A 72,089-nucleotide genomic window follows, 5' to 3' on the forward strand; every position below is an offset into this window, starting at 1 on the left:
GATGAAAAAAGTCTCTTCTTGGTGTGACATGTGATGTGGCTCCAGAACCTATTATCCAACTTGTATCTTGAGATACAAAATTGATAACGTCTTTATCACAAGAGAAGAGAAGGTCATCTTGGACAACAACAACATTATTTTCATTGTTTTCTTCCTTTTTACCTTCTTTAAGATCTTGTTTCAATTGTTTGCAAAATCTTTTAATCTGTCCTTTCTTTCCACAATGAGAACATATAATATTTGGATTTTTGAATTTTGACTTGCTTCTGCTTTTTCCTCTACTCCTCCGATCTCTTGTTAATAGAACTTCTGAATGTGAAGATGTGTCTTGAGATTTTTCTTATAAGATCTTTATTCAACACACCACTCTTATAGTCCATAGTCAGCTTTCCACCAATGACAGAATTTGTTAAAGAAATACGAAGAGTTTAACAAGAATCCGGTAGAGTATTAAGAAACCAAAGTCCTTGTATTTCATCCACACAATTAAAACCCATTCCTTATAGATGCTCAAGAATATCCTGAAAATCATTTATATGATCAAGAATAAGACTAACCTCCTTGTAGTTAAATTTAATCAATTGCTTTAACAAGAACAACTTATTATTGCCAGTTTTTGAAACGTAAAATGTCTCCAACTTTTCCCACAATGTTCTTGCATGTGTCTCATTTACAATAAGATTGCGAACATTATCTTCAACCCATTATCATATACAATCACATGCTTGTTGATGCTCAAATTTTCAATTTTTATCGATCACATTTTCGGGTTTATGAGCAGAAAAAAATCGAAGATGAATCTTCTTCACGAACAAAAAATCTTTCATCTTGTTTTTCCATATGTTGTAGTTTCTTCCATTTAGACATAACATCTTGCTTATATTCCCCTCCATATAGATAACCTTAGCTCTAATACCACTTATTTGGACATAAAATAAGCAATTGACTATTCTTTCAAGACCATCCTCTATTTATAGAGTTGTGCTTTTCCTTACAAAGTCAAAACCAACTACAAATAGGATTACAATTTTAATCCTTTTCTAACAGAATTGGAAACCAAATAAAGACAATAATTTCAATCCTTTTCCAAGTAGGATTAGATCATGGGTCTTTGGCTGGAACATTGGCAATAGCCCAATAGTGGGTTGGGGACATCGATCAATGCCTGCAAAGGCATGCCTTTACTAGACAAAGTACCACACCCACGAGTGTGCACTACAAGCTTAGACCCATCTACGGACCGTGGAAGGGTGAGTCGTACGACAAGAATATTTTAAAGTTTAGTTTTTAGTCAGGATATGGAAATTAATTAGTAATTATTTAGGGGTAGGTAGGTCGGTTACTTAATTAGGAAGAAGAAGAAGAAGAACATCATTTTACGAAAGTTCGTTTTCACATCATACATTCGCAAGTTATTGACGGTAGCTTTAGGTATGATTCCAATGTAGTAGATAACACCTAATTATGATTGTATTAGCATTGAATTATGATATTATGATGAATTTATGTGATTTTGAAGGTAAACCCTAGTCTAATTTATGAATGTAATATTATGTGGGTTGATGATAGAAAGATAAAATTGAGGTATTCTAATTGATGTTCTAAAATTATGTCACGTGTAGTAATTTTTCAAGGTTAGGAAAACATAGAAGTGAACTAAAATAGATTACAGTTCAGTTGATTGATCATGACTTGAAAATATGAAATTGAACCTTTATGATCAGTTATGACTAGAATCACCTACTAGTGAAGAATGTGATTAAATACCTTAAAATCTAGGTATAAAGATGATAGTAAGAAGTCAATCTTGAGATTAGGTCTTTTAGTAATCAATGTTAAGGCTTTGGGGTAAAGTCAATATTACGTGATCTTGGTGTGTATTGTTTCTCTCTTACACAATTAGGCATAAGTATCCTAGGAGATCCAAGGATATCTCAAATAAAATGATTTTAGGTTGGCTTAATAACCTTAAATAAACCAAAGCTCACTTTTTCCATAAATCATGCATGGCTTTCATAAATCATCATTTACAAGTTCATAGTTTTCTTCATAAATTCATAGTCAAAATCATGAACAATGCATGTATCCATATGTAATAAATTGGAAAAATGTGTAATTTAACAGATAATGCATAAAAAAATAAAAATCAATAATTATAAAAAAAAATAGGACATATGGATAATTGGATGAAGTTCCAATCTAACTTGATAATGTTGAATTTGAAACTTGGAAATATTTTGTGACCCAATGGATGAATGGAGTCCAATGGTGAATGTCCACATACTTCAATGATCAAAACACAAAAACTACTGGAGAAAATAGATACTTGAAGCTGCCACCCTAGATTTCTTCTTTGAATCTTGAGAGAGTTTGAAGAGAACGAATATGGATTAGATTTGGGAATTTCAGAGAATGAGAGGGTTTTGGTAGATTTAAGGATTGAAAGGTAGTTATAGGACAATGACCCGAATATCCTGAAGAATTAATTATCGGAGTTATCTATGATGGGACCTATGGTACACAAAACAATTATAGAACGTACTGGTCAACTATAGAATCAACTTTAGTGCACAGAGTTCGAGAGTTTTGGGTATGTATGAAGTCATGTCTGTAGAGTCATGGTAGTCGGTGTGAAGTGCGCGACATATATAATTGGGAAGCTACAACAGTGAAGAAACAATTCCCCTCATGCTTACTCTTTTTTTTGTGCTATAGAGTTTAACTCTATGAAAGTTTCTTTGTACGTCGTTCTTGCGCTTATCTTTCAAATCATACTTACACAAAGAGATTTTTGAGATCGTCCTGATAGGAGAAATGTTGATCCCCAAGACAAGGAGTTCCCAAATTTATCAGAAGTGCAACCCATAAGTGAACTAATGCTATGTTCTGGATTCTATCAAGATGTTGACCGAAGTTGTTGCCGATCAAATTGGTCAACAAAGAGTGGACTAATAGGATGTCTTTAAAACCCATAAACTAGGGAACTAAATTACTGAGTTCTAGAGTCTTGCATGAGAGTTTTAGAGTTTGCTTAACGGTTTAAACAATAAAAATGATTCGCGTACTTATATTAATGGTTTTAGGGTTAGCACGTCAAAGTAAGACCTCGCAAGAACCACCCAAGGGGTCGTTGAGGAGTACCCTTAAAACATCCCAAAAGGTGTAAATTGCATCCACCCACTATTGCCATATACTAGCCATGGATGGACCCACACCCGGTGGGTTGAGGTCGTGGATAAAAGCCTCCAAAAGCTATCCTTTTCTAGACATAGTACCATATTCACGAGTGTGCAGTACAAGAAGTAGACATATCTACAGTCCGTGGATGGTTAAGTCTCAGGTCAAGATGATTTTTAATGTTTTAGTTTTTATTTAGGATTTGCGAATTAATTAATAATTAATTAATGGTTTAGGGAGGTCGGTTAGTTAGTTACGTATAAGAATACGAAGTCAAAAAGAGAAGAAGAAGAAGAAGAAGAAGAAGAAGAAGAAGAAGAAGAAGAGGAAGAAGAAGAAGAAGAATTGGGAATTTCAGAGAATGAGAGTGTTTTGGTAGATTATGGGAATGAGAGGTTGTAATAGGACTTAGATTCATGATCAAAATGATATAGTATAGGCATTAAATGCACGGAAAATACCTGAATACACTTAAGAAATAACTGTCGGAGTTATCTATGTTGGTACCTATGCTACACATAAATCTTATGGCCATGTACTGGTCAACTGTAGAACCAACTTTAGATCCAGGCCAAAGGTTTTCTTGGAAACCAGGTATGCTTCTCGAGTATTGTTAATGTTTATGGTGTAAGTTGAGGGCGTGAAAACTTAGTATTAGTATTAGGGAACACAATTCAAGAGTTCTGGGGTATCTATGAAGTCGTGTCTGTAGAACCATGGTAATCGGTGTGAAGTGTGCCACATGTACAACAGTTAAGAAATAATTCCCTTCCTTCTTACTCTTTTTCATGTGATAGAGTTTAACTCTATGAAAGTTTCTTTATACTTCGCTCTTGCCCATATCTTTCAGATCATTCTTACACGAACAGATTTTTGAGATCGTCCTGCTAGGAGAAATGTTGATCCCCAGGATCAGGGAGTCCCCAATTCACTAAAAGTATGCTCTTAAAGAGAATTAATCCTAAGTATTATGATTCTATACAGATTTTGATCAAAGTTGATGCCTATCAAGTTGGTCAACAATGAGTGGATCAATAGGATGTGTGTAACACCCTGGCAAGTAGGGAAACAAATTAGAAAGTTCTAGAGTATTGCATGAGTGTTTTAGAGTTTTGTCTAAGGGTTAAAATAATAAAAATGATTCTCGTACTGAGAATAATTGTTTTAGGGTTAGGGCATCAAGGTCGACCTCCCAAGAACCACCAAGGGGTTCTTGAGGAGTACCCTTAAATGTTACGACCCAAAGTACCTCTTAGGTGTAAGCGGCATCGTCGTCCTCTAAAAGGACTAAGACAAGCCCTTAGCATACATCATAGCACATCATAGGTAAAAAATGCGGGAAAATTTAAAACTTTTCATCTACATCTACTCCATGAGGTTTACATAGACTTTCCGCTTACACATAATATATATACATAAGGAGTTTACATAGACTCCTCACATAATAAGCTTACTTAGGCTTTTGTAATAGACAACATAACCAACATTTAGGAATTTAGTCTAATACTTTGTCTCACATTAAACTATCTACAAGAGTATGAATTACAATAGTTTGGGCATAGCCCTTAGTCTATTACAATATGTCCATATAGGCTACAATGAAGTCTCAACTTGAAGAGTAACTCTATCCTTGGAACTCAATAGGACTCACCAATTGACTTAGGAAAGATCCAAGTCTTCTTCTCCAGTAGACACGAATCTCATCAATGGACCAAACCTAAACTGTTTGGGAAAAAAGGAAGAAATATGGGTTAGTATAAACCACATGTACTAAGTATGACTCCTATACACAAAATCATCAATACATTAGAAAAGGAAAATTTTAGTCAAAATCATGCTTTCTGTCAGTTTAACTCAACATGCATATCTAAGAAGCATAATAAGCCAATTCAACATAATAAAAACCCAACATGAAGATCACCCAAAAAATATTTGTGGAGTTAATAACTTTGATGGTCACTCAACTATCAATTGTTTTCACAGAAAATCACTCAACTTCTATTTTGAACACAAAAGTCACTCAATTATAACTTGTTTGCACAAAAAGTCATTCAACTTTCTTTTTCAACTCAAGTCATTCAACTATAACTTTTTTCCACAGAAAGCCACTCAACCTATTAAATTTTTATTTTCATTAAATTTAACTGTCATAGAACTTTAATTATTAACCAAAATTTTAAGAATCGAATATATACCCATTTAATGACCCGCTCCATTTATCCCGACCCGCTAAAAATATAATATTGAACATTTTATTTTACTATTAATTCCCTAAATCATTCTACCTTGTCTCCCACATTATTTTAGTAATTAATTGTAAAATAAAATGTTCAATATTCAATGCGGAATGATTTAGGGAAGGAATGGTAAAACAAAATGTTTAATATTATATTTTTAGCGGGTTTGATCAAATGGGCGGATCATTAAATGGATTAAATGTATATATATATTATTCTTAAAATTTATGTTAATAATTAAATTTCATGTCACTAAATTTTAATGAAAAAAATAATTAAATAGATTGAGTGACTTTCTGTGCAAAGAAGTCATCATTGAACCCCATAATCCTATCCAAAGCTAAGTATCACATTAAGCAACCCGCTTCATACTTACAACTTATTCTCATAAATTCATCATTACATGATTAATAAATGAATAATACTCATAGTTTATCAACATAATCATAATCATAGTGATAGTCTTAAAAGAACATTACTAGAACCATCCCTTAGGATCCCACATGTGCAATGAGCAAGAGAAGTCCCATAGCCTCCCTTAACCTATGTAGTAGCTTTCAAGACAACCCTAGTAAGAGTTCACATACTTAAACATTAGTCTCTTCTAGACCCCTATGTAAATGTCTTATCATATCTAGCTCATAGGTCATCACAAGTTAGAATAATCCTTTCACTTTAGACACCACTTCATAAGTGATCACTTAACACTTTATTATAATCATAAGAAACTTCTTTCAATCATATAATAATCATTCCATGACATACTTGCACAATTCAATACCAATCATTCCATGACATACTTGCATAATTCAATACCAATTCAATAGTCTAGGGTTAAGGGTGAAGAATACTTAGAATCAATATTACAACCACACATTAGACCTATAAGCATTATTATCTAAGCAACTCGTAATTCATAATTGCTCTAAGAAGAACCAATCAACATACATCATTGCTCTTACAAGATCCTTCATATCTCCATTACCAAGAATACATAGCCAATTACATAAACAAGGTAAATTCAAGAAGCAATTACGTAAATAACAACAATGTAGCCAATCTACATATTCATGATTTTCACAATTCACCATATCAATTCAAAGTCTTCATAAAGTTAGGGGAAGAACATGGGTTTAGGGAAATCTCAAAGGAAATCGTCAATTAACTATCAAAATATACTTAAAAACATTAATTCATCATAATTTATCACAATTGATCCATAATTTCCTTTTTTTGAAGAAGACCCATGTGTAGACGAAAACCTATATTTGGGGGATTTAGAAATCATCTTTTGGAGGGACCTCCTTAGGAAAAGAATCCCAAGATTGAAATAAATCATAACTTAATGAAGCTTAACCCACGAAATCCAATTTAAACCCTAGAGAAATTGGTCTTCTTTTTCAAGTTTTCTTGCTTCTTCAATGGAGGATTTAGGGAGAGACAAAGTAGAGAGAGGAGAGTAATTTTTGGGTTTTTGTTTTAGAAATTTGATTGGAGTGGGTAAAGCTGACTTAAAACTGAACCTAATAACTTATATGGTCACCCCATAAATTACCCAAAAGACCCCTCACTTAAATGGGTTTTTTTTGTGAAGTCAAAATGTTTAAAATACAACTTATACAAATATGAGAAGTGGCTGCACGTCGCCGGGTTAATTTCATGATTTATTTTTGAAATCCAGGTTGAGGCAGTAGACCTCGTGTAGGCCCCACGTCACGAGGCAAATTTAAAATCCCTGTGTGATAGTTGTGCATCAAGCAGCAGCCACAAAATTCATGTCTCCACATAGGCTGCTTTGGCAGCCTGCTCGCTCTTGTTCGGGTCCTCCCCAAGGACCGTTCTAGTGGTCCTTGGAGTGTTGTGATTGTACGTTTTGTCCCTCTATACTAAATTTTACCCATTTTAAGTCTTTTTATATGTTTTTCACTTCATATGACCCTCTCAAACCTTCACCAACCATTCGGATGTTAACTAGTTTGTTTTCGCTAGTTTCCGGACGTTAAGACCTTTCTTTAAAGCTATGGCCCCAATATATCTCAAACAAGTTATTTACATTTATTTATGTCTAAAATTATCATTACTCAACATATAAGTCTCTAGTAAAGGTAATGGAATTCCAGGGGTGTGTCATTAAAACAACCCAAAAGGTTTAAATTGCAGCCACCAACTTTCTCCATCAACTGGCCGTGGATGGACCCAAGACATTGGAAAATGATATTTCTTATTCTATGTATTTAACTTGTGGTATTTTATACACATTATCCAGACACTCATCGGCCTCGTTGGAAGAAGCTCATTATTGTAATTATGAACTACAATGATTCTTTATTTTTCGGCACACATAGGACTGACCCAACCTGAACTACTATCAATAATGTGATATATGACTCCAACCTACTAATTATTTATTTCTTTTTTTACAACCTCTTGCTTGTGGGTATTCAGTCTCTTTTGATGCTCCATACTTGGCTTTATGTTCGATATGAGCTAGATTTTATGTGAACAAATATCCGGAGGAGTCCCAATAATATATGTAATTGTCTATCCTATAGACCTCTTTTACCGCTTCAACACCGATATAAAAGCTATTTTTGACCTATAATCAAGTCTTCAATAATAATGACGGACAAGGTGTTGTTTTGTCCAAAGAATACATACCTCAAGTGAAATGGAAGAGTTTGAGTTCATTTTTTGGAGGATCATCAATAGAAGGTTTTGCAGGTGGGGTGTTCGGATTCATCATTATTAATTTCAATTTTTTTTGGCTTGAAATGAAATTAGAACCGATTAATTGCAACAACTAGCTCATCATACTAATCAATAACCTCAGTATCGAAATTCATCATTACCGCTGCTAGTGTATCAACACCTAATCTTTCTGTAATAGACACTTCACATTCTCACTCCACACTATGATTTACCATCGATATTAATGTAGGATAAATTTTATAATTTGATTGACTTGGTGTAATTTGGATAGCAAACGTGATCCTACCAATATTTGTTTTTACAGTGCTCCGTGCCTTATTGTTTTGGGAAATTCTCTCAAGTTTTCAGTGATCTCAAAAAACCACACAAAAACATCACCAGTCAACAACAGAGGGGATACTCTTAAACCTATGATGTTCATATCCAAATCTGATAGTCCCACACAACTCTTACAGACACTACTCAAGCTGGCCATGTGAGAATATGGATCTTCTTAAGCTAACCCAACAAACAACCTTTTGCGGTAAGCTTTTGCATAAGACTACTAATCACCAAATATGTATGATAAAGAGGTAAAGGAGGGAGAAAAATAGGCCCGCTAATCCAAACCGCATCATAGTCGTCCATTTAGTTATCACGAGCACTCGATACTGTCGTATTTTGAACCCTTTCTACATTTCTTATAAGATGACCATTTTTAATTTCGGTGGCCGCATTAACAACTCTAGTAAGTTGAAGTTCAACTCCATCTCCTTGACCCTCTCCGATTGGATAAGTGTGTACCCCTTGGTTAGACATTTTCCTGAAAGTTTTTCTCAAATTAGGATTCTAAGCGGGTCAATGGTTCCCCTTGACTCAGTGTACTTGGCATACACAAAATATAAGACATGTATAAAAGAAAAACAAAGAGAAAAGGTAAAATCAGGAAATACTTGATTAAAGTTCAACAATGTAGGTAAACTTAATCTATTAGTTGTATTCCTCGGTGTCGGCACCAAATTTATACACTCAAATTACACCTCCTTAAGAAGTATAAGACATATTATCATGTAAAGAACCCAACTTGTAGGTTGGAGTTGATCTCACGAGAAATATGGTTTAGACATAAACTTAACTCACCATTATCTATTTTTAGTTAAACTATTTCTGAGAAAAGTAAACATGTTTTTTATTAAAAAAATAACAGATTGTTGGTTTGAATGATTAAGTAACAAGTAAACAAGATTCACAATTTGAAATATCAATATAAGATGTAAAGTAGGGCATATGTGCTCCCCACGAGTTCTTAACGCAATAATTCTCTTAACATTAATCGTATCCTAGTGTTTGACATGTAAGACTGATAATGTATGTAATCCTACCTGATTGGTAGTCATTGTAGGAACTTTCACTCATGACTTGGATTATGTACGCTGTGGTATTTACTAACCCTTACGTTTGCCCTTGATTAGTTATCATGTCAATTTCTTTGGGTATTAAGCCTAACGTCAATTGATTAAAGTCAAACTATTAGATAGCAGTAAATTCATAACTAAATCTATGTTGTTTAATCTTTTTTCTCATTCATTACTTTCTTGGTAAGATAATTTCTGACGTTGTACACTACTATAAAGACTTCTAAACGAAAATTTTAACAATACATGTGTTAACACTATTCAAGAATTACTTAATTATTAGTTCATATGTTGTTATTGCTTATAGTTCCCGCAACCCTAGTTGTTGATTTAGCTACTCATGCTTGAGAGTTCATAATTCATATTTAGGTTAAAATAAATAATGAACTTACAATTAGAATAGATGAAAACCGAAATCTTGAATTGAAATTCAAAGTGCAATTGCATAAATCATCTTACAAAAATTAAATTGCTAAGAGTTAGCAAAATAATTCCAGAAGACCAAAAACAAAAGTCTACAATAATGTCTAACCTTCGAAAAGGGGAAATTACAACTAATATTTTTAGAAGACAAATCCTAAACCAACTCAAAAGGAAAATAAGGAAAATTAGTCCAGGATGTGGTTTCGACTAAAGATAGTACTTACGGACCGTGGGTCGACCTACAGACCATAAGCACCTCCATGGTTCAGGTACTAGAACTCAGAATTTCATATCTTAACGACGGATGTGCAAAATAGGCCGTCACTCGACCATTGATCTGTCATTGGTTTTCGTGGTTCCACACTTGGTCTAAATTCCCTAACATAACCTACACTACATCTCCTACAGGTCGTTGTTGTTTATTTCCTTTGGAATCAAAAAAATTTAGTTTTTAGACTTGTTACTTAGAGTCGCAATTTCATTTGAGCAAAATCAAGAAACCTTTGTTTTCAAAAGATTAAAACATTAATTCTAGTGAAAACTTGACGGGGTTCGGGAGTTCTTATTACTATTTTAGGAAGGTTTTTACGACACCAAAAATATTCTCTAATTTGTGATTCTCCGACAACTAAATTATTTGGATAAAATATCAAACTTAATTTTGAGATAAAAATTATTTAGAATTTGTTTGAAAGTGAAATATTAATTTACTAGCTAAGTGATATTTGACTTGCAAAATTTGTTTAAAGATTATTTATACTTGGTTAATTTAATAGAGTCGTCAAAAGGAAATAGCTTTTTGTGAGGGATTGAATTTTAAACCCTAAAACCAACGATATAACCACAAATAAAAAAATACACAATAATGTAAAAGAGAGAGAGAAAGTTGGGTCCAAATCCGATTTCTATCCGTGTGGACCGGTATTTGGACCCACTGCCCATTTCCACCTGTCCTAAACTTCTAACTATAGAATGATAATAAAAGAAACAAAGGTTTCGTCCCAAAAATAACAAAATACAAATTTCAAAAAATAAATTTACGCTTCTCGACCCAAAATCTTAAACTTATTTGCCATGATTTGAATTTTCCGACACCAAAACCTTTACGCCAAATTCATGGAATTTCTCTTCGGTTCTATTGATTGGCCGACTCAATAAAGAATTTGTACCTTAAAAGTTCTCTCAAAATGCAAGGAAGAAAGAGCTTTTGATGAACTAGGGCAGATTTACATGCAAATAAACAGAGCGGAAAATAGTATTCGATGGTAACATCTTAAGCTGTAACTCTAAAGATAAGGGAGATTAAAACTCATAGGATAATAATGAACCGAAAGAGGCTAAAGTATGACAAGGAACTAAGATGAACAATAAAGCCAGAAAATCCCGAATACTATTAGATGATTCAATTATAGTAAGACCAAACATTAGATTGGCATGACAACAACACATTTTGACAGTAACTTTAACATATTCAACACACGTTCATGCTCCAAAGTTAGAAGCTAGTCAATCAACTTTCCCTTTTCCTCTTTTAAAACATAATTCTAACAAGATGGTTTGGGATGAACCAAAATCCAACGAAATGACCCCAAAAATTGCTACAGTAACAACCAAAATTTAAGCAAATTTAAGATATCCACTAAACATGGAAAAAATAAATAATTCTCAACACTAGTGACAGAAAATAGATAAACAAGCTAATGGCATAAATAACTTCCTAATTTTTAAACGATGTCTTGACAACTCTCCAAAGGAAAATGAAAAATTCCTCCAATAACGAGATCAAACTAAACTGGACAGATTTAACACAAATTAATCGACTAGAAAGTAACTTAAATTCTATGAGCGAAGAAAGCTTAAACTCAAGAAGCTTCACACAGACGGGTCATAACAGAAAAACCACTGACTATTGAATGACCAAACATCCATCAGAAACAAATGAAATTTAAAACATATACTTCAAAACCAAAATCAGCCTCCTTACTGCAAGATATTCATGAAAACACAAAGCTTTACCTCACTTCAAACCCCATAAAGGTTGTTTTTTTTTAAAAAAAAAGGATGATAAATAGAAAATATAATAGCTGAATTAACTTAAACAACAACAAAAAAACTCAAAATACGAAAAAGAACATGAAAGAAACATTAAATATGCTTAAGCATACTTCAGCAAACCAAACAAATATGATTCCAATCAACCTTGAGAAGTCTCAGTTGAACACATATACAGAAGAAATGCAGAAGAATCAAAAGTTAAACGAGCAAAACTAAAGGAGGGGCTTTTACCTTCTTTTAGGCAGCGAAATTGGAATAAAACCACGAGATAGAAGTGAACTATTCAACCGCAAAGACTGAAGCTACAACGAGAAACTCGAACTCCAAACAGTAGCCTTAGAAACTCAGAGAATACAAAACTATCATTTTTATTTCTACATTGATCCAAATTTTCTCTATTTTTGCCTATTTTTTTCCAACTTTCTCAAAAAAATTTCTTATCCGAAAAAAAAATTCTCCTCTCACCATGAAGCAAAATAGAAAAAATATTGGAGATTCATAGGGTTTTCAATTAATTTTTTTTTTTGGGGGGGAGGGACGAAAAATATCCAGATTTGAGGCCCATTTCAAATTGAAACGCCCAGATATCTTTCACTGTTTTGTCCGAACAAACTTTTTTTCTATCATTTAAACCTATTCCGAAAGTGGAAAGGGGAACGGACGGGAAAATCGTTTCGATAGTCCTTGGGGTGAGGAATAGCTCGATCTAACGATCCCAAGGACAGAGACGCGTTGCTTTTTCTCTGCTGCGAACAATACTATCCTACTGGGAAGACAACACGTGCAAGACAGGTGGAGTCGCAACATTGCTTTACTGCTCGACATGGGCTTGAGTTTTTAGAGATCGAGATTTTATGGGCTTATTTTCGTTGAGTTTGACTAAAACTAAGTAAGACAAATTAGTATAATTCATTTATGAGCTTCTTAATATTAATGAAACAAAATAAGTGACTTAAATATAAAATAATAACTCAAAACTATAAGTTTAATTAAAAACTAATTTAATAATATTTGTCATTTGGCGGAGTAGATGTAATGAAATGCAATAGTTTAATGTTGTGAACACCTAATTTTTTTACCAAAACATAATATATTTTACATCAATTTAAAAAAGGGTTATATTTAAAATAAAATAAAATAATAATAAGAAATTCTAAATTAATAAAAATTATAAGATCAATTATAGTTTAATAATAAGAAAAATGATAAATACAAGTTGGGAATTTAAGTTATTTGTTAATTATATAGTCTAAAAATAATAATAATATAGAAAATATTATGAAAAAGTATAGAAAAAGAAAAAAAAAGAGGACTCCTAAAGATTTCAAATTTGTTTTACCTTATCCTAATCATTCCCAACTTCGTAATGTATTTTCCTAAAAAATCTCATCCCATTTATTAATTTTTTGTATTTTTTTTCCTTTTGGACGTTTTTTTTTAAAACTTCACACAATTTTTTTATTTATGTTTATTTTGTTTATTTTCTATTATTATTATTTATTTATTTTATATTCTTATCTCAACCCCAATTTTCTCAAGTATTTTTTAAATTTAATCTTAATCCCCCTACACTACGTTTCTTAAAATTAACACCAGATTCTCACACAAAAAATATTATATAATCCCACGTTCAGTTGAAAAAAGCATATAGAGAGAGATATAGAGCTAACAAAAAGAGAAGAAAAGTGAGTTATTGTTTTGGAGAATTAGGTTAAAGTTAGTATTTTTTGTTGTGGTCCTAAATCGTGGCTCGAATCAGTAGATTTTAGAAATTATTTTTCGTGATATCCATTTTCGTAGCGAGGTACATCTAAATTCTCGCATTATTTAAATGTAATGTTGTATGAAAATTTGAATCTAATAATATGAAGTTCTTTGAATCGTATTTTATTATTTAATATCAATTAGTGATGCATGTTTATGATTTTTATAATTTTTTCTCTCGATCTGAAAAACGAAACAAAAAGAAAATGTTATTTGCTAACAAAAACAATATAAAATAAAAGATGTATCATACATATTTTTTTTTTGCATTATTATTAGTGTCTGTTATTTTTTTAGATGCAAGTTATATCAAAATTTATTTTGTGATAATTTATAGCTAATGATTTTCTGGAGCCTAGTTTTTCACTAAAAAAATAAAATAAAATTTATAAACTTGTTAGATTAGGATGTAAACTAAAATTTTTAATTGATTATAAATTTAAAAACTTATGTGTAATATGTTTCAATTTTTTTAACACATTATTTGAATTAAAAATTATATTTAGAATAAGTATAAGATATTTATCTAATTCAAATTATTAAAGTTTATAATTGATAGAATATATAAATATTATTAAGAGTTATAACTAAAATGAAAAATAATGAGAAAGAGTAATTAAAAAAATGAAAAAGAACATAAGAATTAAAAAAAAACATAAAAAAATAACCCATTTTTTTATTAAAAAAACAGAAACAGAAAATAAAAAAAAGAAGAAAAAAAACGTGAAGAATCGAAACAAAAAAGAGAAAAGAAGAATGAAAATAAAAATATTTTAAAACTAATAAAACAAAAAGTAGAAAAAAAATGAAAAAGAAAGTAGAAAAAAAGTGACAACTTTTTTTAAAAAAAAAAAGGGGGAGAAGAAGATAAAATATATAAAATAATAATAAAATAAAAATAATGATAAAAAAGAAATTGTACAGAAAAAAAATATAAAATTTAAAATAAAACAAAAACGTGCAGAGAAAAAAAAAAGAAAAAAGAGAAAAAAAAGGTTTTTAAAAAAGGGGACAATTTTGTTTTGATTAAAAAAAATAACATTCCTAATTTATTTAGTATTTCTTGATAAAAACTAACTTCATATCATATTAAATTTAATTATTTATCTTATTTTTTATCTAATAAATAAATAAATATATATTCCTAAATTATCTTGAACTCAAAAAAATCTTTTTTCAACACAAATTCTAATTTGAAGAAATTTTTTGATAACATTAAAAAATAAAAACATTTAAAATAAATAAGCCAATTTCAAATAAATTTACTATAAATTTGAGGGTAAATAATAATTTTATTATTAATTAAATAATATAATGTCTAAAAATTAATTTAAGTCAGACTAAAGTCAATAAAGCGATCGTGCCAGAAACCGCGGGACTCGAGGGGTGCATAACACCTACCCCTCGGTCAACAGAATTCCTTACTCAGATTACTAGTTCGCAGACCAATAAAAATAAAGTCAAATTTTCTTTTGATTGGAGATTTAAATAAGGTGACTTGGAACAACAAAACTCAATTCCAAGTGACGACTCTAAATAATAATTATTTCTTTTCAAAACGTCACTTTAAATGGAAAAACACTTTTTCTTTCAAACAATAAAAATAAAAAAATATTGAGAAAAAAAAAGGGGTGTGACAGATGGCGACTCCGTTGGGGATCACTAACTTAGAATTCGAGCTTTAAATATTGATTTATGTATGACTATGATTTACATATTTACGCTTTTGGATATTATATTTATTTAATTTAATATGATAATTATTTATTTAATATTTTGATAATATTTGGATTGGATTATAACTGTCTTCTCTCACGAACCATATTGAGTCTTCTCTAATAATAATATGGGAATTGCGAGTGCGCACCCAGCTTCTATCAAGATAGCCAGTGGATCTTCGATCCATGGTGAAGGACTTTCAGTTAAATATGTACAGGATGGGAGCACCCATGTACAAAGCCGGAAAGCGTTTACTACCGGTACGTTGCTACTCCTTACTCGAGTTGTCCGCTCGTTTTAGAGCCAGTCTAGATATCTTTTCTCCTCAAGTTAAACCTTAGTAGAATTAATACTTTCAGACATGATATCCTCACTAGGTTCCGATTAATTTGCATCATGTGCATGTAACTTAGCGAGATTCGTCATAGGGGCCCAATCTGACTAGGACATGACCTTTTCGTGAGACCATCATGAGCATTTTGTGCTACTTGTTGCTTCATGTAAAGACTATAACAAAATATTGATCGGCTTAGGATAATCGACTAAAGAAATAAATATATATTTTCTAACCATTTTCAACCAATGTTTAAAAATAAACAAACTAATACACATATATATACATACACAACTAATCCTCAATTTTATTTTCACTTTTATTAAAAGAATGCATAAAGAATAAAAATAATAATATTAATGATATATGTATATATGTCTTTTAAATTGTACATACACACATTCTTTTCTTTTTCTTTTTCTTTTTTTGATCAAAATGGTCTCTTTATCTGGTCATTCTTTTCAAAAACAACCTGAATAAATGATCACTTTAAACATTCCGAATAATTTTTATTTTTATTATTTTAACTACTCCAATAAATAATTTCGAATTATCAAAGTTTCACAATTAAATTTGATTTTAAAAATCCCGATTTTCTTTTTCTCAACCAGGTAATCATGAGATCTATGAGGTGTTATAAAAGACAAAGGGATGAACTAGTCGAAATGGTCAATGATCCCCCAAAGTTTATGATCACAGAGAAAATCCCACAATTACTAATGGGTTGATGGAACAATATGGATGAATTTAGTTGGACTTAGATATTCAAACTTTTTGGTTTCCTTGCGGATATCATGAGATTTAGTCTTGACAGAGGTTTGATCGAGGCTTTGATCCCGTTTTGGGATTCCACAAATAATGTGTTTCGATTTAGTGATTTTGAGTTGACGCCTACATTAGAAGAATTTGGTGGTTTCACAGGTTCAGGCCAGGATCTTTAAACAAAAACACTGATAGCTCCTAAGAGTGTCAGCATAGGTAAATTTCTAGAACAGATGCACATCATCCATCATCATAAGGAGTGTTTTGATAATGGGTTGATTTCTTTGGAATTCTTGTACTCAAGATATAGAAAGAAGAAAGGATTTTCAAGCTATGGAAAACAATTTTAAAATGGACAACGTCTCCCTACTTGGGAAAAATCTAGACAAGAAGCATTCATGGTAGCATTCTTGGGAGCTATGATTTTTCCAATGAAGGATAAAAAATTCGATAGTCGTCTGTCAGGAATAGTCACCGTTATGATAAAGAAAAGGAAATCCACTATATTGCCGATGATGTTGGCTGATATTTATCGCTCTTTGATTAAATGTAGAGAGGAAGAGAATTTTTAAAAGGTTGTAGCAATTTATTGCAAATGTGGTTTTTGGAGCACCTGTATCACCATCGTGTTGTGACAGATTTCAAATCCGATTGGACGAATTACATTTTGAGTCACCCAGATAGGATGAAAGAATTAGGAGACAAATTGCCAAAAGGTGTCAAAGCATGGAGACATTATCTTCTTAAATTGACGACATCTAAAATTAGATGGAACTATCATTGGTTTCCTGCTAGTGAGGTAATTGTTATTTCTTCCTATCGTCCATTCTTTGTTCTGACAAGCATTCGCGGGTTCCAACCATACATACCCCTCTGAGTTCTACACCAACTAGGACAAAAACAAATTTTACCAAAAACTGAGGATACGCAGAATTCTGTGTGGGAGATAACATTTGAAGATCGAGATCGAGAATCAGAAGCTCAAAAGATTTGGGGTGGTAGTCGAACTTTAGGTTTAAAAGCTATGGATGATAATCGTGTTGAAGAAAAAGTTGACCCCTTATACCTCCATTGGTTCATTGATCATGCCCCTCTCAAAGTAATACCCGAAGGATCAGCGTAAGAAATCATAGATCGAGAAGAGGAAATTGAAGTAAGAATCAAGAAGGCCCGACTCGAGGTGGAAAGAAATTATAGGTCTACTTTAGATATGCTAAGTAATGACCTGAAAAATGTTAAAGAAGAGTTGGCTCTAAGTGATGCAATACTCGAGAAAAGATTTGCATTGATTGAAAAAAAGAGTTGAAAAGAAGCATCTATCTACTATACGAACCCTACATGAAGATTTGGGAATTGTCACAGGTGCTATGGAGAAACAAGAGGAAGAATATAAGAAAGAAAAGAGCCTCTTAATACATGCGCAAGCTACGTTACAAAATCAATTAAAAGCCTCTATGGGATGAGAAAGGGACATCGCAAAATGTTTCACATTGTATCAAGCAGAAGTGGCGACCGAAAAAATCAATGGATGGAAGAGCGTAAATAATTTCATAACCAAATTGAAGAGCTTCAAGAACATGAAGAGCATCTGAGTGATGCAGTTGTCAATACTGAAAAATGGTTGCAGAATTGTCACGAGAATATGGAGGAGGCGAAAGTACAAGTGCTTCAATTGACAGAGAGATTGATTGATGTTTATGGTGGTCATCTCACTCGAAGTGATGAGAGCCTAGGTCGAGAGGCGCATGCATTAGCCCCACATCAGAGATGGATTTTTATTTATTTTTTTTCTTTTTAGTTCATCAAATTTTGTTTTATTCTTAAGTACTTTGATGTTTTTATTTTGGTCATTTTATTTGAATGGTATTTTCATTTTAAAGTTAAACAAATGTCGTATTTTTCTTTTGAAAGAAATTTATCCACATGAACTACATAATGATCTGATTCATGTTCAAACATGATACGTAGGCAACCTTTAATAGGTTTGATCAAAATGCATTCAAATTATTGAAGTAAAGTAGGGGACCAAATGACATAAGCAAGTCGTCCCAAGCCGGGATGAAACATAAAAGTCTTCCAAAACACATTATAGACATATGAAAATCTAGGTGCATAACATGCAACGTGAATTTAGTATCCTCAATATGTTGAATCCTAACACATGTTTTTTAAATATATATAAGAATTTAGAGAGTTTAAAAGGTCGTTGGTTTGTGAGGAGAGTTGGCATCTCATAAATATAACACAAGATCAAAAGGGAAAGAAAAAATGGCACGTAAAGACGGGACAGAGTCGGAAAATAAAGATGCACAAATCTAAATGGTTTCGCAAGAATCGGTACCTATAGAAGAGGTGAAAAAGTTAAGATAAGATATGACCGAAATGTACAAAGCTTGGATTAATGGGCAAGCTCCTCTGCCCTCAATTCGAGAATATTTTAATATGCCATTCCCCAACAAAGTGTCAACCAGTGACACGGTTTATCTACATAAGTTTGGACCTTACATTAACACATCTAATACTGCCGGAACTTCCTCACTAAACCCGTTGAAACCATCAATGATGAATAATCCACTTTTCATGCCTACTGTCCAAAATAACACAAATCCTTAATCGACATTGGTACAAAAATCCAATGATGACCCTACACTCAAATATCAATATGGCCAAGGTCATGCCCCTAAATTAACTTTCAATGTTCCTAACTCTTACCACCACTAATACAGTTCTCCCGTTGAAGTTGAGAAAAACATTAAGAATGAGGAACATGAAGAAATTGCAAGGAAAATGAGGAGTTTGGAACAAAACATAAGAAATATGCAAGGTCTGGGAGGACACAAAAGTGTCTCATTTAAGGACTTCTGCATGTTTCAAGATGTTCAATTGCCTCTAGGATTCAAAACTCCAAAGTTTGAGAAATAAAATGGTCATGGCGATCCAGTGGCTCATTTGAGAAGATTCTGTAATCAATTGAGAAGAACCGGAGGAAAAGAAGAACTTCTTATGGCTTTCTTTGGAGAGACTTTAACGGGCGTAGCATCATAATGGTTTATTGATAAGGACATTTCCCATTTGCACGTTTGGGATGACATGGCACAAGATTTTGTCCAACAATTTCAATACAATATCGATTCTATTCCCGATCGCAATTTCCTAGCTAATATGTAAAAAAGACATCAAAATGTTTTAGGAAATATGCCTTAAGATGGAGGGAGCAGGCGGCTAGAGTCAAACCTCCGATGAAAGACTATGAGTTAATTGATGTTTTTCTCCAGTCTCAAGAACTTGACTACTTCATCATCTTCTCGCTGAAATGGGCAAGCCTTTTTCCGAAACGATTAAGATCGGAGAAATTGTAGAGAATGGCATAAAGTCGGTTAAGATTAAGAGTCAAGCAGCCATTTGAGATACCATACAAGCAAGACAAAGTGGATCCGGTATTTTACCAATCGAAAAAAGAAGGAGGAAGTGTCCATGACGGCATTTGGATCAAGAGGGGTTCAAATGTGCATGAACAATCCTTATGGTCAAGTCCAACAAGAACAATATAATTCTCCTCAGCATTATTACCCGTCCCAATATATAGCTTTCAATATTAAGGCATATGTTCACGCCAACAATAGTGGGGGCCTGCCCCACAAGTTTCTCGACCCCAACAACAAAATTTCCAGGCGCCATACAATCTACGTCCCCGAAAAAAATATACGAGAGAACAAGGTCAAAAAGAAAATCTTACCCTAATTGGGGAATCGTATACGAGTTTGTTACAGAAATTAATACAATTGACACTGGTTGAACATGACAATCCGTACGTTGTCAATCAAAATGCAAGAAGTTTTGATCCAACTGTTATATGCAAGTATCACTCCAACGCTCCAGGTCATAGCAAAGAGAATTGTTGGACCCTAAAAAGAGTCATTGAGAAGTCAATCAAGGATAAGGTAATCGAGGTACGCAATGAGGAAGCACCAAATGTCACGAATAACGCACTCCCTGCTTATAATAATGAGCGTGTTGTGGGGATGGTTGACATTTTTGAAGATTATGAACAAAAGTGTAGAACAAAAGTGGAAATAAAGATTTCAAAAGAAGAGTCTAGTATGTTTTAGAACCCATACAAAGGGCACTGATAATTGTTAAAGATGCACGTTTGAATTTTAGAAAATCGAGGAAGCTAGTGTTGTATGTCCCTGAATCTATAAAAAGAGGAGACGTACCTTTGAATGGTCCATAAGGCTACATTCTTCGTAAATTTTCAACGTTTGATCAAAATCAAGAAAGTATGAAAGAGCCAGTTGTGATACAAATTGCAACACAATTTCCGATCACAAACACCAAGGCCGTTCCGTGGAACTACAACAAACTCGTCGTTACTCACAAGGGAAAGAAGATTGTCGAAGAAACAAATGAAACAAGAGGCTTAACTCTTTCCGGAAGATGTTATGCTCCGTAAGAATGAAAGAGGGACAAAAAAAATCAAAGAAAACCAGTTGCTGATGAAAAACCATTCACTGAGGAAGATGCTGAAGAGTTTCTGAAAAAGATGAAAGCTCAAAATTATTTTGTACTAATAATGTTTGTGTACGGGCATTTGATGGTGCAAAATGAGATACTCTTGGTGAAATATACTTAATTGTTACAATTGGACCAGCGGAGTTTGGAATCACTTTTCAAGTTATAGACATGGACACGTCTTGCAATCTACTTTTGGGTAGGCCATGGATCCATATGACTAGAGTTGTGTCGTCTACTCTACACCAAGTGGTCATGATCCATGGCTAGAGCTGTGTCGTCTACTCTACACCAAGTGGTCAAGTTTGAACATGACAAACAAGAAATTATTGTCCATGATGAAGATAATCTCCCAATAACCCGAGATCCTTCAATACCATGCATTGAGGCTAAAAGAGGTTGTGAATCTCACAACTGTCAGGCTTTGGAGATAATAACGGTTAATAAGTTCTTAGAAGGAAAGCCTATCCTCCAACCTCGTCTGTCCTCTACTTCAGTCATGGTCGGGGCTCAAATGGTACAAAACGGATATGAACTCAAAAAGGGGTTAGGCTTGTCGTTGTAAGGAATTGTGAATCCTATCAGTCGAATGGATAATCAAGATACATTCGGTTTGGGTTTCAATCCAATCGATATGAAGGCCAGCCCCTCAGGTGGATACGCTCAAACTTACTTCTCAAATAAGAACTATAGCGGTCGTATCAATTAAAGAACCCAATTAATAAGGTTGGGATCGTTCCCATGAGAAAAATAGTTCAGACTTAACTTCAATCTATTATTACTACTATTTAGTTAATTATTTCCTTGGAAAGCAAAGACAATTAAAAGGGGTTTTTTAACTTCTAAATGAATGAAAATAACTAGCTAAATTAAAGGAGACACTAACAGCTTCAAATGTTGGAGTTTAATCAATTAATAAAAGTAACTAGGGTTTACGTGTTTCCCACAGGTTCATAACTTGATAATTCTAACAATAACAATTCATTCCTAGTATCTGGCATGCAAAGTGATAAGTTATGTATTTCTAAATCCTTGGTCCGGCATCTAGAAAATTTCACTCCACAGCTTGGTCCGGCTACGTGTGTTGCTATACTAACCCTTACCTTTACCTTATATTAAGCATTGTATTTTATATTTGACTAAGTTATTACCTCGTAACAGTCAATACTAGTCTATTGGATAGCATACACTAAATATATGTTGATAATTCTTTTCATATTATCTATATCCTTGGTCCGGCAAGTAGCATTAAGGAGAGTTCTAACGTTGGCCATCCATTAAAAAGACTTCTAAGTGAAAGAATTATCAATACATGTAAGACACTATTCTAGAATTGTTATTTTAGTTAGGTTTTACCTCATTATTCGTCTATGGTTCCCACAACCCTAGTTATGGAGTTTAGTTACCCATAGTCATAATCACAATATTCAAATATGCAATATAAGAATTCATGTACTTACTTCAATGAGAAAGAATAAAATCCAAAAGGTCACTTGATTAATCAACAAAAATCACCAACAATCAATTACTGCAATTAATTGAAGACTAAAGATTTTCAAAAAGTGTAATAATAATCACGAAGTCTAATCCACAAAAGAAGCTCAAATAACCAAGAGTCTAACCCCAAAAACGAGGTTTTTTGAACTATTTATAAAAAATAAAAACCTAATTAAATAAGGAATCTATAAGCTGGAAATGTGTCAACACGCGGCAGGGTCGACGGATCTCGGGACGGATCATGGTGGTCACGACGGGCCATCATGGACTCCGTCGTCCCATACTTTTGCAATTTCGTCTGCTGCTTTCTTCATTACCCTCGACGGCAGGTATGACAGATCATCACAGGCAAAACGGTCCGTCGGGGGTCTCCGTTCTATAACACATAACTCTTGAAAATTGGATACTGGGACTACTTCTCTGATCTTTATGACGAACCAGCAGGATGGACCGTCATGGCTACGACGGTCCGTCATGCACTCCGTAACCCCACACTTCATTAGACTTTCCCATCTTCCTTCAGCAGCTGCACTACGATGCCACCTACAGACCGTCACGGGCACGATGGACCGTCAAAAGCTCCGTAGGTGGTACTTTTCTGCGTTTCTAGCTCAAAAAACCTCCGCATTCATCTTTTAGACAGATTTCCTGCAAATAAAGAGAAACTTAAATAAAAATTAGTTGCAAAAAGGCTGTTGGACACACTAAACTTATAAAAAAAGTATTAAAAATACCGTGACACCATGGTATATCAACACCCTCAACTTAAATTTGTTGTTTGTCCTCAAGCGACGTAGTATGACTCAATACAAAATCTTTGTACAATAGTATCCATGTTTTATCTTTCGCAATCATTTGGCTATCAATCCCGATCAGTATCATCATATTTATGCATGCTATCACTATTAGGCTTGATTTATGTGGAATCAGACCTGACATGCTACTATTTCCGGTATTGCAACTAGTGTCCTCACTTCAAAACAAAATCTTCATTTTTCACACAATGATTTCAGTTTCAGTATAAGGATTACTTTTCAACTCTCACTCTCAAAACAAATTCACACTCATTCACACATATTGTCATAAGCTTGCCCTTATTTTCACTACTTTAAGTTCGCTATACAACTCTTAGGATCACGATAGGGATATCTTAGCGTGTAACATAGGCTCAGGGTCAGGTAGGGTATATTTAGGTATACATTAGTGAATTTTTTCCCTCCTTGACACATCGGCTAAACATACCAGTTTTTATCATTTTATTTCGCCCAGTTTTTCATATTATTTCACCTTGCTATTTTCCCTTCATTCTTCATTTGTGTAAGTGATTCTCTTCTTTTTTTGCTTGTATTTTTTTTCTCTTTTCTTTCAACTGATTCTAGAGTCACTTTACTTTTTCTCTTTCTCCCTCTTTGTTTTTTCAAACCCACTTTCCAGAGATCCACTCTCAACTCATGGATTTGCCATGAGTCAAAGTACACAATACCCAAAGTTGGGTCTGGGCCATAAAAAAGGTTGTTTACTTATTTAGCCACCCTCAACTTATGTTTTTTGCATAAGTTGAGGTGGACATGTCCAAGGAGGGACCAGGGCCAACACATTATTCTCTAAAAAGATCAGTTAGGTTGGAAAAAAAAGATCTAGTTTAAGCTCAAATCATTAGGATCAAACAAGGATTAGTTTCATTTGGTTTTCTTTTATTTAGGCTAAAAATGGGCTACATTGAACAAAGGCCTATGATACTTTCATAATTGTCTATTACAACTTACTTTTAGCAGGACTAGCCAGGCAAGTTCTAGCTCAGTACAAAATTATATTCGAGCGGTACCCAAACATCTCTCAAAACTTTTCATACAACCATGTTACTCACTGAATACAAGTCATTCTTATCATACAAAATTTAATTAGCCAACAATTTGTATAATGTAGTTACATCTCAATAATAATCCATCACTAACTCGTATACAATCATGCTCAACAAGCCCTTATCATTACCACGAAGTGAATCTTTTCCTCTACATGAAACCTTAAACTCAATTATACCAAAAAAATTCAAGGGACAAACCCAATTTTATACGCACATTCTTAGTGAAATCTTCAATTTGCTTCACCCATGTATGCTTAAAATGGGACTTTCTTTATTCATAAGCTTGTCCTTCCACTAACAATCCACTCTTTTGAAGCTTAAGATAAAATCATCAGGCCTCATTTAAAATCCTCAAGAAAAAATTTCCAACCTATATGCTCTATGATCCTACAAAATATTGACCACTAAAATCATTCTTAAATGCTCAACCCAAGCATCCGTGGTAAAAAAATAGTTCATTTCTCAAATTCAAATGCAACAATAAATCCCATTAATTGAACATGTTATATAACTGACCACTCCTTAATTAGTTAGTATTCAGAATTGACAATCTACATATTCATTTCCACATAACACAAGTACCAAACCATGACTGTTTTTTATATACGTCACTAGGATACATCATACGTATCTATAAGATTATATAGAAATAGCCCACACATTTCTACATTTGAATAACTACAAAACATTACAAAATCGGTTGTCTTTAGCCCAAGCAAATTTGCGTTCTTTTTTAGATCATGTCGATAAAAAAAGTAACACATTTCATACATCTAACGAAGTAAGTATTCGTACAATTATAGTAGTCGTATCATGATGTTCTTTCATATACAATCGGTCCATGGAATCGTAGTAAAGATTCTAATTCTAATTGGCGCAACCTAATTTTATCATAACTAAACAAACCATACATGTGATAAAAATTCTATCCAAATGTATTTTTCAAACATAATGAAGTTCATTTTGTAGTTGTTCCTTACGAAAATTGTTTCATGTTGTCAGATATATATGTAAAGTACAAATTTTGACCTCATAGGCTGCAACACATACCTTCGTTCTCGATATTCAGAAAACCATCTATCACCTTATCACTCAACATTTGGGATATCTAATAGGATGCGAAAGATAGAAAATGTGCCTTAAGTCGTATGTAGTGACTTTAATAATCAACAATCAACATGAGACTATAACCATATTTTGTGTCTCGCTGAAACTAGTATATCATAACCTCAATACTAAGTTTGTTGACTTTATTCATCTTATAAAGCAACTCAAAACAAGAAACAGTGAAAGCATAAACGTTGTCATAATCAGTACCCATGAAGAAAAAGGGTTTCCTCTTTATGAACTAAATGTAAATATCAAGTCCATTAGAAGTCATTGTATGCCTTGTAGTCAATCGGAAAATTTACCTATTTTTAAGGACATATTTTTTTCTTTTTGGTGATGCTATTCCAACATCTAATACTCTATGATTAACCATAAATGAAATAAAGTGAAGAAGTTTAGATACAAATTTGTATCACCAAGATACCAATTGGATTCAAGTATTAGCACGAAAGAAAGAAGGATTAAAATTTTCCTGAAGTCCAATAGCCTCTCCAAGAAAAGTTAAGGTGTCCCCATACCGTTTAACAAGACTCTACTATACTTGTCCTTATGTAATGAGATCACCATACCTAATGCTCTGATAAGAAGTTTGTCACGATCCAAATCTAGTCGTGAGTGGTACCAATACTTGACCTCCTAGGTGGGTGAACAAAAGAATTCATCCCCAACATGTATTAATCATTCACCTTACATTAATTACTAATAATAATGAGGAAACATAAATCTCATTAATAAAAGAAACACAAATCAATTATAATCTACTATATGCCATTTCTAAAACATGAAAGTCATCACAAAAAGGACATCTAATTGTCAAATACTAAGTCTAAGAGTATTAAAGACACCAAAATAATTAAATAAAATAGTGTATGTCCAAAAACAAATGATATAATTTTATGAACGAGATAATCCAACACGAGATTAAATGAGTAGCTCAACCTTAAACCTGATATACTTGAGACTGACTAGAATTGAAGGCCAGTCGAAGCTGTTGGTACACTTATTGCACTCCATAAAAAAACAAAGGAAAATACAAGTAGGGCTCAGTACGGGGCAACATGTAATGAGTAGTTATCATTGACAAACTCAAAATAAAACTAACATACAATAAATAATAGTACAAAATCAACTATGACACTTAACCGGTAGCTAGCAACGAACAACATGAACAAGTGACAACGGAAGCCAGTACACAATCATTCAGAATATCCAGTACACATATGGGGAGCCATTATAGTTTATAGTGAGTCATTTTTACACATTTATAACTGCTCATATTTAACAATTAGGGCAACAATAATCTGTAGAAGAAAGAAGATAAATAGTAGCCTCTTGACCTTAAATTATTCTGTGACAACACGAGGACAACCCAATTTGCATCAGGCTAAAACCCTTAACCTTGGTTGAACATTGATACTCATGGATATATAAGGTTATATAATTATCATAAGTCTTCCTGAATCATATGAACAAAGGGAGACATATATTAATATTACATTATATTGTTAGTTTGAAAAAAGGAGTTTGAAGTGGATGATTGGGTATATCTGAATGTTTCACTCATGAAGGGTGTTATGAGGTTTGGTAAGAAGGGTAAAGTTAGTCCCCAGTACAGTGGTCTTATAAATATCAAAGAGAATTGGCGATGTAGCTTCCGAATTAGAGCTACCACAAGTTTTAGCACTAGTTCGTCCAGTATTTTATGTCTCCATGTTGAAGAAGTGTATGGGTGATCCTTCATATATTGTACCAACTGAAAATGATGGGAATAAGGATAGATTATGCTATGAGGAAATTCTAGTTCATATTTTAGATGACCATGTTTGCAACATGAGAACAAATGAGGTGGTGTGAGATAAGGTCCTTTTAAGGACGGAAGTAACATACTTAGGGTTCATCCGAACCCTCTTAGACGGAAATATTATTATTTATACATGATTAAATTATTTTTTAAATATGTATAATAGATGTTGGACCCCCTTTTACTAATTCGTAGTTCTGCTTCTCCGATTTTAAACCCAGTAATAATAAAATCTAACCCCGTCACTAATCTCAATGAATTAAAAAACTACATATTTCTTTGATCAATATACATTCACCTATCCTCATAGAGGAAAATTGCTTTTATAATGGACAATCCTTAAAATCTTAATTTGTTGATATTAACCTTATATATAAGCGAGTAAGAGAGGACGAACATGGCATCCTATAATAGTACAAAAAGCAGTCTAAAGTGTACCGTGAATGCTTTTATTTTTTGCTCCAACTAGCCTAATTTTATTTGCCATAATCCTTTTATATCCACGTGTAAGAAACTCAAACCATCTCTTTCCTTTGATAGTTTGATTTTGGAATTGGTGAAATGGTCTGGGGACCATTGCACTTGTATCAGTTTGTATTTTGAACCCTTTTACTTATATATTTATCATATGGATCCTTAGACTCAACACAACACAATTTAGCGGACCCTTCTGACCGTTGACCACACTTATGTGACTAAAATATGGATGAGTTGGCAAAAGTGTGTGATTTGACACTCGTTAAGGCGAGTGAGTACTATATTTAAATTTTAAAACTGTTAATAAAAATATAAGTAATACAAAAATTAAAAAATAATTAATTTTTGTGGCTTTATGAACGATGAGAACATAAAAATTAATTGTGATTTTTGTGATATAAGAAAATGGTTCTAATGGTGAAGACGATGATTGTGATGGTGACATCTAATGTAAAAAATTGAGACATGGTTAAAGAAGAATGAAAGAGGAAAGAAGAGAAATATTTTATTCTTAAAAATAAATGATTAATGATGTGTCATTTGAAATCTGTTGTGAATGACGACGTGTCACTTTTGTTGAGCGTTTGAAGCTCCGACAAGGCCAAGGGGGTTTAAAATGTTGACGTCCATTGAGTATAAGGGCTCAGTTGATAAATAGTTAAGTAGAATGGTTAAGAACACCAATTTATACAAGTATAAAGGTCCACCAGACCATTCCTCCATGGAATCTTCTATTTCTTTCTCTTCCGAGCCCTGAAATTTTTAAGTCTTTTTAAAAAAATTTCTTGCATCTGTTTTTTCTCTTCTATGGTTTATGTTTATTGTTTGTGATGATCATGAATATACCTACTTTTATCAATCATTCTCAAATGAATATTTATTTTCAGTTCTTCAGTGGTATTTATTACATTTTTCCGGTTTTGCTATGATTTGTTCATGATGTTTCTAATTTGGCTTGTTTCATACTCAGAGATGCTTGAAAATTTGTGTTCGTTCCCCTTATTAGTTTTCTCACTTCTATATTCTTTTTCCTTGGCAAGTTTACATTTTGATAGTCACAATATGTTGGGTATTTTGTTTTCTGCTTCTTTTATTGTGCATTTTCTGCTTTATATATAGTTTATCGTAGAATTTTGTAATTTTATGTTTCTAACTGGGTTTTATTTACTCATGCATGTTTAACTTTAGATTTTATTTGTTTTTCCCTCTCTTCTTTATGACACACACCACTAATTTTTTTTAGCTTTTCTTAATTAATGTGAATCTTGATATGTTACTTAAAATGATCTTTTTTACGGATGGGAGTAACTGGATAAAAAAGGACCTATATATGTTCTTCTCGAAGCATTCATTGACGATAAAACTGTATGTTATAATCAAATAAATATGCAGAATACATTATACACATTGAAATAGAAAACTCCAAATATTTGTAGGTACTATATGATAGAGATTACAAAGTGAAGATATATGAAAAGAATTTTATAGGATGGTTAAGATTCAAGGAATCAAATGATGCAATGTCGGAACATGTTGATGCTTGTGAGGTATAGACAAGATTTGCTAGAGGAACTCAACAAGCTGTTACTCATGGAAGAAATGAAAGAAAAAGTTGTTGTGTTCCAATATTAGCGCAAGTCTGAAACTCGAACCATTCATACCATCAAAAACAACAAAAAGTGAGTCTTCTTAACTACCTACAGTTAAGATTTGGTTCTGTCCTCTGACTTTTGAATTAATATTGATTGAAATATAATGTGACTTGGATTTTCCTGTTTCCTCACTGTCTTCAATGTCCTTATGTTTTCCAGTAGAAAAATATATCTTCCTTATTTGAAAATTTTAGTACTGAAAAAGACAAATAAGTTTGGATTCTCAGATAATGATATTGTCTAACTTGGCTTAGTTATGCGGACTCTTCACTTACGTTAACTCATCCATGTCGAATTATTCAAAAATACATTACTTTTGGAGAATTCAATACATACCTTTTGAAATTTTTGAAGAGTTCAAGAAACAGTCACTCGGTAGTGAGAACCATCAATCGAATAAATTGAATGAACTGGCAAAGATATTATGTGGTTATTCAAATTTTGTTGTTTCCTCAACTTTTTTGATAAAAATCTAAATTTATATGTGTTTTTTGTTATATAACTTTAAACAACTTTAGCTTTAACCTCTTAATATCAGTTGATTATATTCTAATTTGATATTTCATCTTTTTGTATTATTGTCGAGAAATATGAGAGGCTGCGAGGACTCTATTTATAGTTGTTATGATTAAAGAGGTTTGTCAGTTTATAAGTGATTTTCTATTTTCCTTTATGTGTGAACTATAATATCATTTTCATGAGATCTCAGCTATTGTTTCTCTCTCACTTTCACGCATAGATTTTTTGTGTTTATTAATTGGGGATGTGATGAGATCTCGAGAAAGCCATGCGCCACTCTGATATTAGTGATGTCAAATTTCTCATACCAATACACCCTTTTGAGTTGTTAAAAAAGTTCATTTGCATGTGAGAACTAAAACAAGTGAGCATATGTATACTTATTTGTACTGCAGAAAACATGTTATTCTATTTTATTAGGCTTCTGCTAAAATTAACAGTTGTTAGTTTCTTCAATACGAAGTTTCTACAGTTTCATTTTGGTGAAACAACAGAGTAAAGTATGATCTAGCAAGTTGCAAAAAAAAAACTATATGAAAAAATGCATACTTATCATGATCTTCAGTTCCCTGGAATTACATTTTGCATATTTAGAAATGTTTAGAAATATGATATAATGTATCGTGCATATTAATACTATCGCGGCACTAAGAAGCTATAATAGTTAAATGTAAAGCAGGGGTGTAATTATGTCAACTTAAAGAAAGCACAAGCGTGGACAAGCTGAAGGTAAAACTCAACATGTTCTCGAGATCACTAGAAACATTTTGTGTGCTTCTGCTGGATGATTTACAAAATTAAATTGTCTAAGAATACATTTGAGGTGTCTGATGTGTCCTAGTTATATTATTTTGAATAGTATTTCTCCTTTTTATATTATACCAGGAAATTCTCTAAAACAACTAATGATCGTGCCTGAGTCAATAGCCCGAATGGTAGACAAGGACTATTGTCTCAGGTGAGCACTGTCCTCACGAATATCAAATCCAATGTGAAAGAGTTATCTATGATGAAGCAACTATTGTAAATTGTACTTAGATGTAGCGATAAATTAAGAAATTCCAAGGGTCCCTCATATACCGAGAGAAGACAATCACCAACTAATGTTTGCACACCAAGATTATGAACGTGCTTCTGGTGAAGAATTGAATTAAAAAGAGAGGCCTAATGTGAGTGTCCTTAATTGGTAAGATAAAGACTACTCTATTGTTACAATCCAGTGTAAGGATATACCAAAATTTCTCATTCTTGAAAGTTTACATGGAGCATAATCTTAACTATAAGTCAAGTGATTGATGGAATATTGGCAATTTTCCCCCTATTTTGGTGACTTTTTTTAACTCTGTTAAGTTTCAGCAAGGATGACTGAAAATTGATCTTTTTTTTGTCCCTTTCTAAAGGTTTCTTCATATAAACAAAGAAAATTGATTTCACAATTCAATACGCTGCATAAATGGTTGATGGTTGAATTTATTACATTTAATTCTTTAGTAAGCAAATATTTTATTTCTTCCATTATTGTTTGTAAGTTTTTATTTATTGAATTCATATACATTAATTAAGATTCTTATAAAGTGTGTTTCCTTTCTCAAAGTTTTCATTAAGCTTAATTTTTTACTATAAAACATAGTAATTGATGTATCTATTCCAACTTCTTTTTGCATATTTTATGACATTTTTAAATTATGTTTAAAAGAATAGTGAGGATGATTGAAAATTTATAGGGTTGTGCTATATTTATTAGCACCTAACAACAAATATTTGATAACTAATGCCGAACAAATGATGAAGTTTGTTAAAAGAAGCAAAATGATTTCGCTCTTTCTTGCCACAATTAGTATATTATTCTCACTGTTTTTTCTTGGGTACAAACATTTTGTATGTCATTTCACTATTCCTGGAATATTTATATAGAAACAATTAGTTCATATCTTTTATTGCAAGTTAACTAATTTTTCATATTTCTTGTTCTCTTCTTTTAAGTCATAGAAGAGATCAAGTTGTTTTTGAAACTAACAAATTTCAAAATACACGATACAAAATATTAGTTTTCGGTAATAAGTATGCACGTCCACGGAGAGTACTATAGACTTTGCCGACATTAATAAACTGTGATTTGATTCAATGTTGCTATAGACTTCATGGACATTTACACAGAGTACCTATTTCCTCTTAGAATAAATATTTATCTATGATTTAGCTATTAATAATCGTTAAAGATCATTTTTTGTATCTATTCCAACTTCTTTTTGCATATTTTGTGACATTTTTTAATTATGTTTAAAAGAATAGTGAGGATGATTGAAAATTTATAGGGTTGTGCTATATTTGATAGCACCTAACAACAAATATTTTTGATAACTAATGCGGAACAAATGATGAAGTTTGTTAAAAGAAGCAAAATAATTTCTCTCTTTCTTGCCACAATTAGTATATTATTCTCACTGTTTTTTCTTGGGTACAAACATTTTGTTTGCATTGCACTATTCCTAGAATATTTATATAGAGACAATTAGTCCACATCTTTTATTGCAAATTAACTAATTTTTCTATTTCTTGTTCTCTTCTTTTTAGGCATATAAGAGATCAAGTTGTTTTTGAAACTAACAAATTTGAAAATACACTATAGAAAAAATTAGTTTTCGGTAATAAGTATGCACGTCCACATAGAGTACTATAGCCTTTACCGACATTAATAAACTGTCATTTGATTCAGTGTTGGTATAGAATTCATGGACATTTACACAGAGTACCTATTTCCTCTTAGAATAAATATTTATCTATGATTTAGCTATTAATAATCGTTAAAGATCATTTTTTGTAGTGATAACTCATTCCCCTCTAATAACGTTTTTTTTTTGATAAATAAGTAACAACTCTTTAATTTAGCTTCTTTCAACTAATTTTGTGAAGCTTAAATTTAAAAACAACTTGATAGACTATCTTTTTATAAAAATATATTCAGTAACATGTCTTTTTCTTCTTGATTGCTAGGAAAGTAATATCGTCTTTATTATATATTTTGATATTTGTGAGTTCAAGAGCTCACAAAATTATGTTGTGAGATTTTAATATGTTATATGTCAAAAATTTTGTTTAGTACATCCCGTTGTACACATTCAGATGTCACCTACTGCTTGGTTTATAATTGCATTAACTTTTTGCAAATCCATATTGTAATTGTAACAAGAAATTTGAGTGATTCTACTGTATTAGTCCTCGACCTGCAAACATGGTGATCTTGTATCTGGACAAGAATCAACTCATAAGGTAAGTTATCATTGATCCCAATATCTTCAATTTTTATGATTAATGAAGGATCGCCCAAGAACTTCTTCAACATGGAGATGTGAATTGCTGCATGAACTATGGATAACTCTATTGGTAGGTCCATCTCATAAGATACATTATCTAGTTTTGTAAGGGTCAAAATATCGAGGACCAAGCTTCTCTTACTGACAAAATACCATAGAACCTTTAATGGGTGAAACTTTCAAATATACCCAATCATATGCTTCAAAGTCTAAATGTATTTTCTTACATAGGTGTAGGATTGGACTCTGTGTTATTTCAACCTCTCTTGAATCACTTTCATCATCTACATAGCTTTATTATCTAAATGAGGTCCTGTCAACCCTTCTTGACTAAATTCAAACCATCTAATATGAGATTTGTATCTTCTCCCATAAAAAGCTTCATAATAAGCCATTTGTATAGTGCTAACATTTGTTGTAACCAAATTTCAATAAGAGGTAGGTGATCATCATAATTACCTTTTAAATAAATCACATAATCCATCAACATATCCTCTAAGGTATGAATAGTGTGCTCTACTTGACCATTTATATAAGAATGAAAGGCAGTACATAAATTAACCTTTGAACCCGAGCCTTTTTTGAATAACATACAAAATTGTGTAGTAAATTGCTCATCTCTGTCTGAATAATAGTGTGAAAAACTGCATAAAGTCTAACCACTTCTTGAAGATACAACTTGGCATAGTCCTCTGGTGAAGGGGTAATCTTTACAGGAAAAAAATGGGTTAATTTTGTCATTCTATCAAGAATCTCCCAAACTGAATCATGATTCCTGCGAGATCTTGTTAAAGCTAGGATAAAATCAGGATTAATAATCTCTCACCTCTATTCTGGAAGTTTTATATTCTAGGACATACTACCAGGCCATTGGTCCTCTACTTTAACTTGTTGGAAATTCGATCACTTAGACAAAAATTATAGAATGCCCTTCATATTACTCAGGCAATACTTGTATTAAATCGTGATACATCTTTGTTGAACCCGGATGAATGAAATATCTAGAGTTATAAACTTTCTTTATGATGCATTCTTTTAGTTCAAAAGTCTTGCTACACATAACCTAAAGTTGATACCTTAATACTCCATCGCTCCCTTGTTAAAAAAGCCATTACATTTGTCTTTAATTTCTAAAAAATTGGTTCTTGATCCTACGTCTCTTTTAATTTTGACACTAATGAAGATCTAGCCCTATTAATCACCACTCCTCTTCTATCTGTGGAATCCAATAAATGAACTCCCAATCGTTCAAGTCTGTGCCCAACCTTTGCTAGTTCTTTCATATCTATCTCAAAGTAGGCAGTACTAGCCATAGACAACCTGCTCAAGGCATCAAAAACAATATTAGCCTTACTTGGGTTGTATAGAATACTCATGTCATAATCCTTGAGTAATTATAACCACCTCATTTTTCTGAGATTAAGATCTTTCAGAGAAAATACACACATAAGACTTATGATCAATGAATACATCTACATGAACACTATACAAATAATGACGTCATATCTTCAAAGCAACTACTACGACATCCATCTCTAATATATGAGTTGAACATGAAAAAAAACCTTTCATGTGAGGAAGTCCTGGTTGAGATTTATGAGAGAAAAGTTTAGGAGTTAAGAAACAAGAAGTTGCGTGTGACAAAGCGCTATGAAGGAAATAATATCGTGCAGGGTGCTACTTTGAGGTCAAGGCCGATATGATGTCTCAATATCCATACTTTTTCCTTCTACTTTGACTCTAGCTTGAGGTAATGAGTTCCTCTTGACTTGTCCTATGTTTTAGAGTCATGTGTTTTATGTGTTCCCATGATTTCCTTATGTTATGCATGTTCATTTAAAATATATGTTTTAAAGAAAATGAGTTTACATGATTGATTATCCTCATCATGTTGTGCATTGAGTGTGAATTCCCTATAGACTCCAGGAGATGATATAATGAACATGCTTTAGCTATGATTTTAGTTTAAGTTCCCTATAGATTCCAAGAGATGATATAATTGTGTTTAGCATACATTTAGCTTAGAGAAGGAAGCTCCTCCTTGAAGATGAGAAATTTTAAAATTTCTGACATTTTAGTTTGTTAAAGATGAGGAATTTTAAAATTTTTAACATTTTTGTTTGTTAGGTGTTTTACCTACGTTAGTTATAGTACATTGAGTATGTTTATCTTGGAGTTAATGTTTCCTCCTCATTTGTTGAATTTTTTATACGTTTCATGCATGAACGCTTGCTAGTCTTGAGGTTTTTCCATTAGAAATGTTCAGAATCTAAACCGAGGACAAGTTTTCCCAAGAGGGAGATAATGAAACACCTCAGAATCTAGAAGGCTAAACTAGGGATAATTGAGAGGGAAACATCCAAAAAGGGAGGAAGTTTTGGAAGACATCACCAAGCACTACCTCACCTCACATGACAACCATAAAATTCGTGGTGAGGACCATGATTCATGGAGAGGTTCGTGGAGGGATAGGCAGTATCTAGGATACTCTACACCGAACAAGGACCCTTCCTATAGACGGCTACTGAAGGCTACAATAACCATGGGAAGGGTCATGATCTTAAGCTAGTCCTAAGGCAAGAAAGGATTTGAACCGTAGCCACTCATCCAAGAACAAAAGGGAGAACCCTGACTCGTGGTAGGGACTACCATTTTTGCAACCTCACATGGTCATGTGGTAGTATACTATAAGTTAAGGTTTAACTGATCTTTTCTTGTTTTAAGTCATTGTCATCAGTTTCATAGCTAATTGTTTAACTTTTTGGATTTCGAAGCTTTGTTGAGTTCTAATCCTCCAAGGACAAAGTTTCATTGTATCAAGTTTGTTTCATGTATTATTTTTTTGGGGGGGGGGGGATATGACGTATGGGCCAGGCTCAATTTTATTGTGTTAGATTAGATGGTTATGATGTGATAAGATCTGTAGATTTCTGTTTTTCATTAATAAAATGTTTGCACTTTGAAATCTTGTTTCACTCTTATTGTTCTATTTCTCATGTAATGAGAGGTAAATACCTTGTATAGAATTCTTTGGGGTTCTATGCGTCTTGATACATCTAGGGTGTACCCCTAGGTCTTGACAATTATGCATGCAGAATATTTGTGAATTATTAGGGTAAAATGTGAAACGAACATCCCCACAAATTAGTATTTGATATGAACCAACATGATACAAGACCCTTTGTCCTTTTTGAATATTTATATGTTTCAAATGTTTAGTAAACAAGCATATTTATTTTTGAATACGTTAAAAATTTCCAATCGAGTTACGTGTGGAAAAAACTTCTTAACATATCAAAGGTAGAAAAACAAAATGAGAAAAATTTAACCAATGAACATATGTGATGATACTATTTAAAATTGTTGGAATGCAAAAATTAATTATAAACATTCAAATTAAACCAAAAGATATGGAATTTTTTAACTTACTTAATAAAATAATAATAATGTTTCTTTTACTTCACCTTATTTTTTCATAATATTTATTTTTAGGACTTCTTGATAATTTTCATTAATTTTAAAATTCATACTCAATTTTAGATGTATGATTTATTCATCTTAAAAAGGTGAGAGTGAGAATTTATTCAATACATAAATGAATTTATTTAAATTTTAAAGTGCAGAAGGTTTTCTTGGAAAATCGTCCAAATAAAAAACATTTTTGTAAAAACAACAATAAAAAAATGAATAATTAAATAAATCACAATCTAGTATATATGTAAATTTTCAGAAATTTAATAAGTGACTGAAATAAAAAAAAATTTTAAAAAAATTCATCAAACACGACATACATACGACTCTTATTATAATTACAAAATAAAACTGATGTAGAGAATCCTATGACACACTTAACCATACAAAACCTAAAAGACATAAAATTTGTAGGGGACAATATGAACACATAAAACAGTACTAAAAAGAAGAGATATACTAGTCCAAAGGCTTTACTTGTTATTGGAGGGGTTTGAATCTTGATCATTAGCATTGTTTAGTGAAAGGTCATCCAACAAAGTGACAAAATCATCATCATTCATGTTGAGTAAATCAATAATTGATGGACTTTGTGGAATGTCAGTAGAGTTCTGGTTGTTATTCATTTGAATTGATGCACCGATTGAGGGGATCTCATCTAAAGGATCCATTTGTGGTGTCATAGCAGTAAATGGAGGATCTATAATTGGGGAAGACATCATAGATGTCCTTGTTATTGAAGGAGTTGATTGAGGGACATTTGATGTAGACCCCTCGTCACCATCATTCTTTTTCATTATTTTACGTATTAATAGAAGGTTCTTCTTAATAACGTAACTTAGATCGTTTATATAGAAAATATTCATGTCAATGGAAATAATTTTTCCATTCAACACTTCATGCATCTCATTTGTAATTTCCTTGATCCTATTTTCCTTTCTTATCTTTAGTAATTTTTTTTGCAACTTCTTGATTCTTTTCTTGGCGAATTCTTCCTTTGTGACCATACTTTTTGATATCTCCAATGTTTCCAATTCTTTAAACTTTTGAAAAGTATTGATTGCTTCAACAAGATTGGGAAACACCTTAGGTTCATCACTATAAGGACTATATACAGTGACAGCCATTTCAATTTCACAAAGAGTGCTGAGTTCTGTTGCCTTTTTAAACAACCCTATGAGTCTTTTATTGTATGAGACTTTTCTTTCCGTGTAATTTTCAATCAAAGCGAATATTGCTTTTTTCTAGGCATGGCTAAAGAAGAGGTATATGAGTATATATGTGTTTGTTAAATAATGTCTTTGTTGTTGTTCTTGTATTTGTAGTTGTCTTTGCCTAAGATTTGACCCTTGTATATATAAATAAAAAATTGGAATTCTATAATGTTTGGGTAGTTTGAATTATAGAATTTCTTAATATAAACAATAATTGTTTTGGAATAAACTTAAATGAGAGTATATTATCTTGAACTTGATGTTGTTTTTTGAACTGGTCTAATACTAGCAAAATATTTTGAGTCGATCTTTTCATATAAGGAAAAGATTTAGTTTTGTTGATGTTTGAATAAGTAATATCCATAATACATGGTCATAAGTTTATAGAAAATAGGTTTCTTATAGAATTCCATTACTATTTTTTAAATTTTGGAAGAAATTATATTTAGTATAAATTTTAAAGTACTTCCAAATATATCAAAAACTAAATCCTACCTAATTTTTTTTATTAATATATGATATACAACAACATATTACTTGAAGCTAAGTGAAATATTTTCCTAAATTAGTTTGAAGGTAAATCAACATTCCATTATTGTACTAATACTAATCAAAATAATGTATTTGCTTATAACTGAAAATAAAAAGATTATTTTATTATTTTAAAGAAATGATTTGTCATTATCCGAGTTATCAAATCATGATGCCCAAATTATAATAATCCACTAGTAGTGAAGCTAACAATACTATGGAATGATAAATAATGATTTTAAGGGTAACAACCCGTTAAGTGTACTTGTTCTACTTCTGAGACACTTATCAATTTTCTTGCGTTATAATTATGAACTCGATTTCCTATGTGACCAGTGTCAATAGAACAGGTTTAAAGTGAATAGCCCATATATTTTTATGGGACACAATTAAGTTGACGTCAATGAAAATATTTAAACTTGAAATCATAAGGTGGCAGTGGAGTCTATAGTTAAAATTGACATAGTGTATATAAGTTTTGAGTTAAGTTAAAGGTATTCTTGCCTATAAATGCAATAAAATATTGAGGTGCTTTCTTGACTTCACTAAGCTAGTAGGTGACAACTAGGTGCATCACCTACATTGACTTACTAACATGCTAAAGGACCAAGTAGGTTCATCACTTACTAAGACTCATTTGACCATGTTATTAGTCCAAGTACACTACCTATATTTTACCCAAGTTGAATAAAAATATAATGGAAAAATAGACAGCCAAGATCCAATCTTTTCAACTCCACAAGAAATAATTTGAATGGACAAGTAGGTGCATCACCTAATTAAATGTGTTGGCTGCAGATGAAGTATAACAGAGGTGGAAAAAGGTAAACCTATTAAGGTAAAAAATATTACATAAATATCTCATATTTCTCTTATCCAAATTTTAAGCTCTCAAATTCATATATTTCTCTCTTTCTCTTAAGATGAAGCAACCATCGAATTTTTCCATTAAGGGTTCTAACTATTTTCACCTAGTTTCTTCCAAAGCAGCAGCTAGATCACCTTCTCTCCTCTATTGTTTCAAGTATATTAGACAGTTCTTCAAAGAGAGTGAACTGGAGGTAGCTATATGTGTTGGAAGCCAAGGTTTTATCACTCTCTTCAAAAGAATAAGACAATGTTACAAAAATAGTTATTAAAGGAGAATAACATATATACATAGACAAGGTAACGCCGTTGCCAAAACCATTAATTATTTGTTTACTTAAGAATTCGTGACTTACTTTTTTATTACAACTCAACGGATAGTAATTTAAAACAACAAATTCATGTCTTTTGATTAATTTTTTAGTTTTGAATACTGTTATTGTATTGATTTTTTTATGCGAGGTCAAAGAGGTACTTAGAGAATGATTGCGGAAAGTTTTAAGGTCAGATTTACAAGCTATGGTGATGAACCATTTAATTAATGTTTTGGTAAAGTAAATGCACATTTAATGGAATGTTTGTTCCTAAATAATTATAACAGACAAAATTTGTGTCACGACTGCAATCTAGACCCCAGACGAGACCGACATCGTTGACCTCTCAGAGGTCGCAAACAAGCCTACTGACGTCATACCTGCTTTACATAGGTTAATTGTAGCGGAAAATTTGAATCTTTTTGTTAATTAAACATTCTTGGTAAACATTCTTAACATTTTATAATCGTTCATCATCAACCATCTAATATTAAAGAAATAAACAACTGAAAGAAATGGTTCATTAAGTCTTAATTGTATAATTGCCAAAATGACCCAATACAAAGTCTAAATCAAAACAGGAAAGAAACGCTAGTGGAACATGCTCCACTAGCTCAACTATAAAACTACGCTAGAATATAAAATAGTAGCATCATCGAAAGCATGAGGACCTACCAAACTCTGGATGAATGTTGACGTCCGGATAGCTGCAACAAAGATCCTACAACTCTATCGACCACTTGTGGCTGCACCTAAAATAGTATAGATTTATAGGGTTAGTACACACTTGTACTAAGTATGCGTATATGAAAGCACACACCAAGGACATGCATGAGAAAGAACAACTCTTTCCTAACGACATGATTTTTGGAAGCCAAGTTGGGTTAGGAAAGTCATGCCATGAGATTAACATGCATCATTAAATATATCGTATTGCACATAGCATATAACATTTTCATATAACACATATCATAACACATAACATATAGCACCTTGCTTCTTTCATATCATTCATGCATATGCCATGATCTTTGGGAATCATGGACTTGACATTAAGACTTTAAAAAATGAGGGCCCAACATATGGGACCTCAACTAGGGATTCTTTATTAGCAAGCAAAGAGCCTGCTTCATTCATTCATACCTACTTCATTTCATTTCATTCATAGGAAAGTGTGAACACCAGCTACACCTAGGATGTAGTTTAAGACTTTCATCGGGTTTGCTGTGCAATGATCAGGAATAACCTAATGTCATTACCCGAGTCTATCTCACCTCTTGATTATCCTATCTAACTCGTTTGGTATCATTTATTTCATTATGTGCTTCGTTTGAGGCCGGCCTCATTAATTCAATGGGAACTTTAACTTTAACCGACATAGATCATGTGAGCATCATGAAATCCAGTGTCTCCCCCTCAACGAAAAGAGGTTGAATCACCGGCCAAAGTGACCCAATAAACATGCTAGTTTACATGGGAAATTTAACCCCGCCTGATCCCTATATTGGCATTATAGATTCAAAGACTGGGAGATGTATGGAGACCCATACCCGGCAAGTCGGAAAGTCTCATATCCTGAGAGTTACGTGAACCTTCACCCTTCCTAAAAGAAGGCATCACCGCTCAAAGCTAGCCTATCGGTGCTTAGTATAAAATTCCATTACATTCAATTCATACATCTTGGAAGTTGATTTTAATATGAGGACAATATAGATCATTAGAAGATATATCATCTCATCATTATTATCAATTGTGTTAAGATCAATACCTTCATTAGAGTATTCATAGAGGCTGGTCTCTTCATTATCTTACACTCTCCTTGGTGAGTATCTATTGGTAACATTTATTTAGACTCACTTGAGATTGCTCTAATCATATTCATTATCCTCATGTCATGTTGTCACCGCATTCTTCATTATTAGCACCTTTGCTTTTCATAGTTACACACCTTTTATTACGTGAATGTTTATTTCATCATTTCATAATTTATGTCATCTTATACCAATGCACTTGACCACTTAGTGTATCTTACAATCATAATTAACCCTCATAGGGTTCATCGTTTCAGTACAAACATCTTAGGTCCACTTATTTTTGAACGTATGTTAGACTTATGTGTCTCTACATACAATCAATGGAGCTTAATTCGTAGTTTTCTAAGTGATTATTACTTTCCTAAGATTATGTCGTACAAGACTTATGCATCTTGTATATATATACCAAGATCTTAATTGTTCATCTAAGTAAATGGCATTATTCTTGGATATTTTACTCATGTTTGACTTATGCATCAATGAAGATATTTGGGCAAGGGAACCTAAATCTTGGATCACTTGGATATATTTATATTTTTCATTTATTTTATTTCTAATATTCATAACATTAGACTCTAAGTTAAATCTCAACATTTAAAGTGAAGGATTAATTTTCTATTTTAATTTAACTCTTAGATAACCGAATGGTTGGGGATTCGAGCCCCCACAACCCCTTTGATTTTAAGAGTTAAATTCGGTACAATAGAGAGGTTGTGCGTTCGAACTCCCACAGCCCCCCCCCCCCCTTTTTTTTTAAAATTTCGCTGAGGAGGCTGTGAGGTGGTGGGTTCGAACCCCCACGTCCCCTCTATCATCATTTTATTTATATTGGCAAGTGGCAGTGAGGTTGTGGGATCGATTCCCAACAGCATCACTTTGTTTCCTTGTTATTTCAACTCTCCCCTCAACACTGAGGTCGTGGGTTCTATCCCCACACCTTGCATTTTCTTTTTTTCATTATTTCCTCTCCCTTCGCGTGTACTTGGAGGTCATGGGTTCGAATCCCACGGCTCCCATTTACTTGTTTAATTAATTTTTCTCCTTCTCCTCCCCTTAGGTCGCGAGTTCAATTCCCACCCGCTGCATTTCCCTTATTTTTTCGCGAAAGCACGACCTAGGATCGAATCCCCCCCCAGGCCCCATTTTTCTTTTTCTTTGCCTCACAAAACCAGTAGCTAAGGGGTTCGATTTCCCTTAGCTCCTCATGTTTTTCTCTTATTTTTCAGCCTGCTCAACATTTGAGGTCTTGGGTTCAATTCCCATTGACCTCACTTATTTATTTCCCTTTTTCAAAACCCAGAGTTTAACCTTATGGGAGAGTATGCAATATGAAATTTTTTTTCTTATCATTCTTCACTCATTTTTAGTCACCTATTTCATGGGTTTACTTAGCTAAAAGGGTGTTATTCAACACAATATTCTTTATTATAGTGAACACCACATTGCAAACACATAACACATAAAATACACAAAAAAACACATGAATATTCGACCCAAAACAGTGGCTAAAGCCACTGCCCACGATGCACACACAACACCAATATTTGGAGACACTTCGAATATCGTTTTCGTAATTTCCCTCACATAAAACATGTTCACACTTAATATAAATATGTCAATCAGTCCTAAGTCTAGCAGTACAATGTACCCATCCTACAAATTCATTTGGGAGGTAAGGACAATGACATACAAATTGGAATAACCTTAGTTTTCAAGAGCATGAGAAACGTTCGAAGGATACTCTTGGAGAAAGAATTCCAGGAGAGAAACCCATACCTTTTTATGTTGTTCAAGTGTAAAGCTGCTGCCCGGAAACTCCTCCACACCACGCCCTATTTTACTTTAACATACACCCCACTGGACAAACCTCTCTTAGCCTTCACGTTTTGATTTCTTTGTCTTTTACTTAAAAAATCTTTTGTGTTCTTCAAGTGTGAAGAACTCTTGATGTATTTTCTAGTTTTTGTTGTGTTTGGCAGAATAACGTAAGAGAGAGCTTGAGAATAAGAGAGAGAGTTGACAAACGTGAGGGAGAGAGAGGTATTAGAATTAGGAGACTAAATTCAAGAATTAGTTAAATCTTTTTTAATTAACTTAATAAAAATATGATTTATTTTAATAAATACGTGAAAGGAATTTTTTACCCATATAGATTTTAATTGATGATTAAATCATCAATTCCTTGCTCCTAGTTGGGCTCGAACCAGAGTGGAAACCCATTTGCGAAATGGGTCACTCTGAGTCGCCCCAAATTGTATATGATCATTTAATTAAATTAATTTATTAATTACTTAGGGTAATTACAATATTACCCTTGTCCTGGAAATGACCATTTTACCCCTGGACAGTCAATACAAGCAAAGGTGGTCTTTAGTCCTTATATATTGGTATTTTTTTTAACTTAGCTCTCATTTACATATGGTTGAAGTTGCATTTCATGCTCCAGGAACATGAATTCAACTACTAGATATCCCCAATAGAACAACCTTATACACAATGGTTATTGGTGAGCTGTGGGTTGATTCTATCTTTTGTCGCGTCTTTATTATGTGTATTTCATTGTGGTACAATCAATAATACCAATAGAGGCTTTGTAGACATTGTAGAGAAATCATTGGTGTTCATAGTTTCACTTGTCACATGTATCCGTTCAGCTAGTCAACATGTGTTGTATATGAAGTTTTTCATCAGTAAATACATCTACATAGTAGTAGTTTACCTCCTCATCATAGGTCACTCGTAAGAATGTGTTCATATAGTACTTGTCTGTCTCACCTAGGGTTGGGGGTGACAAAAGTTCTATTAGAGATGTTCGTCCTAAAGAGCCTACAAAGTCGTGTCTATTACAACCTTACTAATGAATATGTTGCGCGCCACATTTATAATTAGGGGACTACTTGTACATTTAAAAATATTACATTCCTTCATTAAAAAAAATTGTGCAATAAAGCGAAGTTAAGAAAAAAAATTTCACCTTCACCTGATCATGCTATTGAAATTATGCTTGCGATGCTTAACGTTAATAGTAGCTAAAATTTCAACATGAAACCTACAAAAAAGGATCTAAAGTTATCAAAATTTAGACTACATTGAGATCTTTTTATTAGACCATCCCACTCCACAACGTAGCTAAAGGTAATATGTTATATGGATTTTAAGTTGCATTTTTACCATTTGTATCATGTTTGTTCAATTGTTAAAGATATAATATGGTAATTCTTATGCTTCAAATTGATGGTCTACCTAGTTACCTATATGAGTTGTAGCAGTTTTAAGCACATATTTTTAGGAGGATGTATCCAACTCTTGAGTTCTATATTTCCTCCATATCTATAGGATCTATTTTTTATAGAAAAGAATTGCTCTCAGTATGTGATATACATAGAATTTTAAGCATTACACATGTTCTCGAAAATGATGTTGTTGAACGACTTTTTTTTAGTCGGAAGAAGTCAGTGGAATAATTAGATAGGTTGATGTATCATTGCAAAAGTGTTAGACGTACCCCTAATATGTAAATATTGGGATTTTATATGGTATGTGCCAACAACCAATAATAAGCATAATAACATTTGTATTCTTTTCATGGTTAAAAACTTAGAGACAAGTATACCAAATTATGTAAATTATATTTTTGGTAGTTCATATTATGACCTATGATTTGGTTAGGATGATTAGTATGTTTCTAAAGGGTAAGATTAAAAAAAGAATAAAAAATGGGTTGGTTAGAACTAAATTGTGATTATGTAGGTTGTACATACCCGTTCATACTTTTATGTATTCAGAGATAATGGCTGTTCAGTTAGCTGCTAAAATTTGTGTGCATAAAGGCTTCACAAATGTGGTGATTGAGACTGATTCAACCATTGCTAGACTATTGATGATACAAGAGTTGTCTGCACCCTGGGCGGGATCTGGTACGTGAAACTACTAGTTTTGAATAAAAGGTACTTGTTAGATAGGAAGCATGTGACAATGAAGCTTGAATTACAAGACCGAATATGTACGTAGAGCTTCTCATTAGAAATGGGATCTATCAAATTCCTTAAACATAGGAGTAGGGGCATGTGAGGATTCTATAAATGAGTGAGATAGGCGATTATGAAAGAGAGGTTACTAAGTGATGAGAAAATAAAAAGGTATCAACTATTGAATCCTAACGAATTATAATGGCGCACCCTGGAAGAACTTTGTGAACCTTTGTTTGACAGAGAAGTAATTTTAGTATTGATTCAAGTCTTCATATTTGGTCTTGATAACAACAAGAAAAATAGGGGAATAAAAAGGTTACTTAGCTAGAAGATACATGGACCTAGTTCATTTATATCATTAGTACAAAATAAAAGTATATCATTATTCACATGTATAGAGCTCTTACGGGATTAATATAATATTTTCAAGTAGTAATTCATCAGTCATAATCCTGTTACGGGAGATGAAAAAATTGATTATATGTTATTTATTATTATACTTGCTATCTTGCATGGGAATAGAGTGAGACCACCCTCACCTGTTATTTAAAAAATATGTTAGCTAAAACTATCTAGTTAAGACTAAAGGTGCTAACTCTAAGATTTTATGAATTATGATATAACTTTATAGGTACTTGACATTTAAATGTTACTAGATTTAATGTTTCATGGTACGTTAAAGCTTCACTATTTTCTATTATGACCTTTAAAAGACACTAGACATTGAGTGTGATATGACAAAAAATTGTAATGAAGGCAAAGTTGACTTCAGCCTCCTTATCAAAAGGATGAACTATTGAGGATTATATTCTTTCTTAACTATAGTATTTATAATAACCTAGATGGAAGCAAAGTCCCAATAGCAGAACACCCATAAGGATTCTTAGGATATTGAATAGAGAATATGGGGAAATCAATTGTATGTGTTCTGAGGTGAGTAAGGAATATGAGCAAAAGTATCCTACCCATGACGTGACTCTTAAGAGAGTGTGTGTAAGCTTATTATGGTAGCGTAGTTCTATAGAATATGTCCGAGTTTCTAAAGATGGTTTGTTATAGACTTATACGTTATGCATTTTCTATAATTTAATTGTATGACATTTTACCTTTGTGTATTACCTTCTTACAGGTTACCTAATGTCATAGAATACTTCCATGTAAGTGTATTAGACTTTAGAGTACCCTTGATTAATGTTATATGTTTTCATAGGACCTTTTCGCTACATGTTATTTATTGCACTAGTTGCTTTCCACATGTCAGTTTTTCATATTGTGTTCATACTGCAAGATAATTGATGATACAACCATCTCTATATATTTTAAATGCCTCATAGCCTACTTAATTGAGTATTAAATGCCTTATAGCTTTTATTCCCATGTGTAATGTGCTCACTTGCTCATATTTCATATGTGTACTCATTGCATATTAGTTCACCTATCCATGCAATATAACACACTTGCTCAATGTGATTTGTGCTTTGTAGTTCATTTTCTTTTATATAGATACATGACTAATAATCTACTTGCTTAAATATTGTATTTCATAGCTTTAGTACTCATGCATTACATGCATCGTGTGTACACCACATATTTTTATAACTTAATCTCAGTGTATTATCTTCTCCCTTTTTGTTAGTCTGGTAGTGTGTCATACTCAATCTGACTTATTTATCCTTATTATATTCCCTAATGTGCTTATTGACTTGAGTTTTTAAAATTTTGGAAAAATGTTTCCTCGTATCATGATGTAGTGATGCCTTTGACAAGAAATGGTTGGACACATATGTAAATTTTATAAAAATCATACATAAAGAACTTAGCATAATGCCTTCTTAGAAGGTGAAACATAACACTTTAGAGTTTATATTAACAAACTATGCGTTCTTATAAGACTTGCCTCTCAAAAGCATCAGGAGATAAAAGAGAAGGGAAAGTAGTGCCCGGATTAGTTAGGCTTATGATTTTTTTGTCCATTTTATATAAAATTATTTTGGGAGATACTATGGTTATTCTTGATTTTGAAGGCGCGGAAGCTAAGTTAAAAATGTGTAACCTCCATTGAAGTATTGTGGGAGGAATACAATGTAGGTGGAATCCATAGGTAGCCCCTTAAAGTTTTCACCAAATTTCACTTAGACACCACCTTAAGTGGGGTTTGTTCACTTTAGACACCCCATGTCATGGTCCATTGTGTCATTTTGACACTTTTTGAATTATCAATAAACTATATACAGTGTTTACAATACACTCGTTGATGATGTGTCAAAATGACGAATTAAATGAAGACACGTGGAATATATGTAAGAAAATAATTATCACATAATGATTTTTTAGTACAAAAAAGGTGACCAATGAGTGAATAAAATTTTGAATTTTTGCCCACAAAAATTTAAAAATGAAATAACCCAACCCCACTAAAATCATCTTCTCCACCCCACCAACCCCAACCCTTGTGTTTTCTCCACTCTCAGCCCACTAGCCCAACATCTTCTCTGCCTTTACACACCCTAAACCCTACATCATCTTTTCAATTAGAGTAGTAAACCAGCACATATGACTACTCAAATATATTTTTAGATTATTCATAAATTTGTGACTTTCCATTTTTATTCTTCTTCAATGTAGCAGGGGTTTTCACATTTCTTCTTTTAATTTTTATTATATCATTATGTTATGAGTCAAATATGTTCAAATTCATTTTTATCTGAAGCATTATCAAATTTATTTCTCCATAAAAGGAGTTTAAGTTTTGGGTGATGATCACTGATAAATGATAAAGAAGGTGAAAAAAATAAAATAAAAATGATATAACAAATCTTTTCACGCAACCGGGATGAGTTTATTAAACTCTCTATGACATATCAGCAAAAAGTATCAAAATGACATATCGGGATTTGACATAAGGTGTCTGAAATGAATAAAGCTTAGTTGAAGTGTAAATAAAAATGTGTACCTACTCAAAGGGGCCAGGGATGGGTTCTGCCTATTATGTAACATAAGATACTTGGAATAGAAGATGTTAGAGATCCTAAATATCCCTCATCCTAAACATCAATATAACGGTCCGAGATCATGTGGTCCCCTTATATGATCATATATCCCACTAGAATTTTTTCATTTGATATTTCATCTTCATGTCTTGTGTTTAGGTATATTAGAGTCCTTATTTATATGAGTTATAATTGTGCACATTCTGTAAATTACACTGTCAATAAAGGGATTTAGTTTGTCATATTATTATTTTATGAACCATATGTATTGAGACTTCATGCTAGACTCGTCTACACATGCATTAGGTTAGTCGATGGATTTTCAAAGGTGAACCAAAATATCAGCTTCAACCATCCGTCGAGGACGAATGATCATAATGGGAGGATTTAACAGGGTGTATTCTACGTATACCTATTCTATTTATACGACGATTATATATTTCCTTGTAGTATGGTTATGAACTCGGTTTCCTATGAGAGAGTGCCCAAAGAATAGGGAAGGTAGTGGAAACCTGGACAGGAAATCCCAATCGTCATCAATCGTTGCACCTAGAGAAGCCACTTCTGGTACTAGCGAGGGGCAAACTGCCTATATGCAATCAATAGTCTCCAAGAGAAAGTTAATGTTATTCTTACAATAAGTTGTATTTATAAAGTTAATAAACAGAAACAGAAACAGAAATAAGATGAAGCAGAAAATAATATAGAATACAAGAATAAACCCGAGTCTACAGAAACTACTGTGTGTCCTTAAGAAAATTAATCCCCTCACTGTACCCAAGGTTATGGATTAATTTCTCCCAAGATAAAACGTATTAAATCTGTTAAAGAAATAGCGGTACCTCAAACTTTTTTAACTTCAACGAACTTAAGAACAGCAACAAGTCAAACAGACTTAGTCGATCGGCACTTTGATTTTATTTGAGAGAAAAATAAATGCAGAGAAAGAAAAATTTTCAGTGATTAAAAAATCAAAAATTGACTTCCTCTTATAGCCATTTTCAGCAAGGAACATGTCTGTTCAGTGAAATCTGTTCAGACCCATTTTATCCAGAAAGTTGTGTCTTTTGGAAAAAATAACAACTTTTTGAAAAATTGTGTCTGTTAGCAAAATAACAACTTTTTGGAAAGTAACGACTTTTCAAAAAGTAACGACTTTTCGGAAAGAGTAACAACTTTTCGGAATGTTACCGTTACCTGCAAATTTATAAGAAATGACTTTTCATTTGCACTTTGCAAATGACTTTTCATTTTCCCTCCAAAGTAGTTCCCTCACTTGTCATATTCTCTCTTTTGTTTTCCCATTCACACTTGCTAAAACCCAACAGTTAACTCTCCAGGTTTGTAACGAGTATGATCAAAGTAATTACATTTGGTGTTTATTCTTTGCTATACCAATAAACAAGTTTATCATCTTTAACTCCTTATGTTGCAAATAAGTTAAAGATTCTTTCTATTAAACTTTGTGAATTTTTCTGTATTTCTACCCCTGTTGGAGACTGTATTCGAGCGAAAAGATTCTATTGTGATTGTCCTATTTCTATTGTTCATTGCAACACCATGGATTACATAATAGAGTTTGACATGGTAGATTTTTATGTCATTCTAGTTAGGACTGGCTTCATTCCTATTATACACCACTAGATTGTAGAACTTGAGTTTTCAATTTTTAGATTCTTAAAAAACCAGACATAGAGTGGAGTAGTAGTTTAGTAAAGCCTAAGGATATCAAAGGAGTGTATCTATCACTTTGTTCGAGTTAATTACTCAAGTGTTGAGGTACCTTCCATTAAGTCAGTTTCTATAGTAAAGGAATTTCGAGAAGTATTTCCTGATTATCTACATGGAGTCCCTCTTGAGAGAGAAATGACTTCGGCAAAGAAATCATTCCAGATACTCATCCTATCTCTATTTAACCATATGGAATTGCACCAGCATAGGTAAAAGAGTTAAAACAATAGATGAAAGATTTGTTAGATAAAGGTTTTATTAGATCAAGTGTCTCGATATGGGGTGCTCCAGCCCTGTTTATAAGAAAGAAAGATGGTTCCCTTAGGATATGTATAGACTATAGCCAATTGAATAAGGTTACAATCAGGAATAAGTATCCTCTCCCAAGGATAAATGATTTTTTCTATTAGCTTTAGGGTGCCAGCTGTTTCTCGAAAATTGCTCTCACATCTGCTAACATAAGTTAAGGGTTAGGGAATGTGATTAAAAATAAATCCTTTAGAACTAGATAAATGCATTATTAGTTTTCGATTATGTCTTTTGGTTTGACCAATACCCTAGCAACTTTCATAGATATTATAAACACAGTCTTCGAGCCTTATTTAGATATGTTTGTTATAATATTCAATGATGACATACTAATCTATTTAAAGAATGAAGAAGATCAAGCTAGTCATCTCAAGATAGTCTTTCAGAGATTGAATGATAAAGAGTTGTCTGCCATGTTTCCAAGTGTGAGTTTTGGATTAAGTCTTTGGTCCACATAGTTTCTGGTGATGGGATTAGAGTTTACACCTAAATGATACAAGCAGTTCAGAGTTATCTAGATCCATGTCTCCAACTAATATAAGGAATTTCTTGTGTTTGGCTGGCTAATATAGAAGGTTTGTTGAGGGTTCTTCATCTATTTCTTCTCCTTTGACCAAGTTGACTCAGAAGACAGTTAAGTTTAAATGGTTTGAAGCTTGTGATAAAATATTTCAGGTGTTGAAAAAGAGGCTGGCTACTACCCCAGAGTTGACCTTACAAGAAGTTATTGAAGATTTTGTAGAGCACTGTGATTTATATAATGTCGGTTTGGATTTCGTGTTAATGCAGAATGAAAAGGATATAAGGCTCATGAGAAGACTAATCCAACCCATGACTTAGAGATGGTTGTTGTAGTTTTCTCCTTAAATATATGGTGCTACTATTTGTATGGTGTTCATGTTGATATATTCACTTATCATAAGATCATATGATATGTGTTACCTAGAAAGAGATAAATCTCAAACATAGGAGGAAGTTAGAGATACTCAAGGATTATGACATGACTATTCTTTACCACCTAGCTAAGGCTAATGTGGTTGTTGATGTTTTAGGCAAGTTAGGCATTAGAATTACCACCCATGTAAAGCTAACGTGGTTGCTGATGTTTCAAGCAGGTTATAAATAAGAAGTACCGCGCATGTTGAGGAACAAAAGAGGGAGTCATCCAAAGTGGTACACATACTTGCATGGCATGAGTCGGACTTATGGATTCCACAGAAGGAGGGATATTGGTGACAAATGGGGTTGAGTCATCATTAGTGTCAGAAGTTAAGTAAAACAAAGACAAAGACCCTATGTTTATAAGAAAAGAGTATTGGTTTTTTAACAAGGGAAAGATGGTGCATAAAAGCATCAGGGTAGATTGTTTGTACCTAGGGTGGATGGACTCCAAGAGAAGATCATGGAGGAGGCTCATAACTGTAGATAATCCATTATCCGGGTTCCACCAAGATATACCGAGATTTGATAGGGGTTTATTGGTGTGAAGGTATGAAGAAAGAGATAGCTGAGTTAGTTGCCAAGTGTCTGAATTGCAAACAACTGAAAGTAAAACACCAAGGCATGTAGTGTTGGCTCAAGATAATGAAATTCTAGAATGGAAGTGGGATATGAATACTATGGACTTCATCATTGGCTTGCCAAGGTTTCGCCGTCAGAATGATTTAATTTGGATTATTCTCGATAGAATGACAAAAAACCACCCTCTTTTTGCCCGTAAAAATAACTCATTTGGCAGAGGATTATGTGAAATTATACATTCAGGAGGTTGTGAGAATTCATGGAGTCCTAGTGTCGATAATTTTAGATAGAGGTGCACAATTTACATATAAGTTTTGGAAGTCTTTCAAAAAGGTATGGGTTCAAAGACAAACTTAAGAACTGCTTTCCATCCTCAGACATATGGGAAAGAAGAGCGTACTATCCATACATTAGAATATATTTCTAGGGATTGTGTGATTTTTTAAGGGGAATTCGGATGATAACTTATCTCTCATTAAGTTGCTGATAATAACAGCTACCATTCGAGCATCCAAATGGCTTTATTTGAAGATCTTTATGGGAGACGATGCAGATCTCTTATAAGGTTGTTTGAAGTTTGTAAACCAGGGTGATAGGACCAAATCTAGTTCACCAAGCCATGGAGAAGGTAAAGGTGATTCAAGAGAGATTGGAAGCGGCACAGGGTCGCCAAAAGTTCTACAAAGATGCTAGGAGAAGACCGTATGAGTTTGAAGTGCCCATGAGGGTATTATGAGGTTTTGTAAGAAGGGGAAATTTATTCCCCTGTACAATTATCTTATGATTATCAGAGTAGGCGATGTAGCTTACAAATTAGAGCTACCACAAGTTTTAGCACTGGTTCGTCCAGTATTTTATGTCTCCATGTTGAAGAAGTGCATGGGTGATCCTTCATTGATTATACAACCTAAAAATTATGGGAATAAGGATAGATTATCCTATAAGGAAATTCAAGTTCATATTTTAGATGACCAAGTTTGCAAGATGAGAACAAAGGAGGTGGCATCAAATAAGGTCCTTTTAAGGACGGAAGTAGCATACTTAGGGTTCATATGAACCCTCTTCGATGGAAAATACTATTATTTATACATGATTAAATTATTTTTTAAATATGAATAATATATATTGGACCCCCTTGTACTAATTCGCGGTTCAGTTTCTTAGATTTTGTACCCCCTAAACAAAAAATCTAACTCCGCCACTAATCTGAATGAATTAAAAAACTACATAATTCTTTGATCATAATAGCATATTTTAACATATCCTCATAAAAGAAAATGCTTTTATAATGGATGATTCTTAAAATCAAAATTTGTTGATATTACCTTATATATAAGCGAGTAAAAGAGGACGAACATGGCATTATATAATAGTACAAAAAGCAGTCTAAAGTGTACCGTGAATGCTTCAATTTTTTTCTTCAACCAACCTAATTTTATTGGCCATAATACTTTTATATCAACGTGTAAGAAACTCAAACCATCTCTTTCCTTTGATAGTTTGATTTTGGAATTGGTAAATTGGTCAGGTGGACCTTTGTACTTGTATCATTTTGTATTTTGAACCCTTCTACTTATCTATTTGTCATCTGGATTCTTAGACTCAATATAACACAATTTATCGGACCCTTCTGACCATTGACCACACTTATGTGGCTTTAAGATGCATGAGTTGGCAAAAGTGTGTGATTTCACACTCCTTAAGGTGAGTGAGTTCTATATTTCAATATTAAAAATGTTAATTAAAATATAAAATAATACAAAAATAAGAAAATAATTAAGAAGGCCACATCTTCTTCACCATATTCCACCTTCACCAACAGCCATCTCCGTGCCCAATTCTTTGTTTATCTTTCTATACTCTTGTCATCAGATCTTGACATTAAAACCTTCTTGATTCCATTGATTTGCCTCTAAAGGGAGAGGTCGATAGTAGTGGTGCTCGTCGGAGAAAGTGTAGCGGCGATGTCTATATCGGCTGGTGTGGCGGCGGCACCTTCAAAATAATTTTTTTTAGTTTCTAATATGGTGTCCTTCTCTTTTATTCTCATTTCTACAAATTTATGAGGTAAAGAATTTGAAAATTTTGATGGGTAAAAATAATTCTTAAATCAATATTTGGATATATTGATATATTTTCATGGTGAAAAAGTTTGCATTAATGGAGAAAAAAGTCTTATAAAGTTTCAAGTGATGAACAAAGTTTTAATAATTATTAAAACTGAAATTTATGAATGTTGAAAACATAAAAATTAATGGTCATTTTTGTGATATAAGAAAGTGGTGCTAAGATGATGATTATGATGGTGACATCTAATGTAAGAAATGGAGACATGGTTAAAGAAGAATGAAAGAGGAAATAAGAGAAAAACAATTTCTTAAAAATAAATAATTAATGATGTGTGATTTGAAATCTGATGTGGATGACGACGTGTCACTTTTGTTTAGCGTTTGAAGCTCAAACAACGCCATGGGGGTTTAAAATGTTGACATTCGTTGAGTCTAAGGGCTAAGTTGATAAATAGTTAAGTAGAATGGTTAAGAATACAAATTTATTCAATTATAAGGGTCCACCAGACCATTCCGCCATAAAATCTTCTATTACATTCTCTTCCGAGCCCTGAAATTTTTAAGTCTTTTTAACTTTTTTTCTTGCATCTGTTTTTCCTCTTCAATGGTTTATGTTTATTGTTTTTTTATGATTATAAATATACCTACTTTTATCAATCAATCTCAATTCAATATTTGTTTTCAGTTCTTCAGTGGTATTTATTACATTTTCCCGATTTTTCTATGATATTGTTCATGATGTTTCTAATTTGGTTTGATTGATACTCAAAGATGTTTGAAAATTGGTGTCCGTTCCCCCTTATTGTTCTTCTCACTTCTATATTTTTTTTCCTTGGCAAGTTTAAATTTTTTATAGTCACAATATATTGGTTATTTTGTTTTCTGCTTCTTTTACTGTGCATTTTGTGCTTTTTAAATAGTTTATTATAGAACTTTGTAATTTTATGTCTCTAACTGGGTTTTATTTACTCATGCATGATTAACTTTAGATTTTATTTGTTTTTACCTCTCTTATTTATGACACACACCACTTATTTTTTAGCTTTTCTTAATTAATATGAATCTTGATATGTTACTTAAAATGATCTTTTTTAAGGATGGAGGAGTTGGATATAAAAGGACCTATACATGTTCTTCTCGAAGCATTGATTGACAATAAAACTATATGTTATAATCAAATAAATATGCAGAGTACATTATACACATTCAAATAGAAAACTCCAAATATTTGTAGGTACTATATGATAGAGATGACAAAGTGAAGATATATGAAAAGAATTTTATAGGATGGTTAAGATTCAAGAAATCAAATGGTGCAATGTCAAAACATGTTGATGCTGGTGAGGGATAGACAAGATTCGCTAGAGGAAGTCGACAAGCTGTGACTGATGGAAAAAATGAAAGTAAAAGTTGTTGTGTTCCAATCTTATCGCATGTCAGAAACTCGAACCATTCATACCATCAAAAACAACAAAAAGTGAGTCTTCTTAACTACCTACAGTTAAGATTTGGTTCTGTCCCCTGACTTTTGAATTAATATTGGTTGAAATATAATGTGATTTACATTTTCCTGTTTCCTCATTGTCTTCAATATGCTTATGTTGTCCAATAGAAAAATATATCTTCCTCATTTAAAAATTTTAGTTATCAAAAAGAAAAATAAGTTTCAATTCTCTGATAATGATTTAGTCTCACTTGGCTTATTTGTGCGGACTCTTCAGTTACGTTAACACATCTGTGTCGAATTCTTTAAAAATACATTACTTTTGAAGAATTAAGTACATACCCCTTGACATTTTTGAAGAGTTCAAGAAACAGTCACTCGGTAGTGAGAACCATCAATAGGATAAATTGAATGAACTGGCAAAGATGGTATGTGGTTATTCAAAGTTTAATGTTTCCTCAACGTTCCTGATAAATAGCTAAATTTTTTATGTTTTTTCTGTTAGATAACTTGAAACAACTTTAGCTTTAATCTCTAAATATCAGTTGATTATATTCGAATTCAATATTTCATCTTTTTGTATTATTGTCGAGAATATGAGAGGCTACGAGGACTCTATTTAGTGTTGTTATGATTAGAGAGGTTTGTCGGTTTATAAGTGATTTTCTATTTTCCTTTTATGTGTGAATTATAATATCATTTTCATGAGATATCAGCTATTGTTTCTCTCTCACTTTCACACACATATTTTTTGTGTTTAGTAAATGGGGATGTGATGAGAACTCGAGAAAGCCATAGTCCACTCTGATATTAGTGATGTCAAATTTCTCATACCAATACCCCTTTTTGATTTGTTAAATAATTTCATTTGCATGTGAGAACTAAAACAAGTGAGCATATATAGATATATATATATATATATATTTGTTTTTACTCCAGAACACATGTTATTCTATTTTATTAGGCTTCAGCTAAAATTAACAGTTGTTAGTTTCTTCAGTACGAAGTTTCTATAGTTTCATTTTACTGAAACAGTAGAGTAAACTATGATCTAGAAAGTTTCAAATAAAAAATAAAAAAAACTATATGAAAAAATGCACACTTGTCATGATCTTCGGTTCCCTGGAATTACATTTTGCATATTTAGAAATGTTAACAAATATGATATAATTTATCCTGCACATTTCTATAATTGCGGCTCAAAGCAGCTATAATAGTTAAACGTAAAGCAGGGGTGTAATTATGTCAACTTAAAGAAAGAACAAGTGTGGACTAGCTGAAGGTAAAACTCAACATGTTCTCGAGATCACTAGAAACATTTTGTGTGCTTCTGCTGGATGACGTATAAAATTAAATTATCTGAGTATACATTTGAGGTGTCTGATGCGTCTGGTTATCTTATTTAGAATAGTCTTTCTCCTTTTTATATCATACCACAAAAATCTCTAAAACAACTAATGATCGTGTCTGAGTCAATTGCCCGAATGGTAAACTGGGGCTATTGTCTAAGGTGAGCAATGACCTCACGAATCTCAATTCAATGAGGTTAATGTTAATGTGTGGACTCCTTACGCCTAACAACGTCTAGGTGAGGAAACGAGAGGTAAGTTAAATATTAGAAAGAGTTGTCTCTGATGAAGCAACTATTGTAAATTGTACTTAGATGTAGCGATAAATTAAGCAATTCCAAGGGTCTCTCATATACCAAAAGAAGAGAATCACCAACTAATGTTTGCATACCAAGATTATTAACGTGCTTCTGGTGACTGATAGAATGAAAAAAAGAGGCCTAATGTGAGTTTCCTTAATTTGTAAGATAAAGACTACTCTATTGTGACAATCAAGTGTAAGGACAGACCAAAGTTTCTCATTCTTGAAAGTGTTCATGGATCATAATCTTAACTATAGTCAAGTGATTGATGGAATTTTTGCAATTTTCCCCTTATTTGGTGACTTTTTTTTACTCTGTTATGTTTCAGCAAGGATGACTGAAAATTAATCCTCTCTTTTGTCCCTTTCTAAAGGTTTCTTCATATAAACAAAGAAAATTGATTTAACAATTCAATAAGCTGCTGAAATGGTTGATGGTTGAATTTTTTACATTTAATTCTTTAGTAAGCAAATAGTTTATTTCTTCCATTAATTTTTGTATGTTTTTATTTGTTGAATTCATATACTTTAATTAAAATTCTAATAAAGTGTGTTTTATTTCTCAAAGTTTTCTTCCTGCTATTTCATTAAGCATAATTTTTTTTTACTATATACATAGTGATTGATGTATCTATTTCATATTCCTTTTGCAATTTTGGTGACATTTTTTAATTATGTTTAAAAGACAAGTGAGGATGATTGAAAATTTATAGGGTTGTGCTATATTTAATAGCACCTAACAACAAATATTTGATAACTAATGCCGAACAAATGATGAAGTTTGTTAAAAGAAGCAAAATGATTTCGCTCTTTCTTGCCACAATTAGTATATTATTCTCACTGTTTTTTCTTGGGTACAAACATTATGTATGTCATTTCACTATTCCTGGAATATTTATATAGAAACAATTAGTTCATATCTTTTATTGCAAGTTAACTAATTTTTCATATTTCTTGTTCTCTTCTTTTAAGTCATAGAAGAGATCAAGTTGTTTTTGAAACTAACAAATTTCAAAATACACGATACAAAATATTAGTTTTCGGTAATAAGTATGCACGTCCACGGAGAGTACTATAGACTTTGCCGACATTAATAAACTGTGATTTGATTCAATGTTGCTATAGACTTCATGGACATTTACACAGAGTACCAATTTCCTCTTAGAATAGATATTATCAATAATTAAGCTATTAATTATCGTTAAAGATATTTTTTTGTAGTGATAACTCATTCCCTTTTGATAAAGTTTTTAGTTTTTTTTTGATAAATAAGTAACAACTCTTTAGTTTAGCTTCATTCAACTAATTCTATGAACCTTAAATTTAAAAACAACCTGAAAGACTATCCTTTTTTAAAAGTATATTCAGTAACATGTCTTTTTTTTCTTGATTGCTAGGGAAAGTAAGATCATCTTTATTATATTTTTTGATATTTGTGAGTTGAAGAGATCACAAAATTATGTTGTGAGATTTTGATATGTTATATGTCAAAAATTTTGTTTAGTACATCCCGTTGTATACATTCAGATGTCACCTACTGCTTGGTTGATAATTGCATTAACTTTTTCCAAATCCATATTATAATCATAACAAGAAATTTGAGTGATTCTACTATCTTAGTCCTCGACCTGCAAACATGGCGATCTAGAATCTGGACAAGAATCCCCTCATTAGGTAAGTTATCATTGATCCCAATATCTTCAATTTTTATGATTAATGAAGGATCGCCCATTAACTTGTTCAACATGGAGTTGTGAACTGCTGCATGAATTATGGATAACTCTATTGGTAGGTCCAACTCATAAGATACATTACCTAGTGTTGTAAGGGTCGATATATCGAGGACCAAGCTTCTCCTTCTTACAAAATACCATAGCACCTTTAATGGGTGAAACTTTCAAATTATACCCAATCATCTGCTTCAAAGTCTAAATCCATTCTTCTTACATAGGTGTAGGATTGAACTCTTTGTCATTTTCAACCTCTCTTGAATCACTTTCATCATCTCCATAGTTTTATTATCTAAATGAGGTCCTATCATCCGTGCTTGACAAAATTCAAACCATATAATATGAGATTTGTATCTTCTCCCATAAAGAGCTTCATAATAAGCCATTTGTATAGTCCTAACTATTGTTGTAAGCAAATTCAATAAGAGGTAGGTGATCATCACAATTAATTTTGAAATAAATCACATAAGCCATCGACATATCCTCTAAGGTATGAATTGTGCTCTCTAATTGACAATTTATCGAAGAATGAAAGGCAGTACATAAGTAAACCTTTGAACCCGAGTCTTTTTTGAATAACATACAAAATTGTGTAGTAAATTGCTCATCTCTGTCTGAATAATGGTGACAAAAACAGCATGAAGTCTAACCACTTTTTGAAGATACAACTTGGCATAGTCCTCTGGTTAATGGGTAGTCTTTACCGAAAAAAAGTGGGTTAATTTTGTCATTCTATCAAGAATCTCCAAAACTGATTCATGTTGCCTGCGAGATCTTGGTAAAGCTAGGATAAAATAGGGATTAATGATCTCTCGCTTTCAATCTATAAGTTCTATATTCTAGGCCATACTACCAGGCCATTGGTCCTCTACTTTAACTTGTAGAAAATTCGAACACTTAGACAAAAATTATAAAATGCCCTTCATACTACTCAGTCAATACTTCTATTAAATCGTGATACATCTTTGTGGAACCCGGATGAATGAAATATCTAGAGCTATGAACTTCCTTTATGATGCATTCTTTTAGTTCAACACTCTTGCTACACATAATCTAACTAGTTACCTTAATACGCCATCTCTCCCTTGTTAAAAAGTCATTTTTTATGAACATTTGTCTTTAATTCCAAAAAAATGGTTCTTGATCCTACTTCTCTTTTACTATTGACACTAATGAAGATCTAGTCCCATTAATCACCACTCCTCTTCTATATGTGGAATCCAATAAATGAACTCCCAAGCGTTCAACTTTCTGCCCAACCTTTGCTAGTTCTTTATTATCTATCTCAAAGTAGGCAGTACTAGCCATAGACAACCTTCTCAAGGCATCAGATACAATATTAGCATTACCTGGGTAGCATAGAATACTCATGTCATAATCGTTGAGTAATTATAACCACCTCATTTGTCGGAGATTGAGATCTTACAGAGAAAATACATACCGAAGACTTATGATCAATGAATACAGCTACATGAACACTATACAAATAAATACGTCATATCATCAAAGCAAATACTACGACATTCATCTCTAAGATTTGAGTTGAACATGATTTAAATCCATTCACTTGAGGAAGTCCTGGTTGAGATTTTTGAGAGAAAAGTTTAGGAGTTGAGAAAGAAGAAGTTGTGTGTGCAAAAGCGCTATGAGGAAATCATATCGTGCAGGGTGGTACTTTAAGGTAAAGGCCGATATGATTTCCCAATATGCATACTTTTTTCTTCTACTTTGAATCTAGCTTGAGGTAATGAGTTCCTCTTGACTTCTCCTATGTTTTAGAGTCATGTGTTTTATGTGTTTCCATGATTTCCTTATGTTATGCATGTACATGAAAAATTTGTGTTTTGTAGAAAATGAGTTTACATGATTGATTATCCTCATCATGTTGTGCATTGAGTGTGAATTCCCTATAGACTCAAGGAGATCATATGATGAACATGCTTTAGCTATGATTTTGAGTGTGAGTTCCCTATAGACTCCAGGAGATGATATAATTGTGTTTAGCATACTTTTATCTTGGAGAAGGAAGCTCCTACTTGAAGATGAGGAATTTTAAAATTTCTTACATTTTGGTTTGCTAAAGATGAGACATTTTTAAATTTTTTACATTTAGGTTTGTTAGTTGTTTCACCTACTTTCATTATAGTACATTGAGTATGTTTAGCTTGGAGTTAATGGTTCCTCCTCAGTTGTGGAAATTTTTATATGTTGCCTGCATGAAAGGTTGCTAGTCTTGAGGTTTTTCCGTTAGAAATGTCTAGAATCTTACCAGAGGACACGTTTTCCTAAGAGGGAGATGATGAAACACCTCAGAAACTAGAAGGCTACACTAGGGCTAATTGAGAGGGCAACATCAAAAAAAGGGAGGAAGATTGGGAAGACATCACCAAGCACTACCTCACCTCACATGACCACCATAAAGATTTGTGGTGAGGACCATGATTCATGGAGAGGTTCGTGGAGGGCTAGGCAGTATCTAGGATACTCTGCACCAAACAAGGACCCTTCCTAAAGACGGCTCGTGAAGGCTACAACAACCATGGAAAGGGTCATGATTCTAGTCTAGTCCTAAGGCGATAAAGGGTGTAAACCGTAGCCACTCGTCCAAGAACCAAAGAGAGAACCCCAGATCGTGGTAGGGACTATGATTTTTGCAACCTCACATGGTCATGTGGTAGTGTAATATAAGTTATGAGTTAATTGATCTTTTCTATTTATAAGTCAATGTAATAAGTTTCATAGCTAATTGTTTGATTTTTTTGATTTCTAAGCTTTTCTGAGTTCTAATCCTCCGAGGACAAAGTATCATTGTATCAAGTTTGTTTCATGTATTTTTTTGGGGGGACATGACGTATGGGCTAGGCTCAATTTCATTGTATTAGATTAGATGGTTACGATGTGACAAGATCTCTAGAATTTTATTTTTCATTAATAAAATGTTTGGACTTTGAAATCTTGTTTCACTCTTATTGTTATATTTCTCATGTAATGAGAGATAAATGTCTTGTATGGAATTCTTTGTGGTTCTATGCGTCATGTTACATCTAGGGTGTACCCCTAGGTCTTCACAAATATGCATGCATAAATTTTGTGAATTATTAGGGTAAAATGTGAAACGAACATCCTCAAAAACTAGTATTTGATATGCACCAACATGTTACAAGACCCTTAGTCCTTTTTGAATATTTATATGTTTCAAATGTTTAGTAAACAAGAATATTTATTTCTGAATACGTTAATAATTTCCAATCGAGTTACGTGTGGAAAAAACTTCTTGACATAACAAAGGTAGAACAACATAATTAGAAAAATTTAACCAATGAGCATATGTGGTGATACTATTTAAAATTGTTGGAATACACAAATTAATTATAAATAATCAAATTAACCCAAAAGATATGGAAATTTTTAACTTGCTAAATAAAATAATAATAATGTATCTTTTACTTCACCTTATTATTTCTAAATATTTATTTTGTAGGACTTCTTCATAATTTTCTTTAATTTTAAAATTCATACTCAATTTTAGATGTATGGTATATTTATCTTAAAAAGCTGAGAGTGAAAATTTATTCATCACATAAATCAATTTATTTAAATTTTAAAGTGGAAAAGGTTTTCTTGGAAAATCATGCAAACAAAAAACATTTTTTGTAACAAGAAAAAAAAATTAATAATTAAATAAATCACAATCTAGTAAATATGTAAATTTTCAGAAATTTAATAATTGACTAAAATAAAAAAATTTGAAAAATAATTCATCGAACACGACATACATACTAATCTTATTATAATTACAAAATAAAACTGATTTAGAGAATCCTATGACACACTTAAACATACAAATCCTAAAAGACATAAAATTTTTAGGGGACAACATGAACACATAAAACAATACTAAAAAGAAGAGATACACTAGTCCAAAGGCTTTACTTGTTATTGGATGGGTTTGAATCTTGATCATTAGCATTGTTTAGTGAAAGGTCATCCAGCAAAGTGACAAAATAATCATCATTCAAGTTGAGTAAATCAATAAATGATGGACTTTGTGGAATGTCAGTACAGTTCTGGTTGTTATTCATTTGAATTGATGCACCCATTGAGGGGATCTCATCTAAAGGATCCATTTGTGGTTTCATAGCAGTAAATGGAGGATCTATAGTTGGGGAAGACATCATAGATGTCATTGTTGATGAAGGAGTTGATTGAGAGACATTTGACATAGACCCCTCGTCACCATCATTCTTTTTCATTATTTTACGAATAATAGAAGGTTCTTCTTAATAACGTAACTTAGATCGTTGAGAAAAAAGATTCTTGTCAATGAAAATAATTTTTCCATTCAACACTTCATGGATGTCATTTGTAATTTCCTTGATCGTATTTTCCTTTCTTATCTTTAGTAAAAAAAATTTAAATTTCTTGATTCATTTTTTGGCGAATTCTTCCTTTGTGACCATATTTTTTGATCTCTCCAATGCTTCAAATTCTTTAAACTTTTGAAAAGTATTGATTGCTGCAAGAAGATTGGGAAACACCTTAGGTTCATCACTATAAAGACTATATACAATGAGAGCCATTTCAATCTCACAAAGAGTACTATGTTCTTATACCTTTTTAAACAACCCTATGAGTCTTTTCTTGTATAAGACTTTTCTTTCCGTTTCATTTTCAATAAAAGATAATATTACTTTTTTTCTAGGCATGGCTAAAGAAGAGGTATATTAGGATATATGTGTTTGTTAAATAATGTCTTTGTTGTTGTTCTTGTATTTGTAGTTGTCTTTGCCTAAGATTGACCCTTGCATATATAAATAAAAATTTTGAATTCTATAATGTTTGGGTAGTTTGAATTATAGAATTTCTTAATACAAACACTAATTGTTTTGGAATAAATTTGAATGAGAGTATATTATCTTGAACTTGATGTTGTTTTTTGATCTGTTCTAATACGAGCCAAATATTTTGAGTCGATCTTTTCATATAAGGAAAAGAATTAGTGTTGTTGAAGTTTGAATAAGTAGTATCCATAATACATGGTAATAAGTTTATAGAAAATAGGTTTCTTATAGAATTCCATTACTATTTTATCCAATTTTGGAAGAAAATATATTTAGTATAAATTTTAAACTACTTTCAAAAATATCAAAAACTAAATCCCACCTAATTTTGTTTTTATGAATATATGATATTCAACAACCTATTACTTGAAGATAAGTGAAATATTTTCGTAAATTAGTTTGAAGGTAAATCAATATTCCATTATTGTACTAATACTAATAAAAATAATGTATTTGCTTATAATTGAAAATAAAAAGGTAAATTTTATTATTTTAAAGAAATGATTTGTCATTATCCGAGTTATCAAATCATGATGCCCAAATTATAATAATCCACTAGTAGTGAAGATAACAATACTATGGAATGATAAATAAAGATTTTAAGGGTAACAACCCGTTAAGTGTAGTTGTTCTATTTCTGAGACACTTATAAATTTTCTTGCGGTATAATTATGAACTCGGTTTCCTATGTGACCAGTGTCAATAGAACAGGTTTAAAGTGAATAGCCCATATATTTTTATGGGACACAATTAAGTTGACGTCAATGGAAGTATTTAAACTTGAAATCATAAGGTGGCAGTTTAGTCTATAGTTAAAATTGACATAGTGTATATAAGTTTTCAGTTAAGTCAAAGGGTATTCTTGCCTATAAATGCAATAAAATATTGAGGTGCTTTCTTGACTTCACTAAGCTAGAAGGTGACAAGTAGGTGCATCACCTACATTGACTTATTGACATGCTAAAGGACCAAGGAGGTTCATCACCTACTAAGACTCATTTGACCATGTTATTGGGCCAAGTACACTTCCTATATTTGACCCAAGTTGAATAAAAATATAATGGAAAACAAGACATCCAAGTCCCAATCTTTTCAAGTCCACAAGAAATACTTTGAATGGAAAAGTAGGTGCATCACCTAATTAAATGTGTTAGTTGCAGATGAAGTATAACAAAGGTGGCAAAAGATACACCTATTAAGGTAAAAAATATTACATAAATATCTCATTTTTCTCTTATCAAAATTTTAAGCTCCCAAATTCATATATTTCTCTCTTTCTCTTAAGATGAAGCAACCACCTAATTTTCCCACTAAGGGTTCTAACTATTTTCACCTAGTTTCGTCCAATGCAGCAACTAGATCACCTTCTCTTCTCTATTGTTTAAAGTATATTAGACAATTCTTCAAAGGGAGTGAACTAGAGGTAGCTATATGTTTTGGAAGCCAATGTTTTGTCACTCTCTTCCAAAGAATAAGAGAAGATTACAAAATAGTTATTGAAGGAGAATAACATATATAGATAGGAAAGGTAACATCGTTGCCAAAACATTTAATTATTTGTTTACTTAAGAATTCGTGACTTACTTTTTTATTACATTTGAAGGTATTGTAATTTAAAACCACAAATTCATGTATGTTGAATATTTTTTTAGTGTTGAAGACTGTTATTGTATTAATATTTTATGTGAGGTCATAAAGGTACTTAAAGAATGATTGCGGAAAGTTTAAAGGTCAGATTTATAAGCTATGGTGATGAACCATTTAATTAATGTTTTTGTAAAGTAAATGCACATTTCATGGAAAGTTTGTTCCTAAATTACTATAACAGACATAATTTGTGTCACGTCTTGAATCTAGACCCCAGACGAGATCGACGTCGTTGACCTCTCAGAGGTCACAAACAAGCCTAGTTACGTCATACCTTCTTTACATAGGTTAATTTTAGTGGAAAATTTGAATATTTTTGTTATTTAAACAGTCTTGCTAAACATTCTTAACATTTTATAATCATTCATCATCAATCATATAATATTAAAGAAATAAACAACTGAAATAAATGGTTCATTAAGTCTGAATTGTATAATTTCCAAAATGGCCCAATACAAAGTCTGAATCAATATAGGAAAGAAACGCTAGTGGAACATGCTCCACTAGCTCAACTCTAAAACTATGCTAGAATTTAAAACAGTAACATCATCGAAAGCATGAGTACCTACCAAACTTCGGATGAATGTTGACGTTCGGATAGCTGCAACAAAGATCCTGCAACTCCATCAACCACCTGTGTCTGCACCTAAAATAGTATAGATTTATAGGGTTAGTACACACTTGTAGTAAGTATGCGTATATGCAAGCACATACCAAGGACATGCATGAGAGAGAACAACTCTTTCCTAACGGCATGATTTTTGGAAGTCAAGGTAGTAGGCTTGCCAAATTGAGATTAGGAAAGTTAGTGAAATTTCCAAATTGGGTTAGGAAGGTCATTCTATGATATTAACATGCATCATTATAAATATCTTATTGCACACAACATATAACATCTTCATATAACACATATCATAGCACATAAAATATAACACATTGCTTTTTTCATATCATTCATTCAAATGCCATGATCTTTGGGAATGATGGACTTGACATTAAGACTTTCAAAAATGAGTGCCCAACAAATGGGACATCAACTAGGGAGTCTTCATTAGCAAACACAGAGTCTTCTTCATTCATTCATACATACTTCATTTCATTTTATTCATAGTCAAGTGTGAAAACCAGCTATACCTAGGATGTTGTTTAAGACATTCATTGTGTTTGTTGTGCAATGATAAAGAATAACCTAATGTCATTACCAGAGTCTAGCTCACCTCTTGAATATCCTATGCTAACAACTTTGGTATCATTCATTTCATTATGGGCTTCATTTAAGGTTAGCCTAATTCATTCAATGGGAACTTTAACTTTAACCGACATAGATCATGTGAGCATCATGAAATCCAGTGCCTCCCCCACATCGAAAAGAGGTGGAATCACAAGCCAAAGTGACCCAATAAAAATGCTAGTTTACATGGGAAATTTAACCCCGTTAGATCCCTATATTTGAAGTATAGGTTCAAAGACTAGGAGATGTCTGGAGACCCATACCCGGCAATCCGGACAATCTCATCTCATGAGAGTTACGAAAACCTTTGCCCTTCCTAAAAGAAGGCATCACCTCTCATAGCTAGCCTATCGGTGCTTAGTAGAAAGTTCTATTGTGTTCAACTCATACGTCTTGGAAGTTGACTCCTAATATGAGGACAGTATAGCTCATTAGATGATATCTCATCTCATCATTAGTATTACGTGTGTCAAGATCAATACCTTCATTAGAGTATTTATAGAGACTGGTCTCTTCATTATTTTACACTCTCTTTGGTGAGTATGTATTGGTAACATTTATTTAGGCTCACTTGAGATTTCTCTAATCATATTCCTTATCCTCTTGTCATGCTGTCACCACATTCTTCAGTATTAGCACCTTTTCTTTTCATAGTTACTCACCTTTTATTACGTGACTGCTTATTTCATCATTTCATAGTTTATGTTATCTTATGCCAATGCACTTTGCCACTTAGTATATCTTACAATCATAATTAACCCGCATAGGGTTCATCGTTTCATTCCATAAATCTTAGGTCTATTTATTTTTGAATGTATGTTAGACTTATGTGTCTATACATACAAGCAATGGTGCTTCGTTCATAGTTTGCTAAGTGATTATTACTTTTCTAAGACTATGTAGTACAAGACTTATGCGTCTTGTATATATATGCCATGATTTTAATTTTTCATCCAAGTAAATGGAATCATTCTTGGATATTTTAGTCACGTATGACTTATTCATCAATGGGGAGATTTGGGCAAGGGAAACCAAATCTTGGATCACTTGGATATCATTTATATTTTTCATTAATTTTATTTCTAATATTCATAACATTAGACTCTAAATTAAATCTCAACATTTACAGTGAAGGATTAATTTTCTATTTTAATTTCACTATTAGATAATCGAATGGTTGGGGTTCGAGCCCCCACAACCCCTTTGATTTTAAGAGTTAAATTTTGGTACAATAGAGAAATTGTGGGTTCGAACCCCCAAATCCCCCCCTTTAGTTTTTTTTAATATTTTGCTTAGGAGGCTGTGAGGTGGTGGGTTCGAGCCCCCACATCCCCTCTATCTTTATTTTATATTAATTGGAAAGTGGCAGTGAGGTTGTGGGATCGAATCCCAACAGCCTCACTTTGTTTCCTTGTTATTTCGACTCTCCCTTCAGCGCTGAGGTCGTGGGTTCTATCCCCAAACCTTGAATTTTATTTTTTCATTATTTTCTCTCCCTTCGCGTGTACTTGGAGGTCTTGGGTTCGAATCCCACGCCTCCCATTTACTTGTTTATTTAATTTTTTTCCTTCTTCTCCCCATAGGTCGCGAATTCAATTCCCCCCCAGCTGCATTTCCCTTATTTTTTCGCGAAAACAAGAGCTAGGATCAAATCCACCCCAGCCCCTATTATCCTTTTTCTTTGCCTCACAAAACTAGTAGCTAGGGGGTTCAATTCCCCTTAGCTCCTTCACGTTTTTCTCTTATTTTTCAGCCTGCTCAACTTTTGGGGTCTTGGGTTCAATTCACATTTACCTTACTTATTTATTTCCCTTTTTCAAAACCCAGAATTTAACCTTATGGAGAAGTATGCAATCTGGAAATTTTTTTTCTTATCATTCTTCACTCATTTTTAGTCACCTCTTTCATGAGTTTACTTAGCTAAAAGAGTGTTATTCAACCCAACATTCTTCATTATAATGAACACCACATTGCAAACACATAACACACATAAAATACACAAAAAACACATGAATATTCGACCCAAAACAGTGGCTAAAGCCACTGCCCACGATGCACACATAACACCAATTTTTTGTTACACTTCGAATATCGTTTTCGTAATTTCCCTCACATAAAACATGTTCACACATAATATAATTACGTCAATTATGCCTAAGTGTAGCAGTAGAACATACCCATCCTACAAATTCGTTTGGGAGCTAATGACAAGGACATACAAATAGGAACAACCTTTGTTTTCAAGAGATTGAGAAACGTTCGAAGGATACTCTTGGAGAATGAATTCCAGGAGAGAAACCCATACCTTTTGATGTTGTTCAAGTGTAAAGCTGCTGCCCGAAAACTCCACCATACCATGCCCAATACACTTCAACATACACCCCACTCGACAAACCTCTCTTAGCCTTGACGTTTTGATTACTTTGAATGTTACTTAAAAACTCTTTTGAGTTCTTCAAGTGTGAAGAACTTTGTATTTTCTAGCTTTTGTTATGTTTGGCAGAATAACGTTAGAGAGAGATTGAGAAAGTGAGAGAGAGTTGAGAAATGTGAGGGAGAGAGAGTCATTAGGATGAGGAGACTAAATTCAAGACTTAGTCAAAATAGGATTTAATTAACTTATTAAAAATCTGATTTATTTTAATTAATACGTGAAAGGACCATTTTACCCTTAATGAATAGATTTTAATTGATAATTAAATCATCACTTCCTTGCTCCTAGTGGGGCTCGAACACGAGTTGGAACCCATTTGCGAAATGGGTCACTCTGAGTCGCCCCAAATTTGAAAAGATCTTTTAATTAAATTAATTAATTAATTTATTAAATCCTTAGGGTAATTACAATATTACCCTTTGCCTGGAAATGACCATTTTACCCCTGGACCCTCAAAACATTAAATTTCTTCTTGTAAGTCGGTAAAGATTCTTTCGATTAAATCTTCATTTTTGAGAGCCTTACTTGGTTGGTTCCAACCTTTTGCAAGCCCAACTAACTCCCCAAGTTAGTTGACTTGATCGTAGTAAAGGTTTTAAGGTCTTGTTCTACGCATATCAATCCGCGTGAACCTTGGTTTAATCACAAGCATTCTTGAGACTATAAGTCTTGATCCTATTTATTTTTAGGGTGGTTACAATTTGTTCAAGGAAACAATCAATTAGAAAGTTTAAGAAAAGGCTACTGTTTTGATGAGATAAAATATCCCGAGTTGGTTGGTAAGTTGATATTATTATCCTTAATGATTGGTAGTTGTAGATGAAGAAAATGACGTTAAATGACAGGTTGACACTTTGAAAGCTATACGAATTTGAAATTGAGGGATGTAAGACTATTCAATATCCTTTTTCTTTGGAATTAACCCAACACTTGCATACAAAAAGTAAGCTTACTAAGTGTCCTTTGTAGTGATTGATCTATACTTGCAGTTCCTACTCGGTAGAGCATAGAAGTGAGTACTCTAATATGAGTTTGTTACAACATGTACATGCTTACTTTACCAAGGATGTGTGTCGTATTTTTTCATCGTCAAAGTACCCCATACACGGATTTCCCTTATATAAATGAAAATGATCCTATATTACACGTCAAACAATCTACCAATATAATGCCAACTTGCTTTAATTGCTTATAGATATGTCATCCTGTCTCATGTTTATATATTTCTTTTCTTGGTTTTTACTCCCATTGTGTTAGACTATCTCACATGATTACTACTTGCTCTATTGTACAATTATCTGTACTAGGAATATGTATCCGTCCTTAAGTAGATTATGTCCACGTTCTTCATTGGTTCAACTTGAATGTTTAGCTTATATTTCATATTAGTTTGTGAGTATTTTGTTACCATATAGAGTTCAAAACTCTTGGATAAACGGTAAATGTCTTCACTTGATATGTGTTTCAATATGAGATGTCAAAATGCATACTGAGTCATATAAGCTACTAAGTATTACATGTTCATGGCACATTTGGTTCCCATGTCATTGTTATTGTCGTAAGTCCATATGTATTTTACCACTAGTACATAGTTCCAAATCTAAACAAGGATTATGATTAAAAACATCAATCACAAACTAGTTATGAAGATCAAAAGAACAATCACAAACTAGTTATGAACATCAAAAGAACATTCTCTAAACAGTTATGAACATCAAAAAAACAATCTCAAATATAAAAAATTAAGTGAAACAATCTGTATAATTATAAGTTGTTGCTCAGGGGAGAAAGCCTAGCATGGGAAGATCCCAATTTGAGGAAATATGAGGACATCAAGAATTCCTAGCATGGGTCATCCTCTTTTGCTGCTGATCAGCTAGTCATTTGTATTATAAGTCTTATACGGTTATAAAGTACAAAAAAGTAAAGAAAAAAATGTAACACGCACGATTCTACAAGTACAAGGAAAGGTGGTCTCTAGCTCTTATATATTGGCATTTGGTTTAACTTAGCTCTCATTTTACATATGGTTGAAGTTGCATTTCATGCTCCCGGTACATGTATTTAACTAGTATATCTCCCCAAAAGAACCACCTTATACGTGATGGTTATTGGTGAGCTTCGGGTTTATTCTAGGCTTTGCCGAGTCTTTATTTTGTGTATTTCATAGTGGTACAATCAAGAATCCCAATAGAGGCTTTGTAGACATTGTAGAGAAATCATTGGTGTTCATAGTTTCATTTATCACGTGTATCCGTTCAGCTAGTAAAATGTGTTGTATATGATGTTTTTCATTAGTAAATACATCTACATAGTAGTAGTTTACCTCCTCATCATAAGTCACTCGTAAGAATGTATTCATATAGTACTTGTCTGTCTCACCTAGGGTTGGAGGTGACAAAAGTTGTATTACAGCAGTTCATCCTAAAGAGCCTACAAAGTCATGTCTATTACAGCCTTACTTATGAATATGTTGCGCGACACATTTATAATTAGGGGTCTACTTGTACATTTAAAAATGTTACATTCCTTTATTAAAAAAAATTGTGCGATAGAGCGAAGTTAAGAAATAAATTTTCACTTGCAGCTGATCATGCTAGTTATATTATGCTTAAAATGCTTAACGTTAATAGTACCTAAAATGTCAACATGCAACCTACAGAAAAGGGTCTGAAGTTATAAAAATTTAGACTACATTGAGCTCTTTTTATTAGACCCTCCCACACCAAAAGGTAGCTAAAGGTACTATGTTATATAAATTTTAAGTTGCATTTTTACCATTAGTATCATGTTTTTTCAATTACGAAAGATTTAATATGGTAATCCTTATGATTAAAATTGATTGTCTACCTAGTTACATATATGAGTTGTAGCATTTTTAAGCACATATTCCTAGGAGCATGTATCCAACTCTTGAGTTCTATATTTCCTCCATATCTATAGGATCTGTTTTTATAGAAGAGAATTGCTCTTTGTCTGTGATATACATA

General features: G+C 32.6%; 1 protein-coding gene, 1 long non-coding RNA gene and 1 other non-coding gene across 3 annotated transcripts; 1 reads left to right on the forward strand and 2 right to left on the reverse strand.

Moving 5' to 3' along the window:
- Window positions 1–4,521: 4,521 nt before the first annotated feature.
- LOC109121218 (uncharacterized) lies at window positions 4,522–13,022 on the reverse strand. The gene is made up of 2 exons (XR_002028667.3): window positions 12,227–13,022; window positions 4,522–4,899 (listed from the first exon to the last, which is right to left on the reverse strand). It is a non-coding gene; the product is annotated as an uncharacterized lncRNA (long non-coding RNA).
- A 17,225-nt stretch (window positions 13,023–30,247) lies between these two features.
- Window positions 30,248–30,324, forward strand: LOC112940221 (small nucleolar RNA Z221/R21b). Its single transcript, XR_003244186.1, has one exon. It is a non-coding gene; the product is annotated as a small nucleolar RNA Z221/R21b (small nucleolar RNA).
- Window positions 30,325–37,264: 6,940 nt separating this feature from the next.
- On the reverse strand, window positions 37,265–37,918 carry LOC104649586 (agamous-like MADS-box protein AGL80). The gene has a single exon (XM_010329052.1). The coding sequence runs from the start codon at window positions 37,916–37,918 to the stop codon at window positions 37,265–37,267; it is 654 nt and encodes a 217-aa protein (XP_010327354.1).
- Window positions 37,919–72,089: the final 34,171 nt, after the last annotated feature.

Source organism: Solanum lycopersicum, chromosome 10 (assembly GCF_036512215.1).
Source record: "Solanum lycopersicum chromosome 10, SLM_r2.1".
In the NCBI taxonomy this organism is placed as follows: domain Eukaryota; kingdom Viridiplantae; phylum Streptophyta; class Magnoliopsida; order Solanales; family Solanaceae; genus Solanum; species Solanum lycopersicum.

Coding starts and splice junctions, on each gene's coding strand:
- LOC104649586 (XM_010329052.1), bottom strand. CDS start 37,918: ATGGCTGTCACTGTATATAGTCCTTATAGTGATGAACCTAAGGTGTTT.